This window comes from Rissa tridactyla, chromosome 3 (genome assembly GCF_028500815.1).
Source record: "Rissa tridactyla isolate bRisTri1 chromosome 3, bRisTri1.patW.cur.20221130, whole genome shotgun sequence".
NCBI classification, from domain to species: domain Eukaryota; kingdom Metazoa; phylum Chordata; class Aves; order Charadriiformes; family Laridae; genus Rissa; species Rissa tridactyla.
The window spans coordinates 33,461,696-33,533,784 of record NC_071468.1 but is presented as its reverse complement, the minus strand read 5'-3'; the positions used below and the strand labels follow the sequence as shown (position 1 = coordinate 33,533,784).

General features: G+C 41.7%; 1 protein-coding gene across 1 annotated transcript; it reads right to left on the bottom strand.

The window, feature by feature from the left end:
- Positions 1–24,020: 24,020 nt before the first annotated feature.
- KCNK5 (potassium two pore domain channel subfamily K member 5) lies at positions 24,021–62,452 on the bottom strand. Its single transcript, XM_054195459.1, has 5 exons — positions 62,034–62,452; positions 34,452–34,563; positions 32,847–33,013; positions 31,478–31,646; positions 24,021–30,579 (listed from the first exon to the last, which is right to left on the bottom strand). The coding sequence occupies exons 1-5, from the start codon at positions 62,217–62,219 to the stop codon at positions 29,759–29,761; spliced, it is 1,455 nt and encodes a 484-aa protein (XP_054051434.1). The 5' UTR covers positions 62,220–62,452; the 3' UTR covers positions 24,021–29,758.
- Positions 62,453–72,089: the final 9,637 nt, after the last annotated feature.

Below are 72,089 nucleotides of genomic sequence, written 5' to 3'. Positions count from 1 at the left end.
GTACCATGTCTTTCTTTGCGTTTATCAGTAAACATTAAAAAACAAATGCAGCTCACCTGTACAAAGGTGAAGTGATTTTTTTTAATCTCCATTCATGTTTTCATCTTTGGCTCCTCTTATTCTCTGTGTCCTGCGATCCAAAACAAACATGGAGGGCTTCTCTGCCTCTGCCGAGATTTGACATACAAATGATTAAGGCATGTATTTAAAATAATTCAGATGTCTCTATCAAGACCTTAAATTTTATCTACTGGAAACAAATGTGACTATGAGCTAGCAGTCTTCTCTCCTGTGTGTTAGCTGTGGCAGAGATTTGATAAACCACATGCCACTTGGGACGATACAGCTTTAGCAGGTGAAAAGAAAAGCTGAAAGGGGAAAGCTCCTCACGACCTTTTATTGCAGATTCCTTTGTGCATTCAGATTCCCTTCAAAAAGGGCAAAGTCACGGCAGTGCAGCAGGGAGAGGAGGCTCTTGGCAAAGCCTTCACTGTCCCACCTTCAGGGCCCGTCCCTTTCAAAATAGATAATCCTGAGGTTACATAGAGAGCTTTCACCTGCACCACATTTGGAGATAGGGAGGTGTTAAACTACTGGGAAGGGCCTCCTTCTGAAGGAAACAGATGATAGCTGAGCATGGATTTGGTGAAACTTAAAGACGACTTCCATTTCCTGGAGCTACCGGGAAAGTTTGGGCCATAAGATGATGCTCTGAATTCATATAAAAGAATACAAAACCACCAAAAATATTTAGGAAGCTGGTATACCTACTGATACCCTTTTCTGGGTCCATTATTCTTTTCGTTGTCTTTACTTCTGAGAGCACCTCCAGTCCCTGCCCCCTGATACGAAACCTGTGTGTGGCGGGGGTGTTTAAACTCTCCCCATGAGTGACGCTTACGGCCCTTAGACTAGCCACTTCCTCTACCCAGCCCACACAACTGACAAAACAGATTGCGACTTACCCTAAAACCTTCCCCAAAATCCCACGCCCACTCATCCAGGAAAAACCTGACACCCACAGGTTTTTAAATTAGTGCTCTTCCTCTGTCCACACCATGAAGGTGGAACTTATGATTCAATCTGTATTTGAGTGGGAGTTTATTCATTAAGCATCTTCACAACAACTTTTAAGAAAATGTAGTATTTAGCAGAGACACCAGATTGATTTACCTTGGACACAGAATCAGAGGCACCACAGGCCTCTCTGCTATTGTAGAGTATCCTCAGGAGGTAAAAGTATGGAGCACTGAAACATGTTACTGGAAGTTTTGTAGGCTTGCTAGTACAGAAAGTAACACACAAACTTTTTCCCATCTTATCACCATGTCTTTAAGGTTTTGTAAGAATGGTCTGCTTCCTATTGTGTGTTAAATGCCGTTAAAAAATTGGTAATATTTTTCCCAGCTTGTTTTTTTTGTGTGTCTGGTTTTGTTTTGAAAATTCAGCTAGGTTCTTTTTCTAACTCAATATAGCAAAATGCACAAAATCCTTTGGTAACAGTTACCTGTGCCCCAGTATACAAAAGAAATGGTCCACAGGGACTGAAGAAGAGGCTTTGTCCTTGCTTCTCCATCCTCTTACTTCCACCATACCCACACATTTACAAAAAGCATAGTTTTGACATTTTTAATTATTGTTTACTGTCCTGTGGTTGGATGGTGCCATTTCCAAAGCTGTGAGCTGACCTAGTGTATTACCAACATTCCTAATACTACTGCTGCATTGGGAAAAAATATTCCCCATAAACCACCTACATGCACAAAAATTCCCTTTGGAGAAGAGGCAAAGCACCGGTTGTGAAAGGATAAAGGTCAAATCCATAGCACATAATTGCATGGCAAAATTATTTCGAGGTTTTGTGGTGTAAAAGTGACACGACTTTTTTATCGTACAATGGTGCACTGATGCTGTCATGGTTTTAGATATTATTCCACTTCTTGACTCGGCACTGACAAATGACCCAAAAAGCAACGTCTAAAGAAATAAACAAGTTCAGTGACAACTTAGTCAGTAGTGGATGAAAACTGTTTGAGCAATCTGAGACACACAGTGTCCCAACCACAAGACTGCCACCAAATGTCATTTCTTGTCAACCTGTGACTCACTTAAGAGGCAGCTATGAAAATCACGAAGGTCTCTTATTCCTCTTCTTCCCCATGAAGCTTGGATCCATTTACTGGGTACTTGGCATGACAGAGGAGCTAATGTTGAGTGGTTTATAGCATCAGCCTACTTAGGAAATATAAACCAATGCTAACTTCCTCTGTTCAAAGTGTTTATGATAAAAGTTTTAACTTGAGCCTCATTAAAGCCAGAGTTGCTCCATGAGTGAAAAGACTGAAGACATCAGCCATTTCAAGCTTGCTGTACGTGGGACTTGCAATGTTAGTGTCCAGTTTCCAAAATGTGCTGTGTTTCACGCCTTGTTCTTCTGCAAAGCAAAGAGGAAGAGGTTTGTTTTTCTTTTTTTCTGAAATGAAGCTGTCGGTATTTCAACAGAGAAGACCCCCCACCCCCTTGCAGAAATGTGGGGACATACACAATACCAGGAAAAAAAACTCAGGCAATTGAATCCTCAGGGATGGACCTACTGCTAGATGCTAACCCATCTCGTCCTGAGGGACACTGCTCTTACCAAAAGCTTGTACATGAAGAAGTAACTTGCGTCACTGTAAGAGAACTTGTTCTGGGAGGCAATGAAATCAGATAAAACTTTCTGCAAACAAGAACAGCTGCAAACGCTGTCTATGATGAGACAAAAAGGAAACTCACTGGACTGGGGGCTTTACATGCTCTTTTTCAAGTCCTGCAAATTGCACTAAAACATGCATAAGAAGGGCAGGTAAACACCAAGTGGAAGAAACGTTCTTTGTCTCTGGCCCAGTCAAGACTTGAGGCCAAAGTCAACACAAGGAGCTAAGTTTAGTCATAAAACCCCTCAGTCTGTCTCAATGGCTTGGGTTCTTTTTTCCTCCTTCCTTAGTACTGTCGTTATTTTGTGCAACAAAGAAAGATTTCATGCAGCTTGCTTAAATATTAACTACTTAGCATTTGAGGAGAAAACACCAACCACAAGCTTCGCATAAATATTCTACTGTTACATGCCAATGAATGACACATACCGCTCTTCTGAAAAGACATCATGGTTACCCCTTCTCAGTAGTATGCAGAAAGTCGCAGCTGCTTGGCTGGTAGGAAGAATTGATTTACACTCCTATTAAAGGGGTGGAATCAGAAGATTACGGTAACGTGATATGCTAAAATATAATATAATGGACAAAATGAATGAAAAAGAAAACACAATACCTGGACCAAGCGCATTAAAGTCTCTGTGGGAAAAAAATGGTTGCAGACTGTGTGCAGTGTACATTGAAAACTATGAAGCCTTCACAGAAAGGAGATGGATCTCATCTAAACCTCCTTGGGAAAGAAAAACTAATACATTTTAAGTCTTTACTGAAAGTCAGGAGGAGACTTTTGAAACAACGAGAAACATTTGTGCTACACTATTACCTTTACCATTTTCAAACTGCAGTAAGGACATCTGCTTTGGGGAGCTTGTCCATTGCAGTGCTTGCCAAACATGCACATGCATAATTGAAATGGCCTCTTTTTTTTATTTATATTACCTCGTTTGGAATTGTTTGAGTGGTCATTTAAGGCAACAATTTTTCTCTCCTTCCAAATCCAGCTCCAGTGATGCTGACTGCGAAGGCTGCAATGGACATGGAGAATTCGCTCTGCCCAGGACCAGGGCAGCTGCCGCCCACCCCCCTCAGCGTTTGCTCTCTGACTCCAGGTATGGAGGCAGGACTAGAGCACGTGCAGCATTTGTGTTACCAACATCTAATGCGGACAACCGGTATGGAAATTGAAACAACCCACCCAGAGTTCCCATAATTTACACAAGAATGAGCGGGCGAGTGGGACCACAGGGAGCCAAGGGTATAGGTAGCACAAGACAATTTTGTCACTCTTTCTTTGGGCTGCATCTTTTGTGGAGCACAAAGCTGCCTGAACCTGAAGCAAAACAGCTTAAAGACTACCACATTATGGTGGCTAATCATAGCTATAAAAATGCAATTAATGAATGTTATTTAACTGCTGCATTCATGATGAATGTATTATATAACCACATTATTGCATGCTTGGGTTTTCACTTACGTCCTTGTTGTTTCAATACAGTGACTCAGTGGAGAATAATTCTTAGCTTATTTTCCAAATTCTTTGTGGTCTCTCTCATTGATGCATTCAGTGTAAGGCAGAGAAAAGGCATCAGTGAAACAACTCAGGCCCTGCCACTGTACGTAGACATGAAAGCCAAATCTTTGGTCGTTTTTGCATCCAGCATCACTCACTGATGGGAACCATTGTGCTGACTGGCCCTGGTCTCATACATTGGAGCTGTGCTACCAGATCCGTGAGCTATCAGGACTGAAGTGACCTAAATTTTTCTCTCCTAGCCTTTGTACAGATGCTGGCAGTAGCATTTCCAAAAGCAAGAACAATATGAGTGCAGGATATGATGCACCCTTCCTCGCACAGGATTTGACTCAGACTCCCTTACCCCACTAATCCCCTCAACAAGTATTACTCCTCCTGAGTCAAGTCCCTAAAATTTAATCCCCTTCCTGGACAGTGATGCTCATCAGCTAGTGTTGCTCCTCCCTCCATTCCCACCAGCTTTATGGCGAATGTTCGTAGGGCTGGGTGGGGAGGATGAGGGGCAGGGTGGATGCAGCTCAGCACGGACACGGGCTTTACCATCTACCGAAGATAGTTGCTTGGATGCCCCAGATGTTGAGAATAGCAGATGTCAAGCAATCACGGGTCTCTGATTTTTATTTAAAGATTTAATCATGCCCTTTGAGATTTTTTTATTACAAGATTTCCCCAGCGGTGAGCTTCTTGAATCAGGTCATTGCACCATATAATCCCATGTCTTCAGAGATATCAGCTGGATCACTGAGGTTCCTCCACAAACATGTATTTTTTAGAAGAAGTTGTGTGTGTTCGTGAGTCGACTATGAAGCTGTACAGTCTTGGGATTCACTGTTGGCCAGGGGAAACAGACCTCAGCTTCCCAGGTGTGTTGAGAAGAACTGCCTGTTCTTTTTGATGTGATTTTAACTAATTTAACAAACACAGAGATTAAAGACAGAATGGCCACCACTCCCCTCCATCAGATTTCTTTAGCCTTTTCACAGTGCTAGACAGGTTCCCCAGTAAATTTAACACTCTTATCACACGCACTCCCAATCCTTCAGGTTTTAAAGTCACTTAGAGACTCCGCCTCAGTTTTGGGGACTGAGAAAGAATTTCTCGCAACAATGTTGTTTGTGGCTTTTAAAACCTGCTTGGTTTTAGGTCATTTATTTGGAGCATATTTCCAATACGTTGTTTCTCCCGACTGTGATGACTAGACTAAATATTAGCTGCATACTAAGTAACAGGAGCTACAAGCGGAGTCCAGGAAAAAGCAGCAGCAGTAGCGGCTGGTGTTGAGCAGACATCCAGCTGCACTCCTTGGAGACCTCTGTGGCCTTCAGCTTTGGGGCAGCAACCACGAGTGACCTAAACTGACTCCCTGATTGTGGACAAACCCCACAGCAATATTGTCTGTGCTTCTCTCAGGCCAAGACAACACGAAGACAGTGAGAGATCATTTTAAATAGCCTTCATTAATTATTTGGATTCGGATTGTTTGGGAAAAAAAAGTTAGAAAATGCCAAATGTTGAAACCTGAAACTTCAGGAGAGTATCTTGGAATCACAGAAGTTAAAATCTATAAGTACCTCAAGTTATCACCTACAGCTTGTTTGATCCAGATAAGAATAACTGGACCTAGATGTTCCCTGGTATATATCTTATCTGTTTTAAAAAAACCTTAGATATCAGAGTCTCCAAAATGTGCTATATAGCTTATCCCTGATCTTAGAAAGTTCTTTCCGTTTCTGCAGATGAGGGCTGACCTCTTCACTTTTATGGCCTGCCTGTACAGAACATGGAGAGCAATTGATCGCTATCACCTTTGCAACATCTTTTTTATATGTTTGAAATATGTTATCAGACAACCTGATGTCTTTCATCCAGACTAAATACATTTCTTCAAACTTCCTTCACCTTCCACATTGCTCTTGTCATCCTTCTCGATCACTGCAATTTGTGATATCTGTCATGAAGTGCAGTGCCTTTGTCAAAAGACTTTTGAAGGCCTATGCCACTGGGGATGTACTTTTGTGTTGTCTTCTTTTTGTATAAATTTGAGACTTTGACATTTTGGGAGGCCCTGTTTATAGACCAGGAAAACTCTTTCCCCTCTAACTGCAGATTTGTGCTTCTTAATAACAATATAGTTACTTGGATTACTTCAGGTTTAAATTACTTTTCTTCCTAACAAGATAGATAGCTATTTGCGCTGATAGCCTCATATAATATTTCTATCCAGCAACACGTTAATTCATTGAACTTCCATTCCGTTTACTCAGAATGGAATGTGCTCCATTTGACAACAAAAGTCACTGGAGATATATCACAGATTAAAGTTTCCATCATATAAGGTATCTAAGTTGTACATCAGTGGACTGGGTGGTTAAGTGATGTTTATTTGTGGTTGTGTTATTGAACTGCTGTCCACAGCAGGGACGATTCCTTGCTTTTGCATTACCTCTATGTGACAAGCAGTAAAATGGGATTAATAATACAGGCATGTTTACAAAGATTAACTAATGATTTGAGCATTTTTTCATTCCTGTCCTTAGACAGCATTTGGGCATCTATCAGTTGAAAATGTTGTGCAAGTGTTTGGCAACACTGTGTTAAGCGTCCTCTCATGCAGTAAGAGCTATTGGCATTCTCCATTGTAGACTTTGTTTGTTTAACGTAGTGATCAAAAGGCACATTGCATTGCCACCAAAACCTGAGTCACCCTCCCCAAGGAACAATCATGCTTTCTTTCCATTTGGGTGGAGATAGTATATTTCTTACTGAGGGAGTGGTGATCTCAGTCCGAAATTTCTTTATAATATTTAGTAAGCTGAAGTGGGCTATTTTATATTGAGGAGACGGAGAACAGGAGGCTTAATGCATACATGCCGGTAAGCTTTTGTCATTGCACTACTAGGATCACAGCAGCAGTTTAGTGTCTTTTTTCTTCCTAGTGCAGAGCTACAGGGGGAGAGGGAAGGAGCCTCTGTATAGGCGGTGCCGTGAACTTTGAAAAAACATCTGGCAGATTCTGGCTGTAGCAAAGGAATAGAAACATCCCTCCGTCTTTTCCAGACATGCTGCCTGTGCACTGCCTCACTTTCTAACGGGGAACATTCTTCTGTGGAACCACCGGGTTTGACTTCTTCACAGTCAGGAAGATGCAGCAACATCAGCATACAGCAAGAGTCACCCTGACAGTGGCCATTTGCCTACTGTGGGCAGCAGCACATCGTAGCAGAGGGAAACGGTGGGAAGTAGAGGGTGATGAAGCTGCCTGTCATGTGCTCGGGGACGGGATTTGAGCACGAGGAGGACTGGTTTATCCTGCCCTAGACAGGGTCAAGCAGAAGACTTTTGAGCTGGATGCCACTTCCTTATGCCCCAAGACGAGAAGCAGGAGGGAAGAAGGAAGGGGAAGAAGGGCAGGGTTCAGAGGCAGGGTTGTGGCAAAACCCACCCCTAGCGACATCCCTGTTTCTCTCCTGTTAGCTACTATAAAACCCTCCCAAGAGTCTGGTCAGGGGGAGGAGGGAAGAGAAGAGCAACCAAAGGGAGGTGCAAGGGACATAGGGTGGCATATTAGAAATTTGCTGGAATTGGTCAGTTGGGCTGGAACGTGACAGGGCTCTGGAGAGTTACTCATAATACAAAGTTTCGAAATATGTACAACTCACGCTCAAAAAATGGCTTGTGTCTGAGGGTGGGGAATGTTTTCCCCAGCCCCTGCTTGCAAGACAAATAGGAAAATGGGGGGAAAAAATTACTGCCACTACAGTAAACTGTTTGTTTAACTAAAGATAATTGCACTGAAGTTTGCTTAGGTAACTTTTATTCTTGCTGCCTGATTCCTAGAGACAATCTAGGGCTGGTACCTGATAGCACAGCTGGGTCCCAGCGGGGCACAGAAGTGGAAAAGGAGTGTACCTGGAAGCCTGAGTCTGGGCTCAGTAAGGCCTTTGGGGATTTTAAGTAGGTTTTCTTATGAATCAGGAAAAGTGATACTGAGTGCCTAGGTTTTTTTAAAAGACTGTCTGCAATCAGAAAGATTATTAATTTATTTTAGCTGCACAGAGGCACTAGCTGGTAGGTGACTGTTGCCTTCAGCATATTATTTTTCTCATGTGAATTTTTGCTCTTGTTTCCCAAATGTATAAGAGTATGAATCTCCTTATAATGCAGCTACACTTCTGTACTCTCTACATCAAAAAACCCATTACTTAGATCAACATCAGCAAATTCTTCTGACGTGCAGTATCAAATTTCTTTTAAAAATTATTGTATGAATGGTCCAAATTTCTGCCTATGCTCAACTAAAACTGGGTACCGGTGCCAGTGCTTTACCATCACTAACCTGGAGCGATCTTCTCAAAGGCCTTTCTGAGTAGACACCTCTTGAGTGCTGCAATCCATCCAACTGTGACAATGCTTGCATGATCGTGGTGTGACTGACAACGACCAGGTACCTGGGTTTCTCATAGTTGCAGGAGACAAGTGACAGAACCACGATTGAGCCTGATGGGAGGAAAGCTTCTTCCCAGCCTGTCTGACTTTAAAAAGATCTTTGCTTGCCTCAGCCATGTATCAAGTCACTCTGACCTGCTACAGTTAGATTTCCATAAATACAATCTACAAAAGGAAATACTTGCTCTAGCTAATGCTGTGGGGAAATTACAGGTCAATTCATTTATCATACTCATCAGTATAATATAATGCTGGGTGCACAAACTAGTCCTTTGATTATGCAGAGCATTGTTCTAAATCACTTAGCACTCAGGATGTGTTCTTGCAGATGGCAAGAGCCAGCAAGTTTAGGCTAAATCAGGGAGTCATAATTTACTGTCTCTGACAGTTACACTGACAACAAGGTGGGGGCCTCAGCCGCGGTACAACAGGCTGCGGTGCTCTCATCAGTGTAAAATTAACCTCCGGATAATGGCCAGGTTAGATGTATGCCAGGAGCCAGTGAAGACTCATCTCATCTGAAGTGGGGATGCAAACTGATGGGTGGCTTTGCCCCCTTTGCCTCTGGCTCTCCCCCTTCCATTTCCTTCTGTCTTCAGCTGAAACCGCTGATAAGATGTGTGGTACCTGCCTTGCGTTTTCTGTAGCTGCCACTCTGGGGAGGTGGGGACAAGAAGCAATCAGAAATTAGCAATACCTACAAGGAGTTTGCTTACATAGTAGAATGATAATACCGCTCTTTGCTTTGAAGCTCTTTGGATCTTGCATGTTTCGAAGCACTTCAGGACAAGGTGAAATTGGAGTGCTTTACTCCTTTTTCAGCTGGGTCAGTTGGGGCACAGAGGTGTACCAGAACATGTTCTAAGTTACCCAGTGAGACACACGGGACTTCTGAGCCAGGACTTGGTGCACCCAACGCTCCAAAGAGCACTTGTTTTTTCTATTAATTAAAATAACTTAGGGTGGGTAACTCAGGCCTGGAGATACATTCAAGGAAGCAAAAGTAGTCTTTGCAAGTGTCAGTATGCAGTAGGAAGGAGTAGGAAGGAGTATGAGCTGGCATCTCCTTTCAAGCTCCGTTAGAGTCTCTCCCAATATTTCTGACTGTTGCATTCTCATCCTGTAGATGTTTTGAAACATATATTCAAAAATGCCTGATAAGTATCTTCATGATGGATGCTCAGGAGTTCTTTAATGAGACTCAAAGCCAAATCCTTGCTTCTGAAAGTCTGTTTCAGACTTGAAATTCTATGTAGGAATAAGGACCTGTTGCAATCAAAGACATCCGTCCCCAGGAGAGAAGAAAGATGAGAGGTCGAGGCAGTGTGGGATAACATCAACACTCAGATTACCTTCGTGCTAGGTATTTCTATGAATCTGCTCTTCCAGAGCAGAGGAAGCCTCTAGGTGTCACTTGAATGTATTGGGATTTATTGGAAAAACAGCAGGTTCCCTTAAGTGTCTCATTCCGTGATGCTGGTGTTCCCTTCTCCCCAAAACACTTCCAAGTATTTTCATTTGCTTTGTGGTTTAGGGGCAAAGAAACTGTTGAATAATAGCATAGCCAGACACATCTTTAAATACTTTTTTGTGTTTACAGAGTGAACGTTTTGGTGGCGAAAAGAAGTTTCTGGCGTTTTTAAATTTTTTCACTGTAGAGCCTTACAGGTTTCCTTACAGTACGTGCACTGGGTAAGGGGTGGGGGGGAACCAACAACAAAACAGTAGGTTTTACCTATTTGCCAGTGAAATTCAGTTTTTGTTTCTCACGCTGAGGCCTCAGAGACTTGTAGTCCTTGTCACGTGCAGCTCTTTACGACAGGAAAATGATGTTCCATAACCAAAAGCCATCATCACAAAGATCCTGGAAGCACAATCAATCACACTGGATGCTTACATAGATCAACTATTCTTTAGCAAATTAGACCCACTTTTGACAGCATGGTGTTTAAATTTGAAGGCAGAGAAAATTTAGCCTCTGGTTGATTAGAAGTGTGTTTATTTACTGAACTAAGCATATATTGGAGAAAGCTGGTAAAACAACATTTCTATGCATAAATGCAATTTGGTTTATAGGTTCTCCACACTTTTTTGAAAGTGTACTGCAAAACTAGGTTGAAAACATGTGAAAGTGTTGCAGAATTATCAAAAGGAGATAGAGCTGGAATGAGGACAGCTGCTTACTTAATCAGCTGTGAAGGAATGAGAGGCAGCGTGGGATGGGGACGATAAACAAGTTAGTTCGTTCTTCCTAAAAATCCACCAATATTCCATTTTCATCACAAGGCACTACCACTCACATCCTGCTAAGGTGAGCAGAATAGCTTACAGTGCCGTTTTTTCATGTAGTAAATACTGATGCATCAGCTTGTGTTCGTTTCCTTGCAATCACAGTGGCTGGAAACTAACTTTTTAATAAATGAAGGCTAATTTCCGAACAGACTTCACACCAAGGGTAATACCATATTTCAGGGTCACAGAAGTCATGCAGCACGCACAGGTCTGACATGAGAAACATGGATGATTCCTCTCCGGGCTTTTTTGGGATTACAGCCTTACCCTCTGGGAAAGGTGAGCTCAGCACCTGGGAGGAGAGACAGGTCACCAGAGCAGCAGGCCGCGGCAGAGCGTCCGGCCATCGATGGTGCTTCAGCCTTGATGCATTTTCAGGGTACCTTGAAAGGGAAGAAGGAAAAACTAAATGCATGAGCTGATTATAGTATGAACAGGTGATACAGTATCATTTATTGCTATTGATAAAATAGCAATAGTATCAATCGCAATAGTACTAGGAGTTTATTGCTACAGTACAGTTTTCCTTGTTGAGTTTCTTGGAGTGAAAAAAGAGTCTTTATTTGATGAGCTTTAATCTGTAAAAATACCTGACTAGTCCTGTGCACACTGGAGTGGAACAGAGAAAAGCAAATACGCTGGTTAAGGAGAAGATAAAGGACTTCAGCTTGTTTAGTCTAGCAAAATAAGGACAAAACAGCGGAATGGGGATACAATTACTGTAAGTAAATACACCGGAATATAACACTAGGAAAGGAAGAGAATACTTAAGCTAAAGGACAATGTCAGCTTACTAAAAATAGGTAAGACCTGGTCAGGAATAAATCTGCGCTGGAAATCAGGTTTCCAAACCCCAAAGGAAGGAGAATCTGCAACACCTTTCCTCTAGGGCCAGAATCCCTCACTAGTTTTTAAAGGAAGTATTTGCAAAAATGATACCTGTGATACCCATGGAATATGCCTGATTGCACAGGGGATACTCTCTGCTCTGACATTTTTATTTTCAGCCCTTCCTTTTGGATGCAGCATGAAAGAAAAAAAAAAAAAAATCTCAGAAAGTACGCAGGTCAGATATACACCTTGGGATGTCTTTGCCATACAATGACAGGGCAGCACGTGTGCACCTCTTGCACGTCTCTCAGTAGGAGCTGAAACATGGCCTTACTCAAGCTCAGAGTTGTTATCAGTCAAATCTTCAACAAGCGAAAAAAAGTTACTTGTTTCTCCCCACGCTGTATTTTGTCCCTAGAGGAAAGAAGCCAGGAATGTACTCCCTTGGTAGGAAGGATAAAAGGGAGAAACTTTATTGCTTTGGAAATGACCTTGCTGAGTTCCTCCAAGACAGTCTTGTTTTACATCTATCAATTGCAAAGTTATTATTACTTGTTTAGAGGAGCATAAGCAATCCTCCCTGGTATGCCTAGGCAGCAACAAGAGAGAGGAAACAAAATACCTAATTTAGTTGGAGTTGGTGAACCTGAGGGGCAGAAGAGTCAATGGGGAATCAGGCCTGCCAAAACTTTGCTACATCAGACTGTTGAGGTAAACTGCCTCTTGTGTCTTCCTGCTGCCAACACGATTCCTCAGGCATCAGCTCTGGTGACGTCATTAGCCTGCACAAGGTATCCCTCTCAGCAGAATTAAGTCACAGTCTCCAAACATTCAGACATCATGACTCAGGCCTCTTAGAGGCACGAGATTTATCTTTAAAGGGCCTTAGATTTGTCAAGTGTGTGTGTCTAATCTGATAAAACTTTAAATGCTCTTTTACCAGTCTTTTGCATAAAAGATCAGGACAGATTAGGATATGCCTAATCCTTAGTGTGAAATTCTGACAATGCTGCAGGCAGTGGGAGTTCTGCTGGTGACTTCAAGAGACTAGATGCTTCTTTTGCTTTCATCTCAGGAACCCTTGCTACTGGAGAATGGAAGTCTCATTTGTGAATTACAGAGGAAAAATAGTTTTCATCCTTTGTAATTGAAGAAATTGGTGACCAATGGGTCAATTTGTTACCCTATACAAAAAACGGGGGGGGGGGGGGGGGGGGGGGCGTGGCGGAATTGAAGTTTCTCAACCGTTATTAAAATTAAATTAAATTACCTAAGATGCCACTTCTTAGATCCTATGAAAGCAGGGTACATTTGGAGTTTATTACAGACAAGCAAACAAGCAATCCAGGAGATTTTTCTTTGATAAATAAGATGATGTTGTGACTCATTTTTCATATGTCTATTGGACTACGTCGCTATGTAATTTGTTGGCCAGTGGGCTGCCTCTCCCATGAAAGCTCTGGTAGTTAATGCAAGCTCACCAAAAGCCTTAGATCTCTTCTGTGGTGAAGTTTGATGCTAATATGAACTTTGACATCCAAAAAGAAAGCTTCTCCACTGCTTCTTCAATGCTGCAGAGAAGACAGTAGCAAAGAAATATCTCATCGCAGCAGGGTCTTGCGAGAAAGATCTCTAGGTTGAAAAGAGGGGGAAACCAGAAGCTGGAGATAAGGATCAAGGTGACGTAAATAGCTGAGCGTCTACATCCATCAACTAGTGGTAGTATGGGAAATTTCTGAAGGTCTGCGTAATTAAGAGGAAGACATGGCCTTTGGTGTAACTGGATGGAATATCTCAGATACTTGCCTTTTTAGTTCAGAGGAGCAATCGCTTCTACAGGGCCCAAGGGCTGTAATGGTTTGATTTTAGTAGTAAATCAGTTCCACAAATTCCTTATGATCTGGAGATGGAAAACCAGAGAAGAAACAGCTTTTGAAGCTTATGCCAAAGTCTCAAAAGCTTTTTGAAGTATATGGTCTTCCTGTGAGCCACCAGAGCATTAGAGCATCCAAGGGCAAAGCCACATAGGAGTGATGTCTGGGATGCAAAGTTAAACATGCTGGCTCTGCCAAAACCTGTTCCAAAGACCAGTATGCTTCAAGGCTATACTATATTCAAGCACTGTGTGGTCCTTTGGGATTAAAAGTGCCATCTAAGATTAGCAGCCTGCTCACACATCCATGGTAGCCATTCAGTAGGTTTCTTCGACCACTCTTGCTCCCATTCCCTGAGCTGGGGTACATTATAGCAAAAAATGATGGAAAGAAACACTATAAACAGCAATTGGCAGAGCCACTTCTCATTTTCTAGGCTGTCTTGTTCATAAATAACCTGAAATCAGACACCAATTTTAAAAGATTTTCCCTTGCAAACATCTGGACAGAGTGAGAGGAAAGCGAAGCCATGCTCTGTCTCACCAGGACGTTACTGCGAGAGGAGCTGAAGGAAACTGCTCACTGAGCTTTCGCATAGGTTTGCTCCCCACCCCAAGAGCATGGTCCCACCACTGACCACACGTAGTCTCTGTGTACCGTCTCCTTTTGTCCGATGATTTTGAATAGCTGAAGTGATAGAACTATTGCTCGATGTGCTTCTGTGTTTCTACAGGATGCCAGTAGAGGGCAAAGATGACTTTAGGCCTGATGTGAGAAATCACACGGGATGCCCTGCAGAGCAGAAAAATTGCATGACTTAGGGGGAAACGCAAAAATGAATGGGAGTTTGGGAGAAAGAGGTGTCCCCAGACCTCTTTCTTAGCTCTTTTTCCTGTCTTGTGAGTACAAGTTCCCACGCACACAGCAAAGCACCATGAATCATGGTGGTGAGCTCAATGCTGCCATGAGACCATTGCAGGATCCAAGAGGCTGTCGGACTCAGATCCAGAGGAGCCCGTCTGTCCTCAGCAGGACAGATGTGTCCCTGCCTGGTTGAAGTGCTGTTGGTCCCCACCATGCCTAGGAAAGGGACAGGCCTGGCTACTGCATCTGTTGTGAACAGACTGCTCTGTTACACTGGGCCAACCCTCCCTTCTTCATCACCTTTCCCTCTGTCTTTCCTGAACGACCTGCTTAAAATGGGCTACAAGGAAGGGTCTTCCATTGGTATCACATGGGACCTCGTGGTAGCTGACTATTTCCCACATCTTTACCAGGAAAGCTTAAATACAAGAGTAAATAAGGTTTTTTTTGGCTCTAGTCTAGGGGAATGTAATTAGCTGTAATAAAAACAATCTTTAAAGGCCTTGTAATCCAAATAACCCAAGAAATTAAGACTCAGAAACACAGATCTTATTTAGATCCTTTCCCTGAGCTGAATAAAACATGATTTACATCAGGAAGTATTTCAGATGATCTCTAACACACCTTAGTAAAGGGATATTTCGTCTCTTTTCACTGCAATTTCAAATCGTATGTCCAGCTGATTTATCAGTTCATTATAACATGCTTTTCTTCTACACAAGCAAATCCTAGGTATCTGAAAAGATTGTTTATTCCTCTGCTCCAGAAACAGAAATAGCTCAACATTTTGTAAAATTGTAGGAGTCTCTCTCAGGAGCTGATGTAAAACCTTTCTCATAGATATACACACACACACAAAATCAGGGATAAAATTGGAAATGAACTGTAAATAAGCTTCTTGTTCTTTTTCCTGAGGCAGCTGTTTTTATAAAACTTCCCAACAGTCAGAGGTTTTGCCAGTTCTCTCACCCATGGAGGGAATGATTTTCCTCAGAGATACCAGTTGCTACTTTTTAGCTGTGGCTGTGCAAAGCATCTGTGCTACTCCGGAAGGCAAAGCCTATCACAGAATTTCTTACCTCTTTTTTCCATCCCTCCTATTAAACGGTGGGGAACATGAGCAGGGACCTGCTACACAGCAGTGAAAGACCACCAAATTCAGAATCCAGAGGGCTATAATCAAGAGACAACTGTCGTAACTTTACATGCATGACAACTGATGTACAGTACCACCACTTCATCCAAGTCACAAAAATCCATACGTGTGATTGAAAAGCAATGGAAGGCAAATAAGGAGTGGGAGGAAAAGCTAGGCAAGGAGGACACACTGCTTGAAAAGAAGAAATCCTAGCTCCTCTTCAAGAAGAAAATCAGATGGAATACATTGGCCTAGGCATAGCAAACGTTGCCTTAACACTATTGCATCCAAACACTCAGCATTGAAAAGAGGAGCCAGACAATGAACTAGAAGATCCCATACAACATCATTTTCCAATGGCCTTGACAGCTAAGGAAGCTCAGGAAACAGAAATGATATGAAGTCTCCTTGTCTTTTTGTTCTTTACACAGTTTCATTCTTTTCTTATGTTAGTAGAATCATAAAATCATGGAATGTGTTGGATCGGAAGGGACCCTCAAAGGTCATGTAGTCCAACCCCCCTGCAGTAAGCAGGGACATCTTCAACTAGATCAGGTTGCTCAGAGCCTCATCCAGCCTGGCCTTGAATGTCTCCAGGGATGGGGCCTCCACCTCTGAGCAACCTGTTCCAGTGCTTCACCACCCTCATTGTAAAGAACTTCTTCCTAATGTCTAACCTAAACCTACCCTGCTCTAGTGTAAAACCATTGCCCCTCGTCCTATCGCTACGTGCCCTTGCAAACAGCCCCTCCCCAGCTTTCCTCTAGGCATTTCCTGTAGCACATTTGAAGCGCGTTAGGGCAGCCAGTTAATCTTGGTAAGTGGAAGAGAATATTTTATTTCTCAGATGTGTATGAAACATTGCATCTGATTTCTAGCAGACAATCAGTACGCTGATTACACAATATAAGAATACCCTAATTATACAATATAAGAATAACGTTAGGGAGCTATTAAAATATATCAGGCCTCTCAGAAATGGACACAAACCACAGAAATGTAAAGCTGAAGAGGACCTCAAGATATTACTGAATTTGCCCTTTTGTACTGGGGGCCAGTAAATGTAGCAAGACCATCCCTGACAGCTGTTTGCTTTAATTGTTCTCAAATCCTCCAATAGTTTGAAGTCTATGCCCACGTAGGAGAGTTTATTGCTCTTACAGTTGGAAAGCGATTTGTAGCATAAGGGTCTGCCTTGTTTATTGCAATGTGGACAGATTTCTTTTCTACTTTCTCCAAGGTCTACAAGAAACTGCTAAACCCCTGCTTAGCACTCTTCAGCAGTATTTTACCCATCAGAAAACTTATGCATCCTAGCTGGTTTGTTTTCTTTTCTAGTCTGCATAAACCCATTTTTTCCAACCTTTTCCAATCGTTTTCTCAAGTGTCACACACTTTCTTAAAACATTTTCTTGTTGCTGTGGTGCACACTACTCTCAGCTTATCTACAGCTTCCTTAAAATCTGAGGATCTGAGCCCATACTAGCCTCATCGTCCTAAAAAGCAGAATAATACCTCCCATCTCTCACACATGCTACTTTTGCTCATACATCCCAGGATAACACTTATCCTTTTGGAAGTCATTGGGCTTGTTTGGTAGCAGAACTTTTACACTTTCCAGATCCTTTTATGCAGTAGTAATTCTGACACTATTCCAGACGTTTTATTTGATTTTAATTATCTTTAAATTGTTTGGGATGACTTTCTTGAGTTGAGAGGATGGGATTTTAAGACTTCCTGACACGGGCTCTATACTGACGCATGCTGCTTTTTTTCTCATGAATTCTGTTTTTAGTTTCTTCCTATTTTGCTGCCCAGAGGCCTCTGCACCCAGGGCAGCCAAAAATTAAAATTAAGATGAGAACAGGAACTAATTATTTCTACTTGCTAATAAGACCAGAAAATTATCATTAAATTAAACTTCAGAAAGTTGCATGTTACACATAAGAAAAATTAGGCTATGTGGAAAAAGAAATCTGCTAAGAGGTGGTGGAAACACCACCAGTAGATCTCACCAAAGCTACGACTAGCTGGCTACTCGTTGTCAGCACACAGTTGTACAGATTTGCTTACTGCAAGGAGTCATAAGTCAGAGAGGAAAGAGGTCTGCTCACACTCTTTGACCTTCCAAGGCTATACATAGCATAAAACAGCTAAGGGAAAACTAAGCTTGCATTAGGAATCCTGTGAAGGAGGCTTACCTAGGTTCTGGTCGCATCCTGACGGGAAACGGTACCACTACCTCCCCCTGCGAGAAGATGGGTGAATGAAGAAGCAGCAACAAGGCATGAGAAACCTGACAGTTTGGAACAAGAGGGAACAAGGTTAACCTCCTCAGTAATTGTCAGCCACCCTCCTGAAGAATCTCTGCCACAAGAGAAGGTTGTACACTTCTCACGAAGCATGTGCACATCAGTTTTTGTTTAAATTTTGTATAATGGACACCTTCAGTGTGAAGATGTAGGCTTAGCTCCTTTTAACCCTTGAAGATTCCTGTGCTGATTCAGAGGAAGAGAGGAAACACCTCTCTCTACTGTTTTCTCCTTGTGAGTAGATGCTAATTTTTGCTTCCCCAAACTCCTTTTCTAGCAGGTGGCATATGGCAGAATATGCTCTGCCTTCCTCTCCTGTGGACTCCTGTTAAGGGAACATGCCACATCCCAGCGTCCCAATGCACAGGGATACTTGAAGAAAGGGCCTTCAGCTCCAACAAGAGAAACAACAGAAAGTGTCCTAAAGCTGTTGCATTCACCCAAACTCATGTTCTTACCCTTCACACTTCAAACATCAGCCAGGCCTAAACATAAGCCAAAGCAAACATCTGTTTAGCAGGACATGGGCGTACAGAAGACTCTTCTTCATCCGTAGTTAACAGGGCTTCTTATTCCCCTTCATGTGGAGTACCTACTGTGTGCAGATGCTCTGGAGTGAGGGTCACTCCTTTGTCGTCCTCCTTCCTAAAGCTCTAGAGGATTACTGTCCTCATCTAGCCCTGTTTCTTGTTCCCAGGGTTACATTTTAGTGTACAAATACAATTCCTTTGATGGTGCCAGCTATCCCTGGTACTTGAAGAAGACTCCTCTACCTCAGTTCCTGACTAGGCAGCCAAGAGGTATGCAAACTATGTGAATGCCACTGATAACTCTACCTGGGGCCAGTGGCACCTGCTATCCATGGTCTGTTCTTCTGTGTCTGTAATCAGCCGATTGACCCCACCTAAAATGTTCCCCTTACACCTCCTAGCACCATAATACACTAGAATTCAACTGTGGCACATGGTACCAGCTACATCCACGTTATGAGCTTGTGCTCTCATGCATTACTAGCTTTCTATAGACTCCTTGGTGACACAGATGGCAAATCTCTCACTGGGGCTTCTGCATGGATGCAGTGTGAGAGCCCATTCCCACTCCTGCCCTCTCACTGGTGTTCTGGGGTCACTTACTTTCAAGTGTTACAAAATACCCAATTGGTTCCTGACGTTGATCTGTGATATTTTTAAAGTCACAGTTTTGTCATTTATTGGGAATACCTGTAACTGGAAAAGTAACACATACGGATTCCTCTAGTGCTTAAAAAAATTCCATCGTGGGAGTTTTCTGTACCCTAAAGACTTGACATGTAGGCTGTCTAGCTTATATTGGTTGCCATCTGGCTCTCAGTCCAACTCTTTGTTTTCAGTCTCTAGGCCATTATGTCTTTGGTAAATAATCAAACATATTTTGTTCTATTCAATTTCTTTTCTTCTGTTGAATTGTTGATTAGGAGCCAAGGGTTTATTTAAACAGGTGATAACTTTGCTGCTTACTTGGTGCAACTGGAACATAGTTTTAGGTCACATCTACATGACAAATGTAGTCATGTCAAGCAATCTGAACACACAGCAACAAGCTAATGCGTTTCTAAGGCTTTAGAAGCCTTCTGGAGAGTTCCAGACAAAAAGAGCTAAGCTTTATCCTCTAAGTTCAGGGGCTGGGAGGGAGGGAGCCAGCCCCCAACTTCAGGAGCAGTAGGGACAACCGTGGTCATAAAGTGGGATTGGGGAATGCAAGAATAGTGGTAAAAGGGAACTGGAGCAGGAAGAAGGGGAGGAGGAATATGGAGCTGGAAAGGGCGCAACTACAACTCACAATAGTCACGGTCTCTTTCAAAAAATATTTTGGACCCCAGCCTCACTAACAAGGCTCTGTGAGTATTTAGATAGATAGGCATGCCTAGTCCACTTCATGGCCCTGTAGCGAAGCTCTACCCTTGCTCTCACCGAACTACATCCCTGCAAATCTAAATCCATGGCAGATATAAAGAGCATGGCTGAAAACGTGCAAAAGGTTGAACTTTTTCACTGAAGGAAGCCATGACCACTCAGCTGGGTGCTTTGGTTGTTCAACCTCTGTCCCCTTTAGCTGAAGCAGTTCAGGCTGGCACTCACCAAGCAGGAGAAGCCAAATCTATCTTCTGGCTGTCAGCCTGAAACGCCAAGCGGCCGCCGTGTCCTGCCTGCAGGCAGCCGTGACGTTCCATGGGGGCCACAGGAATTGTAACAGAACAGATGCAATGCAGCAGAGGAAAGGGAAAATTAAGACATAAAAGCAAGGAGAAAAGTGGTGGGAGCCAGCAGAGACAGACAAAAGAGATGGAAGCGGTATCCTTCCGTGAAAAATCAGCTGGGTCATTACTGTGTAGGTCTGAGTAGAACAGTGTTTGCAACCAGTTACTGCTCTTCCCCATCCTGAATCTTCTTGTTGTTGTTTTAAAGAATGGCCATTTAACAGTAAACAAACTGTGATAACCCCAAAGCCTTTTCCTCCCTCTCTGAGCCAGAGGAAGCTAAGTTTATCCCAAGCATTTCCAAAACCACATAGCATTTGAAGGCACAATAATATATGGGGCCAGAAACTTTTAAATAAAAGCCAGTTAGAGCTTCAATCCATTTCCACCTTATTTTTAATTTTTATTATGTTCTCTGAAAGAAAAATTCTATCTCAAGCCTACACATTTTAACAAGCTGCCAGTTCTTTCCTGCAGATTTTGCAGCTTTCAGTGTTTTGCCCCCGTAAGATTACGCTTTTCGGCTACTGAAAAACATCATAGAATTAAACTCCATCAGAGAAATCAATATCACTTGGCCAGGCAACGTCTTCAGAAAACTGCTTGAAATTATTTGCCAGAAAACTTATTTCCTAGTATTTTGGAGCAAATCTCCTCCCAGATAACATTCCTCAGTTACTATAGTTTCAGGTCTCAGATTTCTTGTCTACTTGATACAAATCGTGTCTCTTGCCCTAAAAAAAAAAATAAAAAAAAAATTGTTCTCAGTTCAACACATCCCTTTTTAACTCTGCTTGAGTTGTGAGTTGTCCCTGGTTGTGCTGGGGTTATCAGCGTGGGGGCTAAATGTCAGGCTCTCCCCTCAATTTAAGCAGCTGTAAAGGATGGAGAACTGCACCAAAGAGCTACAGAGGTTGAAGCTTAAAAATAGGTATTCACTTTACATTCTTGCCTTCACCTAATCGTTATCGTCCATCTCGGAGTCTAGTCTGATATTTTAGATTAAAAAGCTTCACTTCCTGAAGAAACGCAGCACAGAAGAAAATCTTAAAACCTGGGCCTCCTTCCTTATATGAAAGCAAGCCCCCCCTTGCAAGCCTTTCTCACTTTGAGCTAAGCCACCAATTTTCTATTATTTATTAAAAACTGACAACCACAAAAACAGCCAAAGAGGGCAGCGTCCCCCTCAGATGTCCAAGGCACATGGGTTACTCTTGTTCTTGTATTCATTTCCCATTCTAATCAGCAATTAAAAAGCAGACCAATTAGCTTACTATTTTTCCTTCCTTTCCAGCCGTGCCAGAGATGGAGTTGGCATAAGTCCCAGGCCGAGAGGAACAGAAAACATCAAAAAAGAGGTTGTCTGTGTCTCAAGTCTTGATTTGTTCCTTTACTTTTCGCCAACTGCCAACGTACAACCAATAAGCCGCAAATAGGAAGATTGCCAGAGACGGACAACACAGCCTTATGAATAGACACTTATCCTCTACCTTCAGAAGCTTGTGACTTCTATTTCAACAAGAACATGGATTTATTTCGCATTTGCACGCACATATTTGGCGGTTCTGCCCAGCAGCCACGAGTACGTAGGAACGAGCGCTCCTCTGCATCCAGTTTATTGTGATCAGTACGGGTAGGGCCCAACCCACAAATAAGCACACAAGAGGATTTTTGTCTCTGATCTTAGCAGCATTAGGAATTACAATACTTCCTTGTACACCCAGAAACTTAACTAGATAAACAAAATTGCGATCAACAAGTGCCCAAAGCCATAAGAGTCCAGAGAACAGTGCAGAGGTGTTGACAGGCCTTGAACGGGATTTTTGCTCTTGGTGTGGGACTATGGTCATTCATAGGATCACAGAATAGTAGGGGTTGGAAGGGACCTCTGGAGATCACCTAGTCCAACCCCCCTGCCAGAGCACGGTCACCTAGAGCAGGTTGCACAGGAACGCGTCCAGGCGGGTTTTGAATGTCTCCAGAGATGGAGACTCCACCACCTCTCTGGGCAGCCTGTTCCAGTGCTCTGCCACCCTCAAAGAAAAGAAGTTCCTCCTCATGTTTAGGTGAAACTTCCTGTGCTCACAATTAAAAGGCATACCATGGTGCCACACGCTACTTTTATATTCAAATAAGATTAAAAGCGCGTCAAAGTACTTGCCTTTTTTCCTGAATAAATAATGCATAGATCTGATCTGAAAACACAAGTACTTTTGTTTGGCATAGTTAGGAAAGTACCCAAAAGAATTTTATTAAAGGTTAGCATAGGAAATTTCAAAGTATCTATGGGGAAAACGTTAACTTTTACTTCAGCTATTTTGTGTTTTAACCTCCTCACCCCAATTTCAGAATTCCTATTTTCAGTTTTTTTTTCGTTTTGATTTCTCTGTCACCCACAGCACCACCCTAGTAAGGAGAAGGATTGGGGGCGGGGGGGGAGCAGAGTGTATTTTCCACAAATTCCTCCATAGAGAAAACAACATAACCATCAAAATATGGAGAGGGAGTTGTCACCATCTCTTTTCTACGCTTTCCCATGAGCAGCAAGGAGCAACGATAGAGAAGCAACTTCTGGCATCCCATAAAAAATATTCTAAAAATATAAAAATAAGCCTCTTTTGTTACAGTTGTTTCAGTTCAACTTGTAAAACCCCGAAGTTATTATTATTAAAATATTTCCATCAGAATATTTCTCATATGTCAATTTATTTCTCTCATGTATATTTTCTAACCAGAAGAAGTTCTGGCTACAGGCTGTATTTGGAAACTTGGCCGTCAGATGAAGCCCTCCTAATTAGAGCATGTTACCTCTTTCAGGGAGCCTCTGTGCGGGATAATGCCTCCGGCAGCCCAGTCCACCTCAACTCTCCCTTTCCAGATAAGCCCTTTTGATGTGAAATAGCAAATCTCCTTGGTCAGCAAGCTGACTCATTGTGGGCATTGCGTTTTGGACCTCTGTCCTCCTATCAGTTGGGGTACCACCCCCTGTACTAGGGTGGCTGTGTAGTCCAAGATAACCACTGCTTGCATTTGTTTTCATCCCAAGACACAGAACACCTGCTTGGACACCCATCTGAGTTTCCACAAAACATCCCCAAAAAGGGCTGGGTTACACTTTTATGGGTCTGGTTTTCTTGGGAGCTGGGATGGAACCCAAGGCAGTAAAGGTGAGAAATCCACCCCTTTTCCCTGAGACTTTGCCCACGTGCGGGGGGGAGGCTGCACCAACACAGTGGGTCAGCAGGAGTTGCATTATCTGCACGTCAGAAGAAGGCATCTGCCAATAAGAAAGTGAAAAGCGATCCTTTAAGCAAACCCTTTAAGCATCCCTGGCTGTGAAAGACCTGTAGGTGATGAACAGGTTTGAGAGGAGAGCTAAGGGCCTGCCAGGGAAAGGTAATGCCATGGGATCACTCTCAGGGAGAAGTGTGGCCCCTGGCAGGGCTAGGTTTGCTCCAACCCAGCCATCTATCCCCCTTGTTCCTCAGGCATGGAGTCAAAATAAAGCCACAGCCTGCTACTGCACTGTGAAGCCAGGCAGGGTACATGGAGGAGACCCAGCCTCCAAGGGCTTTCTGGAACAAAAAGAAGTCAAAATCTAATGGGCACTGTGCTCAGCCCAACCTTTACTCCTAGATATTACAGTATTAGCTATCTTACCATGGGGAGGTTGGGGCTAAAAACAAGTTTAAAAAAAACCCTCACAAACCCCACCCAATCCTTGCTGAAAGGCACAAGGTACAAGTCATGAATTTAAAAAGAAAACTCTTCCTGCTCAAACTATAGGGCAACAGAACCTCCCCCACCTCACCACAGGTTCTTGCATAAGAGTTGAAAGCAGTGCGTTTTGGGTTCTTCAGGACTTAAGTCCAGCTACAGGAAACGGCCCTGAACGGAGTGAAGTAGTATTTTCCTGTGTAAAAAGGTCCTGACCAGCAGCTCTTGACCTGCTATGTCACTGTCTCAACCTGCTACGTCACTGTCTTCAGACAGAATTAAAGGTTTGAGTTCTCCGTTTCCATGAAGTGCAGGTTGCTGGTATCATATTGCACCGTGCATTGTAAAGACCTGTGATAAAGCGTTTGGTGAAAAGATTTCAGTTTTTCCAAGTGTCAGCTGATCTGCGATTTTTATCTGTTAAGCTATTGTGTTCGGAGGAACTCGAAGCCAGGCACGGACCATAAGAACAAGCGCTTAACAGATACAGGTTTATCCTGTTTTCCTACTTCTTGCTACCCTACCCCCCATAAATTACTAACACTCTACTAAAATAGCGAGGGCAGAAGGCGAACAATAGTCTGTGGCTCCAACCTGCTGGGAGTGATAGAAATGTTATCAGGTGCTTACCAGACTTGAAGTTATGTCCTGCCCTCAGCAGGCACCTCCACCTCCTCCTCCTCCACCACTCCTCTGTTGTGGGGCTGGAGGAAAACGTAGAGACCGGCTACCCTTACTCAAGTCATGACAGCATCCCCCCTTCCCTCCCGTGCTTTTGCATCTCCCCACTTTCCTAGCTCACACCTCAGCAATTCCACTCTCTTCACCCTCAGGCTGAGGTTGTCCCAGTTTCTGCAGGTGGCTCCATCTCTGTCATGGGTATCACCAAGTTGCATTTTGCTACCCGTTAAGGTAGGTAGATATGTTTTCCAAGTTGCTTTAAGGAAACTGTTGGAGTTGAAGGACTGCAAATACTTCTAGGCTGCAAAATGGCGAACACTGCTGCTAGAAATCTTGTGAAAATTCATAAACAGTTACTCAGATATTTTAATAGCTCTGGCATAAGATTCAGATAGCAGTCTAAGACCCATTTTATTTTATCGATCAATTCTAACGATTCCTGTCTCAGTGCATCTTCTTTAAAAGCAGCCCCATGAAAAAACAAACAAACAAACAAAAAACGGCCCCTAGAATAAACTTTTGTTTATCTTGCCACAGCTGTCCAAAATCCTCGTTGAATAATACTTTGCTGCGCTGCACCTAACTGAAGACTAGATGCCCTTGAACTGAAGCCATCAACACCCCATACAAGTACAGGCACCTGCTTACATAAAACAACTTGCTTTATCAGCTCCTTACCTTCCAGCTCTTTGGGCCAGGACCAGTCTCATCTGTGAGGTGCATTACAAGTGTAGGGAGCTGTAAAAAGAAATCTCAATTTCTTGATTGCCATTGTCATCATGACAGAGAGGATAAATTGTAAAATTTTTATTGCAAAATATTAAAATAAATTACATTTTACAAAGACTTAGCAAATATTTACATACAGTGTGATTCCAGTGACAATCAGCAACAGAGAACAGACAGACAGGCATATTATGGAGTGATAAGAGTCAGAACTGTACAAACTTCAAAAGCCATATGAAAGACCAGGTAATTTTTAAAAAGGTAAATCCATCACAAACGGAATGAATCCCACGAGGCACAAAACTTACAAGTCTACAACAGAGTTCTTGAGTTTTTTTGTTTAGGTCAGCAGACTTGTATATTGCTTTTTGCTCTCCTCATCAGTGATGCTTGTCTGTCTCTACACGTACTCTCCCAGATCAACTGGAGGAAAAAAAAGAATAATCTCAACATATACAACTGTGTTACCATGGATCTGTTATCAGTCTGCATGTTTTGTGACATCCATTGCCAGCAACAGATTCACAAATCATTCGTTCAGAAAAATTTAAACACACCGCTTTTTGTATTTCCTTAGTGATTTCGTACCAGTGTATCAGATGTGTTAGACTGCCCACTATGAGATACGTATCTGAAATGATGCCCTTCTGGTAAAAATAGGCTTCAATAGCACAAGACAAAGCAAGCAGTGCCACAATGCTGTCATGAAGGATGGGGTCACATAGTCTATAGCACTTAAAAGGGCTTTTGTAGGAACAGACTTTCGTTGTCACATTTCAGGATTTCTTTAATTTTTTTTTATTTTTCTTTTTTTTAAAAAGTACTGGCTCATCTTCGCAAAATGAGTAAGTTTATATTGTGAAAGTGGACCCATACTTCACATGATGTGACTGGAAATACAATCTACTTGTAGGCAATAGCTAGAAAGAAGTTTCCACTCCTATTCCATCCCTTCCTTAGATGTGCTTAAAAGCCACTCCCCCCGCACTTAAAAAAAAAAAAAAAAATCTCCTTTCCTCTCTTTCCAGGAAGAGATCTGTCTCACCTATAAAACCAATTCTTTAGCATTAAGAGAGCTGTTAACGTAATTGATTAGCCAAATGAAATCTTATGTGGCATCCAAAGAAAATGTTTCCAGATTGACCAGATAACTGAAATAACTACAAGACCTTACCAAGTAGCACTGGGGAATTCACTCAGAGGCACTTCTGGGGCTGAACAGCTCCAGCCTGGACACCCCTCTTATTCACTACATGTAAATTTGAAGGAAGAAAGACTGTAGGTCCCCCAGGCAGCTGCTTTACTCAAGATGTGGAAGACAGGCAGGAAAAAGCTGTCTTGCTCAGCACTTCGGCAGTTCTGAGATGGCACCATATTTTTAAAAACCCTGGGAAATGGTTCAACTTTTTGGAGAGAGACAGTATGAAACCTCTCCAAAACACTGAAAACAAGTAGGGCTTAACGAGACCAATTGTGTTGGACCCTGTGTAAAGTGGAATTTTTTCCCAGTGTTAGGATTACATTAAGGCACATGGTGGGATGTCTTGAGAACAGTTTTGTGAGGTGCGATCATGTTTCCCCAAAAAGCAGGAATATTGTACTTTGTTTTAATAAATTTAAACTATTACTTGAAATCCCATGATACTTATTAGGCAGACTTATAGTCTATGCTGACTACACTGGGAAAGGCCAGAAAGCCACATCTAACTTGATAATATGAAACAGATCCCATCCATTCTCAGCTCTGGCGTACAAGTGCACTTTGCTACGGAGAACGGAGAGTCTGGGTTCCAGTGTGCAACATCCTCTTCCCAATCAAAGCAGCCCAGCCAAGCGTCTGGGTTGTATTATTTCTGTATTAGAGAGATATTTTTTCTTGTTTTTAAATGATGATTGGACTACACTTTTCCATTTCATGCACTTTCAGCAAGCCTTTTCTCTCCTCACTGTCCTGTAGCTTTCTAACTGTCACTAAAACCTTGATCTTTGCATCTATAATGGAAGACAAGTTGGAGGACAACAAAAGCTATATGGAGTGCTTTCTCATTTTTCTTTAAGTTAATGTGCACTTTTTTAATTTAAAAAAAAAAAAGAAGGCTACACTTGCTACACAAGCGTCCTGTGTATCGTGCATGTAGTCTTACCTACCATTTCTTACAGTTACAAGATATAGTTGTCAACAACAATGCTTCAGATATATAGAAATGCTTGAAGGGCTTGGAGTCATTTTTAAACAATGGGGGTATCTGTTAGAAGTAAATCAGAATCTTCGTGATAGGACCTCTCCCTCGTTTCCTGTCAGATATAAGCCAAACTCACCCAGCCACCCCTGCTCCAAATAGCAGTAATAGAATAAAATTTTATTTCAAATTAGAATCTCTCTTCCGCGATATAATCATAAAACACGGATTAACTACCAAGTCCAATTGAAAAAGTGTCATATATGTCGAAGATTCTGAAAAAAAGACTAGTAAAGACAGTCCCTTGTTTCACAGTAGGTGACTTCAAAACTTCCCATCAACAGGCTCTCCAACCAGAGTGCCAGTTTCCCATATGTCCTCCTCCTTCTGCGGAAGAGGCCAGCAACTGAAGCTACAGCCAATATTTGCAGTTATTAGAAATAGCTAGTAATTCAAGATTAGCGTTGCAAGATTCCATAAGCTCTTCTTACAGAGCTAGTGAGTCTGCCAGCATTACATCGAAAACAAGCATGAGACAATTTTTAACTGTTCACTGAACTTTGGAAACTTTCAGACATACTGGAATGACTTAAATACTGTAAAACTAACCAGAACAACAGAACTTGATATGTTAAGGTTCAAAGGTCTTGGCTATTTTCTGTTCCAAGTATGTTGGATACAACTGTAGTCAGTACCTTTTGCCAACACATAATCAAGAGCCTCATTTGAAAGAGTTGTCAGGGTTAACCCATAGATATCGAAAAAGAAAGAAAAATAAAACCACGGTATAGTTTTCTTTGTAGCCAAAACAATTCGGGCATAAATGTTATGAAGAGACATACTTCCTTCTCAACGAGAAGCTCATCTCCAAGCCAAAAGTTAATACTTTCATGAGCTTAGAGACAAAGTTCCTTTTTGAAAGTGCCTTATGGCCTTAAGTCACCTGATCTCATCTCAGTTTGCCCAAGATTTGACATTGCCCAGCCCAGCCTTCTTGAAAATGGGGTAGAATAACCATTGTATGTATATACATAGGTCAAGCTTTAAAACAAAACAAATAAGCAAAGTGTAATCAACTGTTTGAAAAAAAATCATCTCTCATTCAAGTCTATTCTGAAGTACCAAGGCAGGGAGGAACATCAAACAATACTGACTAACACACTGCGCAGATCAGCAGCAGTGCTACGGGTCCCTTCTGACAGGCATTAGGGCATTTGGAGAATATCTGTGCCTCCCAGGGTGATTTTTTCCCCCCCCCTCAGAAGAACAGTGTCAATAAAACTTCACCTGTACATTAGATACTGTATAAGGTTCATTCAAGTATTTCCGCTAGGAACTGGACAGTGGAAGGACACTTTCAACATTAAAAAAGTTCATTGCATCCTGCTTGTGCTCAAACATGCTTTGATCAACAGGTCTTCCAGTCACTTAACTCTTTTAACAGTTCTGGGGCTGATGTGCTGTTTAGCAGCCCAATCGGTGAGCGTCATCCCAGATGATTCTTCCTTTTTAGAGGGCTCCTTCTCAATCCATTCCTTCGGAATTTTTAATTTTAATATTTTATTTATGAAATTACAATTCGCTACAATTTGACAAGCACTGACATATTCTAGACAGATGTTTCAGAAGCCTCCTCCTCAGTCTGCCAGCACACCTCAGCTCAGACCTGTGTGTCCTGGTATTCCATCTAAAGTTTCTAATTAAGTACAACTAGCGGTTGCACCATATTTTTTTTTGTGGTAACAACTTAGCAATGGGCAACAAAAAAAAAAGCAAACCCCTTGCTTTCATTTGTGATCAAAGCAGGATTCAAATCCAGGTTTTCAGAGGTGAAAGGTTAATGGACTAACCGAACACATTTGATGCCCAAAACAGTCTCTTTGCAACAGTATAGATACGCTCCCAAACTAATTCCTCAATGAAATGCATAAACGTAGAGCAGGTCCAGTGTATTAACTAGTCTTTTCTTTTCTACTTTGTTCAAGAACCATAAAATCCCAAGGAGGAGCAGGACTCCAAATTCAACTGTTATTTCACAAGTTTTTCGGAGAAGCAAAGCTGATGGGCTCAGAAACGAACTTAGGATGGGAAAAAGACACTGGAGTTTATTAGTTTGGGACTTGCTTTTGTTTTCAAAGAGACAGGAGAAACTGCAAAAACATGCTTTTCTCCTTGCTCTGTTAGTTTGTTCAATATGCACTGACCACTTTCAGAAAACCATTGCCAAACGTGTTTCACGTTGCAGCCTTCACATTGCTTACTGTATTATATTCATTCATCAGTTGTTCATAAGGCACAGAAAGTTCTAGCTCATTGTTGGTAAAGGTAGATTCATCAGAGGATGGGAATTTTACCAGTTTTTTTGCAGTTTCAGATTCCTCTGCAAGATTATCATCCATGGAGGATTTTGACGTTTCCTCATCATCTGAGATATCTTCTTCTTCATCTTCTTCTTCATTTACAAATGTTATATTGGCATTCTCAAATATTAAGGGTCGATAGTCTCTGGAATCCCACACTTCGCCTTCTTCTTCACTAATCCTGTCTAGCTGGTTTACGAACATGGTTCCTTCTAAAGGGCTGTCTCCAATACGTTTATCATGCAGGGGTCTCAGTACATGACCATTTTGAATGTCCAGAGAAGCCTCTTCATACTCAAATGACTCTGTCTTTGTGTAAGTCACCTGGGCATCCATACTGGCATTCTGCATATTTTGTTTGGCATTTTCTACTTTAATCATTTTGTCGTTGTTTGTCTTCAGGGCCTTCTTCCCAATTTGCTTAATAAGATCATTGTAGGTCTCTTCCTTCTTTGAAAGGAAGCTGAAAATGTTGACATCCTTTGAGGTACCCATTTGAAGGGGTTTTTTAGACCGAGGATGGTTGTCAAACGACTCTTTTCTTTTTTTCCTCCGTTTCTTGATTGCTTTGTGGACTTCGACAAACATACTGACCTTCCAGTTAACAAAGAGTGAAAGCCAAGCTAGTCCCAGATAGATCCATAGCTCCACAAAATATCTGTAAAGGGCATGATAGTTTGCATCTGGATTTACACCTACAAAGAATTGAAAACAAGCACATTACTGAAAGAGGACTCACAGTTGATAAACCTTTGAAGTTAACAAGCCTGAGAAGTACTCCCTTTCACACTAACAGAGCCTAGTTGGTTGAACATTGCTCAGAGGTGCTAAGTGGGAATCTGAAACCCTTCTGGAAGAAAAAGCTGATTCCCAGGCTTTCCACTTCTTGGCTGCGTGTATTCTGACCACTAGACTACAACACAAAATGGCAGCATATTTGTCCTCTCCTTGTAAGCTACAAAAGTGAACTTTTATCCTGTTTGAAAATTATAAGCCTTCTCCCTGACATTGAGGTATGAATATACCATATGGATATATTTCTTATATGATATACACCATAGGGATATATTTTACATATATGGATATATTTCTTCTTTGAGAAAATGATTCAGAATTCCACTTACAAGGACCATTTCCAAAGCCCTGAACAAGGCAGTGGATTTTAGAGAAAGACAAGATTTAGGAAGCTGACACCAGTATGTTCAGCATCTCCTGTTGACTAGTTCTAGAGAGCTGCACAGAGAGTATTGTGCAGTACTTGGGCGCCCTGCTTAGTACACTGTATCCCATCAAGAGGTGTGTTTAACTATCAGTGTGGACAGTATAGCTCATTGCCTGAAATAGGGACCTGGGGGACCTGAAAGAGTTACGAACTCCAGGCTCTAGACTTAACTCAATAAAGGCCTTAGCTATCTAAACCAAGATTGAAGAGCCAGATCTAGTCTATGGGATCAGTACCCAGCTTTAACTGAATCTTCTATTCAGCAAAATGTTTTGTAAAAGCTTAGAAAGCACCTTTTCGAATTAGAGTTTGGAAACAGAATTGCCATACTATGGATGTAGTGAAATAATACATAAAATACAATTACTGACCAGCAACAAAATCTCCAAATCCTATGGTGGTGATAGTGATGAATGAGAAATAGAGGCCTTCAATGTAATCCCATCCTTCAGTCACCATAAAGACAAAGGGAGGAATAACCAAGTGGACCAAGACACCCCAAACGATGAAAATAGCTGTGCATGTAATTTGTGCTTTCCTCTGTAAAGAAAGAAGAAAAGAAGTCAGGGAAAGACCTCCAAATTTTCTTTTACCATTCGTGCATCACTTGACAGTATCAGACATTTCAGAGTTTTGTGCTAACAGTTTATCAGCCATTACTAGAAGTCACTGACTGAAGTAAACACACAACTATTTTTTTTCCCCTTTATGCCGAACTCACTATTCTTTCAACTACTTGCTCAAACAGGACTATTTCCTCATAGTTTTTTCACACTCTTGAAAAGTTTAAGGACTTCCTGATGTTTTATAAATAAGCATGGGATACAGACATAGCATTCTAGTCTAAAAAGCAGTCAGTACCTGTGATTTTCATTTTATTCATTTGAGTATAGAGGATCACAAGTGTTTCAGATGCTTCTCTCGTATCTATGCCTCCTACCCCTGGCCACTCATGCAACCTCTGCACAAAGCTGCACACACACATCCACCATCATTTTCTGTACTTCCTTCTCAGGTGCTGAACCAAGAAAGTAAGAACAGAGCAAGAGCTCCGTTTCTGAAACCAGGACCTAAAACAGTCCCCGCTGTCCTCCCGGCACTATGTCCCTGCATGGCCTCCCATCTCTGTGCAGAGTTAGAACTGAGATAGAACTCACTTTGGGGGGGGGTAGGGGGTGGGCAGGCGGAACAGCAACCAACAAACCAAACCAAAACCTACCAAAATAAACCCCACACCAAACCACTACGAAAAAAAAAACCCAACGAAAAGAAACAAACAAAAAACCCACAAGCCAGTAACTCAGAACAAAACATTATTTTCCAGTTGATCCACTGCACAGCAGGAAGTACTCACACTAGCAGAGAAGCAAATGAGCACCAAGCAGGACAGCTTATTTCCGTGCCAGAGGAGCTCACACAGAATGTCTGTGAAATGGAGCCTCACCTACATTTGTCCTACAGGTTTCTAATGTAAGGAGATACACATCTCCATAGAAGCTGCAAGATCTATATTTAGTATCAAAGGTTTCTAGAAGATCTCATTTTGCTAAAACTTCTTGCAGAACTCACATATCAGACCCCAATTTCCCTTTCAGTTATTTCTATGCAACACCATTTGGGAAAATTCATATTTGTGCAAGTGTTCATTTACTACCAAGATTAGCAGGTAAGTTAAGAAGTGCAAGTTTAATTCATGCATCAAAAATACAGAGCACAAGGGTAAACAAGCGAGGGCCTTACCAGGCTTACTCCTCTTTTCGTCAGAAACTGGCCCAGCCTCTTGGCACGTCCTCCAAAGAACTTCCCCAGAGCGCTGATCCACGTCAAGCAGAGAGGAACTCCAAAGAGCCCATAAAATATGCAGAAGAGACGCCCAGAGGGTGTCTTTGGAGAAACATTTCCGTAACCTAAAAGAGATAAGTATGTGCATGGTCTGTTCTTGTCGCGGAGAATTCAAGGAAATTCTGCCTATGCACAAAACAACATTGCGTGGGCTTCTGCTGTATCAGGTGCTCCTTACTTCACCATCTGTAACAGCTTTACTCTACTCCAGCTGCTGCTCTTCTGAATCTGGATGCCTTCCAATTCTACTCTAGCAAACGTGTATTCAATTAATGCACGCTGAGAGGATTACTGCATTTGAAGTGTTTCCTAGATTTTGTGCATCTTTTTCTTGACAAGGTGAGATAAATATGAAATAAAGCGCATCTCAAAACTTCTAATACGATTCCCCAACCTTAAGCAACCCTGTTAAAAACTTTAGTGAATCAATTTTACAGAATAAAAGCTCAAAATTCATCCTGAAGCTAGATTCCACGTGAAAGATTCCCTATACACATTTAACATCTGGCCTGGTGCCTTTCCAGGGTAAGAGTTTGTGAGTTAAGTGCCAAGTAAGCTGTGACATAGCAAGGTATTTCAACTGCATTTAGGTTTTTCGCTGGTCACAGAAACTAACATGGCATTGCAAACTCGGGCTCTAAAATAAGCAACCTATATTCTGAACTTCTGCCAGGGTGTTCTTACTTAGGTGTGTTCCTGACTTCAACTTTTTGTCACAAGTTGTATTATAAGTTGGGCATTGTGAGTTTCAAGTGATAAAGAACACCACAGTACTGCATATGGTTCAACAGTAAGACTTCCATTTCAGTCTCCCTCCAGCCTTCTCTGGTTGTTTTGCATTCTTATTTTTGCAGTGTAGGTGTAGCAATGCCATGTAGCAAAGATTTTTCTGTAAAAGCAGAAGGCAGATATGTAGAGCTCTGAAAATCTGTATATCAAAGTAGGAAGAAGCCTTTCAATGCAGAGGGTTTTACAAGTACAAATCAGTAGTGAGGTTTAGAAGACAACACTTGTTCTACTTTGCCTTCTTTAAGAGACAAATAAAAAAAAAATCTAGATTGTTCTGCACGCCAAGAACATTGATAATTCAGTAGTTTAAGGGAATGCACATGAGTTACAGGACAGCTATACAACAACCTCATATACACATGCTTTAAGTATTAATTTAATGGAATGCTTTGTAACACTTTTGGGATTTTATGATTTGAAGATTCAAGTACGTAAATTAATGGAACCGGAATGACACCAGTCAGCCCCAGCAGCACCTCGAATCTGTTATTTATTGGAAAAGCACTAATTTCTCTTCTGTATACCCATGAAGAGAGTGCCAAAACACTGTTTTTTTTTCCCCTCTATGAACCTGCAGGTGAACACATACTCTAGACAACTCCAGCCATGGGGACTTCATTCAGTGGCTTAGCTTGACACATAAGTGGAAGAGTATAAACACACTAAGGCATACAGAAAACTGCAGTTACAAAATTTGACATAATAAATACTTACCGATTGTGGTGATCACAGTAGCAGCAAAGATCACAGCGTTAGGCCAGTTCCAGTTGTTGAAAGTATTGTTCCCAGTGATGGCAACACCCTGTCCAGCAGCATTCGACACAACCTGTAAGAAAACAGTTTACACTCATTCTTGGAAAATCCTGGCAGCCTGAAAAAGAAGTGTGTCTGTCCCTCTCAGGTTTTCCCCCTTTGTTCATACTTTCAGAATAGTCACTCCACAGTTTTTTTGTGAAGACTAGCCTAGTATATTTGCTAAAAATAATTTTATGAAATATTAAAAACTTGATTCACGTAAGTAGTAGTAGTGCAGGTGCTCTGACATTTAAATAGCGGGGTTTAATTAGATAAACTTTTACTTGATTTACCAGTTTAATCCAAATGGATCTCTTCCAGACACCAAACACACTCCTCCAGACTGAACTAGCGTTTAACCTCCAATGGCAGTTCTCGAATTTGGTTTAATATTAGGGACATCTTCAGAACTATCATCCATTTCAAAACACTGTTACATGCCTCAGCTTGACTTGGGTATGAGCAGGATGTCATAGAATCCTTGGCAAAGCTAGTGTGATTAATATTAATCCACCTGCTGTCCCTGGCAAAGTCAAACCATCTACAAGCCAACGTAAAACTGTACTTTTCAAAGACAGACAAATTAACACTTTTCCAAAGTATTTCATGCAACAGGACTCGGATCATTGTCCTTGAATCAGGCCACTTTCTTATCCCGTCTTTGAATCTGGTATGCCTTGATGAATGCAAAACATACAATGTTTTAGGGAAGCAAGTGTACTTATTGGCATTTCCAGATTCAGCAAGTCAGGTCTTCAGGTGCTCAAAAATTATTAGCCATCTTCGCCTCTTGCAGAAAGGGACTTGGAAGACCCAGCCTCCCCTGCCTTTCCAAAACTAGACTGTAGAAAACACATTGATAAAAACCCTAATGACTATTTAGTGCAGAAAGTCAAAGTTTCAGATCAAAACCACACATCTTGCCAATTCTGACATGTATTTCTACCTCCCTGAAGTAAAAGAGAAAAATGATTTATCATATTCTCTCCTAGAAATCCTTTGTTATTTAAATCTTTGCTCTGTCACTTCATGCTGCAGCTAAAACCTTCTCAGGTTACTCTGCTTTTTTCCCCTTCCGTGTAAACCAAGGTTGTCTGAACAAAACTCTTGAGGCTACATCCCTATACAGGAAAGGTGAAAGTATCTCCAAAAGTTGATTCATAACATTATCCCACTTCCTGTGTTTCTCCCTCAATAAGCATTGAGCACAAAAGCTACCTTGAGCTAAATATGTAAAATTGGAAGCATGACAGGTGAGATTTATCTTAAACCAGTAAGAACTTAGAGGTACATACAATCAACTCTTCCTTCCCTCGTCACCCCTTCCTTCCTACTTGATTAAGATCTGATCTTGGACCCAGAAGAGACTCAACACAAAGTTCAATTGCTACTGAAAACATACACAAGTTAACACAGGTTTTAATTATTCTTGACTTATTACATATCACCACCCTCCTACTGTAATAAAAATGCCCTCAAAGTGAATGTATTGTGCATATACAAGATGCAAACAATTTAATTAAAAATGCACTTTCAACACACAAGCTATTAGAGAAGATAAAAGGAGAAGCATTGAAAGTGAATGAAGGTACCAAACTAGATTTTTCTCTTGGTAAACTCTGTGTGGGTGCAAAACTGCATGCAGTGTCTTTCCATAGCCTACAGGCTCTGGATAGAAAAGGAGAGAGAGTTCTCACCAAGGCAGTATTTGTCATAAGAAAGTAGCGTTCAAATGAGAAGTAGCCCTAAAACGGGCAGGTTGAGAGCAGGCAAGTACACACACAATGCCACCCCCTTCCAAAAAAAAAAAAAAAAAAAAATATTTGGGGCAACGGATCCCAAGAGTTCATCTGAATAGAGATCAATAAAGGACCTTCATTCATTTCTGCTATTGGTCTACAGATGAACGTCCCAAAAGTCCCAGAGGACATCCAAAGTATCTGATAGACACAATCTGTGATCTATTATCTCTGAAAAGATGCATTGACTTCTTCCACTGCCCAGCAACGCTGCACTAAATGTTCTATCAAACACCAGTTCTCCAGTCATTTTCCATGCTATAACCACACTTGGATTTGTTATTTTTTTTGTTGTTATTTCCTCACAGAACAACTGATCTCATAAGAGACACACTGAAGTATCCGTTTCCATTGTCACTGGGACATTATCTCATTGCATTACCCCACCTTCAGCCTGAGCTAATGAGCTCAGTTTCCCAGTATGTACAGCTACATTAAGATCCGACACGACAGTGTTTGAGGTTTGGAGGTGTGAAGGGGGCCCAGATCCAAGGGGAAGAAGCTGCTGGACCAAGTAGCACACAGCTGCCCTTCACACCCAGGCAGTTAACATTTTGGGGGAGAGATGGCCAGCTCTGAGTTATATGAACACTTTAAATAGAGAATCACAGATACTCTCCAGCCAAAGCTGACACCCTCTTCGTGTCCCTATTTTCACACAACTATCTGCTATTAGCACACAGTTACCTATAATCTACAGTCTACTCTTTTAAGCTACTTTTATACCTGCAATAAGCCTGAAGGCAGTATATGGAGCCCAGCTGCAGGAACAAGATGGTGACAAAACATACTTAAGATAGCTTTGGTGCAGCGGGAAACACGTAACTGCTTTCCAAGCAGCATAACTTTTGCCCATACTGAAATAATTAAATATTCTGGCTTCAACAAAAAATGTGAGTGGACACTGTACAACTGAACAGCAAATATGGGGTTTTTTTTGCTTGGTAAATCTGTTCCTTTATTTTCATATGCTAGGATACAGAATGCACCGGGCTGCCTGTGCTGAATTTCTTAAACTATAGAAAATTTGCTCTTAAAAGCCTTTGGATGGGGAAAAGACAGAGGGCAAGGAGGAAGAGGCAGAAGAGGTTACATGGTGCAAGTGTTCTTAATATCTGGAAAGATGTCATTTAGAAAAATACCTTTTCAAGTATGCCCAAATTCAAAAGCTGAAAATAGTTAACTAACTCGGAATTTACACATCACCTTAGACCCCACCTCATGACAATTTGTACTGATAAAGGCGGGACTTTTATTTACTCTCACAGGAAAAGACCTACACTCTTCTCCCTCGCTCTCCACCGTTCCAATTCTGCATTTTGGCAAAGGAAAAAGTAAAAGAAGATCTAGAGTCCCTGCGGCTATTGCTGGAAATAGACTTGCAGAGGGACATTTAAGGCACACATAAAACTAATACATCTTCTGATGACATTAACACAAGTAGAAACCGGGATGCCATTTGAACATAATCAAGTGGACAATTTGCTCCATTTGCAGGTACTTCCCCACAGCCAGCCCCCAGCACTGTTCCAATACAGTCTTGTGTTTGCTGGGCTTTGTGGCATTTTTATTAACCATCTGATGACCAGGGTCACTCAAGATTTACCAGATATCACAAGCAGTGGTTGTTAAATCTCTATCTTGGGCAAAGACAAGGAGTTTCTCTCAGATGCTTTGGGCACATTCCACTTGCATCCCTCCTATTTGAGTAACAGCAGGGCTGAAAAGTTCTCAAAACAGATTTGAAAATAGCGAGGAGAAGCCTTGACCCACATAGGTATTATGGATGTGTTCCTACTTCTATTTATTCTACTTTCCAATTTTCTGCTAGGGGCAAGCCCAGAACAGCAGCAAGGTTTTCCCAACCTACATACTACCGCATTTATTCAAATTGGGTTTTTCTACTGGCCTCTACAGGTTTGCTAGGGCAAGTCTGGCTTAAAAGCTTGTGATAGTTAGCAGACCCATCTTAGCTGTCCTGGTCTTTGTATTAGCAGGACGGATGGTTAAGTTTGAAATTTGATCAATACCACTGCAAGGTGAAATGGTTCACAACAGAATGACATTTAATCCCTGTAGAAGTAACACGAGGGTATAAAGCTAAGAGAATAAGCACATTGGAGACTGCCTCCAAAGGAGATTTATCATAACTAGGTATGTGAAATATGCCATTTTACTTTGGCTGCTTGGCCTTCAGCAGACGGAAAAATGGGACAAAACTCTCACCATCTGTCTCTGTAAGCATGAACAAGTGCACGAGGCTTTGCTTCCTCTCTAGGAAAAGAGGAAAGTACTCTTTTACATCCTGCCTTCAGGTATTTATATACTTTGATGAGGTCTCCCGAGCCTTTTCTTCAGCCTGGACAGTCCCAGTTCTCTCAGCCTTTCCTCATAGGACAACCGCAGTACCCTCCCCTCCGGTCCCTTGATCACCTTAGTAACTCTTTGCCGGACTCTCTCCGGCATGTCCCATGTCCCTCTTGTATTGGGGACCCCAGAACTGGACACAGTACTCCAGGCGTGGTCTGACCAGTACAGAGTAGAGGAGAAGGATCACCTCCCTCAACCTGCTGGCCATGCCTTGCCTAATGCAGCCCAGGATACCTTTTAGCCACCTTTGCTGCAAGGGCAGGTTGTTGGCTCATGTCCCATTTGATGTCCACCAGGACACCCGGTCATTTTCTGCAAAGCTGCTTTCCAGCTGGGTGCGCCCCAGCAGGTACTGGTGCATGGATCCACGCAGCGGTTAGTGATTCTATTCTAAGAGCTAAAGGACTGCAAGAAAGCTGTGATACAGGTTTTGCATATCAAGCAGGAATAATTTCATATTTGGCATGAAATCCTAGTCACTTTAACAAGGATTAGCTAGGTCTGATAACAACGAGCAGTAGGAAAGAAAAAGGACTTCTGGGGTACTTATGGCCAGAGAGACAGATAGGCCAGACTAAAGACACAGGACAATAAACAGGCTATATAAATTAGAACAACAGATCGTGCCCTACAGGTACCCTATTACATACAACAGCAGCCAGATATTGCTCAGTGCCAGGTTTCTTTTGAAGGAGCTGAAGCCTCCTAAAGTTATTCAAAGCATTCCCTGGAGATCTGACACACAAGTCTAACGGTAGTTTTAAGCCTCTCCCAGTGGCATGAACAATTCTCTTTTCCTAAGTGTTTCTCCATAAGAAAGGAGATGTAATTGAACTATTAAGCCTGAAACCAGTGGCTTTCATTCTATTCTCAAGAGTATTACCACGTACATAAAGGACAATCACAGCTGGCTGCTGCATCCAAAAGTAGAGTCCATTAAAGCAATAACTGATGCATCTTTTCAAGACTCCTAGGCTTTGTCCCCTTTTCTGACTCTGAAGGAATATGGAGTAATTTTGCTTCTTTTGCAAGTCTTTTTATCAAAGATTTAAAGGTTTAGTGCACAGAAAAACACTGAGAATTACAAGGAATAAAGCTTCAACAGCAATCTCTTTTCACATTGACATCCAAAATTTTTATACAATTTGAAGAAATCGTGAAACTGTGCAGTAGTTATCTAATCATAGGTACATACATTACTGACAATTTAGCCAATCATAATAAAATTTTCCAGAGTAATAAGGTTTACATTTATAGTATCAGGTGAAACTCTAGACTGCTGCAGATTTTAACTATAACCAAATCCAGCAGCAGCAGAGCAAAGCAAACAGGTGAAGCAAATAAGAAGCTGTATGGACATTTTGCATTGTTTTTCAAAACAAGAAAAGGCTTAAAGTAACTCCTAAATTACTTTAAAAATAAAAAAAAAAGAAAATCCATGCCATGAAAATTGCACATCCTTCTACTTGTCCCCCATAGTTTTTGCAGTTACCTAGGCTTTCTGGCTCCAGCTATAACCTTACAGTAGCAGTCAGCTGTAAATAATAATCAGATTTTTAAATGCAATCAAAACATATTTAATTGTTAATGTTTATCTTTCCAATAATAACAAATTGAGTCACATGTTAAAGACTCCCAGGTCAGGTATACATTACAAAGTTCTGCTGACCTAGATAATATTGTCTCAGGACTACATGTAAATAAAAAGAAATGAAACCCTCTCAGTCACTATGCCTTTTGAAGGAAAAAAAATCTGTGGGTGGTCACACCTAGATTGACAGAACAACTTCCTCAAGACTCATCATGCAGACAGGCAACACAGTGGCCATGGCCAGAAGTTTCCTGCCCTGTTGGCATATTGCACTTTGACAACTGCTTGCGTATTAAAAGCAGAATCAGCTATCTCACAGGCACAGTATGAATTTGTAAGTACTTTATAGCTAGATCAAAAATAGTAGATTCACGGTCAGACTAGGAATATATTAATCCTGGCTGATAGCTGTCATAGAGTAAGTTTGCATGTCTAGTTGTTAAGCAAAATATATATATATTTTTAATATAATAAATGCCATAATCTATTGTTTTGATTTATAGTAGTTGAAGAAAGAGGAAAAAAAAAAAAGAAAACCCAAGAGCTTTAAAGCCAACTGCCTTCCCCCCACCCTCCTCAATGTGTCCTGACTGAATGGAGGATACTGCCCATCAGAGAAAATATTTTCCTCACTAGAGTATCTTGGCAGCTTGGGGTTTGGGTAAGGAAAGGGAAAGAAAAGCCAACTATGCAACTAATGGTTTTACCAACGAGTAAGAAACCTTTTTTCCCCAATTACTTTTCATGTCTAGATATATGAGGTATATCTATGATTTATTGAAGTTTTCTATTTGAGTTCTCCAAAACCTTCATATTAACCTATATATTCTTGAGACTAAAATATTCCGCCTCTCTTCCCAGCCTTCACTTCTGAAGACAGCTGCACTACTGCTAAGAAAACCTTGCTGTGCCACGATGCTCACTTTGGTAGCCAGAGACACAACGTGGCAGAGCTGCAGGAAGATGAATGAATACATATAAGGTTAAATGATTTCATCAAGGCAGCAGAAAGAGCAGCTACTCCCAATGTCATCTTTAGGAGGGCTGCTATACACGTATTTGCGCACAGAGAAATCAAAGCTCATCGCTTCTTGGAGAGAAAAAAAAAAAAAATCCTTTCAGGATTAGAATACCAGAAAAACACAGCCTAAAATATAAAATAGCGGCATCTTATTTGGACACGCATATTTCTGCCAGCCACTTGGCACCTGGCACATTTAGCATGTAATCTGCTCAAGGCAGAGTTCTCAGGGGAAGATGGTAGTAACTACCCACCCTTCCAGAGTAGCCCAAAGTCACTAGAAAAGCATAAACTCACGGTTCCTGCTATCCCTTTTTTTTTTTTTTTTTAACCCCTATTCCTAATGTAATGACAGACTTATCCTGATTGCTCACTTGGACTCCGAGTTCCCAGCTGACTGAAACGTGCTGGCATATGACCAGGGCCAGTGCACAGGGCCAAGCGAACAAGCCTTTCAGGCTGCCTTAGCCACTTGACAGTCTCCGCAGGACTACGCTAACCAGCAGGACTTAGGATAGCTGACCTCTCATTTCCCTCTCAGCATTATCTGTGCTTGCAATATGAATTTCATGTTTGTCCGGACAAGAACCACGCCAGATGTAAAAAGAAGTCTTTTAGCTGAGTCCTGGATTTCCTACTTCACTTCGGCGGGGAATAGTTTGCGACCTTTTTTGTAGAAAGAAAAATAAGACGAGTGAACCACATTGTCTGAGTCTAACAGGCAACACCCTTGTGCCTTGCTAACCTGTGAACGTTTTACTGGCCTTTACTGACCTACGCTGAGAGTGGAGCTGGAAGGTGGTTGGGGCACAAGGTGCAGGATATGAGTCAGCAGCACCTGCATTAGAGAAGGATGGTGGGATTTAATAAATTCCACATTTGTTAAAGAGGACATCAGTTGACTACACAAGTCTGATTCCGGATCAACTGAGCATATAGGAGTTAATCCAACCACTGCGCACAGCACCTCTTCCCAGCTGGCCTATACCAAGAGTTGCTAGGTTCTCCAAGACTCTCACTAACCCTAGAACTTGTACAGTCTATTTTAACAACTGTAAAATCTGAGGCAGAAACAGCTTGTTTCTAATAGCACAAGGGGGTTATGGCCAGTAGCCACCTACCACGAGGCCGAGGTTGAAACTCAGGCAAAAAATAGGAAGTAGTCGTAGAATCATAGAATTGCCTCAGTTGGAAGGGACTTTTCAGATCATCTAGTCCAACATCAATAGTCATTGAGGGAATAATTTTAACTTCGACTTCTAAAAGAATAAAAATCTTGCAAGCCTCACGCTTGGTGCTGACAGATGTAGCTTTGTTACCTAACCAAAAGCATACATGAACATTACCTGAAAAGCTAGAAAGATCAATACGGGTATACAGGATTCCTTTCCCCTTATCTATGAACTGAACTAGAACAAAAATAAAAATCAAACCCTGGAAAGCAAGTGTTAGTCCCAGTGTTTACATTCCTACATAGATCAACTACAAGTAACAGGGGACAATTTTTCCCCTTGCTGTCATACGCTGCATTTATAAAATTGTTGAATTAAGTGTTATTGCAAGTAAAAACATATTTTGCGTTTTTCAATCAACAGTTTAGTCTTAAAATACAGTTCCTATCAAAGGGCAAACTTTTGAAAATTACCACTTGGGAAAAAAAAAACCCTGGCAAAATATGGGTTTACATACTTCAGGGGATGGTTTTCTTTCCAGCAACAGCAAGATTTAATCCAGAATGAAATGGTATTTTCACACTCCTACTGATACAGCAGATAGAATGTTATCTTGTCAGTTTTCCAGTCTTCAGAGAAAGGAGAGCTTTAAGTAATCCTCAACTCTTCTTTTTAACTGCTTCGACATATCAGTGTTTCTTTTTAAGAAGCCAATTATAAAACTTATTTAAATTTGCTAAAAGTGACTTTAAATGATCCACCAATATCTTAGCATACAAAATAGAAAGGTACATATATAGGTCAAATGTACTGTAAATACCACATTTTATCCTAAAGATTATAAAACAAGATTGAACTTGCTCTGCAGAAAAAGTTTACCTACTTTGTTGATTCTTCATTTACCCAGGCAACTTCTCAGTGTTTCATTCTATTCGTGCAACAGTGCTTCTCAATGCAGAAATGAATTACAGAACCAAGACATTCTATTGCTTTCCCTTCATTACACTTAACTTTAGTCTGTCAGCAACTTGGACTTCCATCTAAGCATACCTTTTCTTACCTAATAGAGCCTCCAGCACATGCCACTTCATACAGAGCTGTCCCTGCATCTAAGCCTGATATATAAAGAATGCACGTAAATACATGCCTGGTTTTCACTTTGCATAGTTTTGTTATGCAACAGGACAGTAAACCAGACATCGTTTCTGTCTGTTAATTTAGAATACAGCACACCCAGATAGCTTTTTATATGTGTCTTAGTCTTAATTTCTTAATTAGGCCATTCTATCACAATGCTTTATTAATTTTTTTTTTGTAAAGTATTGTGGAAACTCCTGTTCCTAGACTTCAATATGCCTAGCACTTAAAAAAAAAAAAAAAAAAAAAACCACAGCCGTGCTAGTTTTATTAGGTGGAAAAAGCACAGAGTGGGATACATTGCCTTGTACTGGACTTTGAAACCAGATTTCAATGAAAGTAATTAAGTACATGCTCTGAAGAAAGCCATGGATTAGAGCTGCTTTTTTACTGATAATTTTACTGATTAGCCAGGAGAGCAGAACAGACTATCTAGTAAGAACACCTGAAGATGAGAGCACTAAACACAGTTCAGCGTACAACATTCTACAGAACACAGAAGTGGTCTTCAAGAGAGGGAAAATACTCTTGACTAAATAACTGCATCACTCTGCTGCAAAGAAAGCATCCACACCTTAGCCCTACACACATACTTTTAAACTGGAAAATATTTGCTATTTAGTGTAGTTCTGAGGAAACTTCATCTGAGGTTTATTTAGGTGCTCAGAACTGAGGAAGAACACAGAAATATCCCAAAGCAAACTGGAACTGCTCAACAGTGAGCTCTAGGATATCTCTGCAAAAGAGACAGTTTGTTGAATAAGCCAATGAATTCTTATGTGTGCCTCAAATTATATCAGGTTAGCTGTTCTTTTTAAAATTCACACTACCCAATCCCAGAATAACCTGTATGTACAGAGAGGATTTAACAAGAGCATCCTCACTATGGGTTATCATACTACTGCAGACAGACTTCAGGACTTTCCAAAAATGTTGTGGGTGAAGTTTTTCAAAAGCACCTGTGTTTGGATGCAATGCCATCATAAATGAAACTGAAAAGATAGTAGTGTCGCAGGTCTCTACCTTTATTTGGCTAGTGGCCTAAAACTCCATCCTGACCTTGCAGAAGAGACCTTCTTTCTGTTGTTCTGCTAAGTGGAAGAGAGTTTTCTCCCACCTTCTCCCAAGCATTGATGACAGCACTTTTTTCTCCCCCTCTGGCATCATTATTTTAACACACCACCAATTATGCATGTTAAACAACCAGGAAGTTCTTCAATGGACTGAGTCTCAAAAGGAACAGAGTGGAGACTTAAATAAATCTGGGCACTTCAGTTGGTTTGTTTTTTGCTCCTGGCTTTCGTTTTACCTTTTTGCAAGTGCAATGTGTGTGTGGGAACAGTATTGAAAAGATAAATTTGTAACAGGGACCGAGCATCGAGATTTCTTAATCCATAACTGCTGACACTGACAACCCAGTGAAGAGAGAAAATAATTTGTTTAACCTGCTGATAACGACAGTACTACAGGCATCTCATCTCTTCTTGCCGCTGTGTTCTCTTACTCTCTTTGCTTCCTAGCTGGCTAAAAGAGACAGGGTAGAGAAGGTACATTTGTCAGAGATCAAATTGTCCCAGATCAAACTTGTTATTTCATTCTTTGAAATGCTCATTTGTTTTCTTGTTTTTCAATTACAATTTAACCAGATTAAGTGATCCTTTGGAAAGGCAAACTATTAATTAACCCATAATGGTCAGAAGAAGTCATGCTTTTCAAGCCCAATCTCAATTTATTAACCAGAAATAGCTCTAACCAGAGCTATTTCTGTCTCTAACCAGAGACAAGAAGGGGGGGAAAGGTTTTTACATGCAAAATTAGAAGATACATCCTCCACCCTGGGTTTTAGCTTGTTATCTGAAGGCCATGCAATAAATCATGAGTTTAGAGATGTAAAGAGCCATCTTCATACATGCTTGAACCTGAAAGTCTCATAAAAAATTTAATTGTGGCTAATATTTATGAGTCTGGAGGCCTCAGGACACGGTCCAGTGGAAACAATTTGTGAGTCTACAGCCAAATTAATTCCATATTATTGCTTGGGAACAGAGAAGGTAAATAATTGTGCCAGCTACTCCCTGCTCTGAAAGATGATCAAAATTAGACAAAGCATGAACAGGATACAGAAGAAGTGAGGATAAATATCTTGGGCACTTCTATAGTGCCAGCATTAGATATATTGAATATTATTCTCTCCTCCCTCCCCCTGCCTCCATCCACTCCCCCCTCAAATAAAACCAGATATACATGTGCTGACCATTTTAGTAGTTCATATAGATGTAAATGCTGATGACAGCAATGAATTCTACTCTAGGTACAATAAGTCCTTAAGGTTGCTTCTACTTGGAGAAACAGTGTCTTAGAATTGCTGTAATGTACTGCAAGATTACCTGCTCAATCAGCACTGGTAACTAGCACCATCTTCTCTTCATTCCCACCAAGATGAGCACAAGCTTCACAAAATGTATTGGTATTTTTGAGTTTTGCATGGAAAGTTACAGCTGAGTAATAAACCTAACTGAGAGAGCTTGCCTGAGGACATGACACTTCCCAAGATGCAAGTGCACTCTTTTTCAGTTTGTTTTGTTTTTGTTGGGTTTGGTTGTTTTGGGTTTTTTTTTTTGTCCCTTGGCATGGAGAACAAGGGCTGAGAGTTTTGAAGTTAATGGAAAATATCCTGGGAAATAATCACCATTGACACGACAAGAGAATTATCTCCTGTGGGACAAACAAGTGGGCGAGGAACAAATGTACCACTTAACCCTCTTAGCTTCCCAACTTCTGCAGTATCTGAAAATTAATAGAAAAACAGTAGTTCCAGGAAAGGGTGTTGTTTTAAAAAAAAAAAAAAAAAACCAGAAAATGCCTGCCTGTACAAGGGAACCACTGGAAAACCATCTGACTTAGTTGAATTATATCCTTCCAAAAGAGAGAACAGAGTAGCAAAATACAGAGTAAAATGTATCTAGTTTCTGCAATTGCCTGCTTCAGTCTATGCTATGAACTGAATCTCTCCCTTTGATTAGCCTGAAGTAAAAGCAGAGGTCCAGAATTCTGTATCCTGAAATTGGACCTTACTGCCCTTGAAAGCAATATAGGTTTTGTCATCAATTTTATTTTGAGAAGATAAGGTTTTATACAGGTAGCACATGGGTTGTGATAAGCCCCAGCAGTGCTGTAAGCTTAAAATAAAACGTAACGACAGAGCCACCAGCTGGCACACTGGCTGTATCTTTTAGAGCCCTTTACCGGCATCATTTCAGTCATTAGCAAGGATGGCACCAGACCTTTCATTCATATTACCCATGTACTTGGGTAATGTACTTGGTACTGGTGACATTATAGACTTTGACATGCCTTCAACATATAAACACTTTTTCAAACATTTATTGCTCAGCTGATTTGAGAGGCCTACAAACAGTCGTGGCCAATTGTACACTAAATCATTACTACTTCAGTTTCATGAATAACATATCTTAATGAACCATGTTTCAAAAATTGGTTATTTTGAAAGACAGCTTTTAAAATGCCCTAGTCACCCACTGCAATTCATTCTGCCTCTCCTTTCCCATTCTCTGCCATAAAAGTGCTATTATAACCTACAGCAGAAAGTGCAAGGGGGAATATTATATCTCATCAGTCCAGTCATACAATTTAGGCGTCTCAACCACAGAAGCACATCAATAAAAACAAAAGGGGAAGAACTTCAAGGAACTGCAAGATGCTTGAAATTCCTTCCCTGATGTCTTGCTGTCATTCTGCAAAGCACTGTCGTGATTTCTACAATTCTGGTCATACTCCATCAAGAAATGGGAAGTGGCAGACAAAGGCTAGAAGAATGAGGAGACTATTATGGGTCAGCCAAAGCAATTTATACTGCAAAAATAAAGGCTAAGAGGGGATAGCACTGATTTCTTTTGTACTAAATCAGAAATTATAATGTAAGACCACAAAATCCATTTAAATCAAACCCCAGTCTTGGTGTAAGAACAAAACAAAAAACCTCAGTGTGAATGAAATTAAGCTGTAAATTAAAACAGGTTCTCAACCTATGCAAATCAAAGTCAAATCAAAATCAAAACATTCAGCATGGTAGTGTAGATGAACACACCCCCCACCCCCCCCATCTAAAGCAAGATCCAGCCTAACAGTGGTTTAGTTTAACAACTATTTCTACAGTGTGGTGTTACAGGTAAGATTTTGGATCTGAAATCCTTACTACAATTATAATGCATTGGGGAGCATATTATTGTCCTACAGTAAAATCCTCTTAGTAAGAGAGTTCTTCAGACAGAAGTTGTGAGAAAGAGTAAACAAATTCACCGTTTTCTGTGGCACCATTCAAAAGCACACAGGAGTTCTTCCTCAAGGACTGACATGATGCAGAGTAGGGGAGAGATAAATGCTAGAGCAAAACAAATTACTTGGAAAGAAACAACTGTACTGATAAATAGAACAACAAAACTTTTGCAGCACCAGCTTGATTTATATTTTTTCCTGGCAGACTTCTAGCAAGACTTTAAAAAGGTCTTTCAATAAGGTTTGAGCATCATAAAATATATGTCATTTCCTTTACTGAGTACACTAGTGGTTCTACAAAATGGACACATTGCCCTACTGATTTTGTGAAGCCTCATCTTAAGGCCCCATTTAAGAGAAGTACAACTCAAGATTAGTGATTTTGTAGTGATCATTTGCACTTGTACAAAGCCCTACTGAAGGTTTACAGATGGCTATTACGTCTACAGCTACAGACATAACACATGAGCTATCTTGTTCAGATTAAGCAAATTTTGCATGAAAATATTCCAGCTGATAATGGAAACACAACAGTAATCAAGGATTGCAGCAGAAACGCTACACAACTTGGGAGAGGTGGACATGTGGGGAGGAGGGGAGTGAAGAAGGGTAGCTCTTTGATCTTTTGTTTTGTAAAAAGCAAAGCAAGAGTTACATTTATCCTTGCAGCTTGCCATCATCAACCTCTGTTTTACAAAACAGTATTTTAAAAATAGGCAGTTTGAGAAATTTTCAGTCAAAAGACACATAAGCGTTTTCTAAAGAGTCCTCACACTCTGTACATGTGTTTGTGGAAACCTGTTGTGCTCTGCCCAGCTGGGATTTGGATAATGCTTATTGATTTCATGGTCTGCAACAAGTTCTGTGTTTTGCCTTTTTCACCCATCCTCATGGAAACTCCCCATTGCTTTCCCAAACTACCTCTACCGAAAGGAATGCCCCAAGTCTGAGGCTTCAGTTTTCACGCAGTAAATTCAAGAATAAGGTCACAAAAGCATGTTCAGCCCAAACAAGGTTGGACCTAAGCACATACTCCTTCCTCCTTACCAAGGCAAGTTGAGGCCAAGCCAGCATTACTCACATTGCATTGACAGAAAAACTGTGAGTAGCCAAGTCTTCACAAATATTTGTTGCTGTACCTTAAGTGTGTAATAATGATCTCTCTCATGGCTATATTGGCAGTTTTCATTCTTAGAAATGAAATCAAGCCCCTAAGAGAAAGCACAGAAGAACTTAAAGCCACTGTTTGATTAGAAATCAAGCAGTCATAAGCTGCTACATGGTGAATTTTGAGGGGTTGTGGGAAATTGAACCATTACAGTTGAATTATTAAGCTTCCCTTCACTACCAGCCCTTGCTGTCCTGCTGCTAACCTTCTCTTTGCCATAACAACTAGCTAGCGACACGCTTTATTAGTGACCTCTCAGCCCAGATATGTGAAAAAGATGACTATTGTAATAAGAGAATGAATTAATTCTGCAATAAACCCCCAAGTTTTGGAATATGTTCTATTTTAGAATGAAACGTGAAGTCAAGTCATAATTGATACTTAGGTGGTAAGAGCCCGTAAGAAAAAAAAACTCATTTGAACAAATGGAGCTCTACTTCCATTCTGCAGTACAAATAGGTGTTACTGTTTCCTCTGGAAAAAAGTTCTAATTTGTAGGGATATTAACCTCTTGGAGGCACATCAATATTTTTACAGCATGCACTGTTTAAGACTTGCTTGTGTATGACGTATAGCATGGACAGTTAATTTTCCTATAAGTCATAATTCATAGGACAAACAATGTGAGGGATATTAATGGAAAGAGATCAACAAGGTTATTTCCTTTTTGTGGATTTCTGCAGAGTTAAATAATAAGTGAAACTCATAAATCAGCAAATTAGTTAACTGGAACTATTTTGTCATTGCAGAATTGAATGCTGAAGTTTACCTATATGTGATACTTGCAGATCCTATGCTTGAATGAACTAATGCTGCTTAACTGTATTTCTCCTTTCCACTTATGTGCAATGGATGTAAACACCAACAGTTCTGAAGAGGCATCTGGCTTCTTTGGCAGATCATGACTACAGAATTTAATAGTTGATACGGATTTTTTCCCCTATTAATTTCAGGACTGGATTCCAGTTAAATGAACTAGTTAATAAACTATTTTGATGAAAAGCATATTCAGTGCTTTACCAGCATTCCCTTGCTCTTGTGATTAATGCAATTATAGAACTGTTTCCTTTTCACTTTCCCAAGTTCCACATAGACATGTTTTGAAGACAAATTAACTAAAGGTTACTGCTGCATGAGAACTGCAGCTGTTCTGCAGATGCTGAGTGCCCCAACTTTTCTTTGGCCTCAAATTACTCTCATTCAGAAATAAAACCTATCAGACGATTTCATAGCTTTCACTAATACAGCTTAATTTTGAGGGCTTCTGTGCCAATATGCTTATAACACACTTTCCCTTGGTTGGAAAAAAAAAAAAAAAAAAGAAAAAAGAGTATTTCAACAACTTTTATGTTGCATCAGTTGAAATTAAGAAGTTGGAATAATCTATAATAGCAGATTAGGCTTCCTTCCTATCTGAATACATACACGGTGACTAATGTAGCCAACTGGTCTTCAAAAAGGCTTTGGAAAATGCTGTTGTCCCCATTTTAGAGATAAGAAAGTGGAAGCAGAAGAGTCAAGAGTTTAATCAAGCCCGCACACCAGTTGGTGACCTACGTTAGGCAGGGTTAGAACCAGACCATGTTTACAGGAGACTATTGCAACAGAGTTGGTACCTATTGCATAAGCAGATGCTAACCCATGCAGCAGTCTCAGTTTCCAAAATAATATATTTCAGTTTAGCTGCAATTGATTTAAGTAGATTTAAATTAAACCAAAACAATCCTAGTGTCAATAAAAACAGTTTACCAAGATTAATTTACTAGATGGGGAGGGGTTTGACCATATCTTTGAGGTGTTGCAATTCCCCCCCACCCCCCCCTCATATTCAAACAAGATCTCAAGACCTGGAGCAGCAACCCAGCAATCTAGTTAATCTTTGCAGATTTTCACCCACCCATAAAATGGTATAAATTGGAGTATTTGGACAGAAAAGCCTTGATACTACACAGGAGAAGTAAAAGGGGAAGCTGAGTTTAAGATGAAGCTTCCCCCCTGCCCCCCATGCTTTCAGTATATAAGAATAGTTCATTAGGACAAGTCAAACCACAGGTGATCCAAGCTTGACAACTTTGGTTACAGAGGCCTAAATAAGCTTTTCAACTCAGTGAATGAATGGCAGCATAAAGTAACATTGCGTTGAGAAGCATATTATGCTCTCTCTCATTTATAGCCATGCATAAAAACATGCTTCAGATTAAGAAACTTACAGAAAGTCACTTTGTTAGAACACCCTAAAAATTGTTTGGAGTTTGTTTCTCAGTAGCTAGGACCGAAATGTTGAAGGCTTTTTGTTTCACAAGCATTTTTGTATTTCATCCCCGAATTTCAATACAACATTAAAGGTCTTAATTCTCTGAAGACAAACTAGAAGCTGCTGCCAAAGCGTACTAGTAGCATCATGCATCTTTAACAACCTATCTTAAGGAGAAACAATTAAAAAAAAAAGAGGCAGGTCCCAGTAAAACAACTGTTACTTGTCTGACAGTTCTGTAAGCTTACACATGCTAGAATGAAAAAATCTTGTTTTTCACAACAGCATCAAATCAATGAAACAAAACTAAAAATGACTAGGCTTGGGTGGAGCAGAGTACTAAGTATAATGACATTTTTAATCAAGTAGACTTTTGAACTGCAGAGCAGGAGCAAGAGTCACACTGTTGGCTTAGTAACTCTTTGAGGGTAGAACCTTTGCTAACTCATCTTGTTAGGGCAAACAAACAACAAGGTTTCCAGGGCCAAACAAAAACTTCACATCACCTCAACCATGCTGGTCTCTCTCCATTAGTCCATCAGACAGCAAGAGGAGGAGGCAAGGCAGGCTTCCAACACCAACACGGACAGGATGCTTTGTATGAATAGCAAGGTGATGGGTTTATGTTAAGGGGAGTAAGGAGGGGGGAAAACCTGACACAGAAACACCATTTGCTTTGAGATTTCTGTTACTATGTATTCAGCTTTATCCAGGGCTCAAGCTAAAACAGAATTTTGTTATGGTACTTACTACAAATCCCTTCAGCACTAGATTAGCTCAAGACTGATCTTTGAGGAGGACTGGGGAGGGAGCGGAAGCTGCTCTGGACAAATGTTTTCAAACATAGATAGAGATCTGCCAGCACAGTTACAGCATGACATGAAGAAGCGTGATCAGTAACTAGGATAAGCGTGCTGGGAAACAGTCAGATCTAGACACTCTCAGACCTGTAATGGCATAACTTGCCCAGTCTATCTTGTTTCTTCTGCTGGGTAAGTGAATTACTGGTAAAAGCATTAGTTTGCTGGTAAGAGCAACCTATGCATTAGAATATTTCTTAAACACAGTTATGTCAGCATACACACAAACCCCATTTAACATTAAAAAAACCACACATGCAAAACATGCACACTGGAACACAATCTTCTGCTATTTTATTATGTTCACCACTATATTACTAAGTAAACAGAAAGGGCTTTCTTCCCATGAGAGCTTCCAAGCAGTAACTTTAACAAAAAGCAGAGCAGATACTGCTTCAATAATTCTTCAATAATCTTTTCAATCCCATATGACATTCAGTTCCTGGGCAAAAACTGATGATAGTAAACAAGTCGTTGCATATATCCTGTAGAAAGTGTTTTGAGTAAGCAAAAAAGCAAGTTATGCTTGCCTTTCTTTATAGTTATAAAGCAATAACTATATCTTAAAGTTATTCCAACTTTAAGACAACCAAACTGTGCACACTTCCAGATCCATAAAGTTTCCCATATATTTGCAGGTCACTACTAAACATCTAACATGAGGCAAGCTGAAGGCAAAGAATAATGTACAGCATTGACATGTGGCAGGTAGTTAACAGACTCTGTGCCCTGCCACTTCTCAACTGTCCCATCCCTGAGGATGTCTGAAAGCCAAACCACTCTCCTATCTTGCTGCTGTATTAAAGGGAAGAAGGATCAGTGGCAGAAGTGCTATAGTTGCTGTCTTCTCTTTGCCACGCTCTTCCTTCCTAGCCTGGATTTCCTGCGGCTGACATCTCTAACCCTTCAGCAGGCATCTATTACCTTCTTAGAAGCTGAGGCAGGGGAAGCATTTGCACATTGCTAAGTAGAGAACCCTCAAGCTGAAAAGCTGCTCAGCATACAAGATGCTCAAAAAGTCATCAAAATCACAGAAAAGCTGCAGTTACCTCAAGCAGGTGAGATTATTTTCTTAAGAAAGATGCACAGAATTCAGCTGAAAGCACCTAGCCAATGCCTAGTGTGAAACTACTTCATTGCAGTGTTTCTCTGCTAGGAAACACTAGCAGCCACAGTTGTGGGAACATCTGTCCAAATAACCAACTGTCTAATTGTAGCAGAACTGAGCAAGCACTCTTAACACATAAAGCCAAGGCACTCTCAGAGTGTGAACTATATTTTACTTCTCTTAAATGTAAGATAAAGACATCTATGCTCATTTCATTAATCAAGTCGACAGCTTTAGGACCTCACAGAGACTGTAGCAGCTTCATGAAAACGTGCAATTACCCTACAGTCACAATCCAGCTAAGATACTACCTTGAAAATCTAGTATTACTGTAACAAATCACATAGAGACACAAAAAAGTTAGCGACTGCTTTTGTTGCTACAATAGAACCAACTTCAAAGTTTTTCATTCTTTCTCTCTTCTACTACAAAAGACATAAAAAAAAAATTAAGTCAGAAACATGGAAGTATTATTTTAAAGGGGCAAATTGGTAGCAACACAGCTGAAAAGCTTTCAGAGTGCACCGATGCCAGTAAGATATAAAATGATTTTCTAAACATAAACCCCAATGCCCTTCAAAACCCCTTGTGCCAACAAGGCAAGCGTTGATTACAGAACTGCCCTCTGCAGTCACGTACACACCACTTAACACAGGCCTGAAGGTTGAAATTCTAACTTAACTGGCAAGTTATCATAGTTCAACTATTGAACCTGATTTTAACATATTTGCATTACAGTCTGTGAAGCTGGTTAGCAGCAACTGTAACAGCCAAGCACGTGGTAGGGTGAGGGTTCCAGCCAGACGGATGCAAGAGAAGCTGTGGGAGAAGTCAGTATCACCAGTGAGTTTGATTAGACCCCTTCTCTTCATACAGCTGCTTGGCTCCAAACACCTCCCCTGTTTCTCTGGTGCCTGGAGGAGACTCATCAGCCTCACATCCTTCATAGGCCAGAACAAACGTACTTACAGCACAGGACCACACCTGATTCTTGAGTAACTTTTCTCCAAAGTTTTTTTACTCCCTTGGAGTCAGTTGAAAGTAGGAAAGAGGAGCAGCAATATGAGCACTTGGAGGTCACAGACAGAAGTCATCACTGATGGATTTGGTATTTTAACTAAGCCACCAAAAAAAACTGTATCATATCTGACTATGCTTTCCACCTCAGGACCTTCAAAACCCTTTGCAGAATTATTTTCAAGTTCCATTAGCTATCACTCATTAGCTTGCCATTATCTGACAATCTTATGACTTACTTTAGAATTCAAATTTATGTTACATAACTGATATCTTTGCTGTTAAGAAGGATCAGAGTTCAGAGACCTGGGATAGGTCCAACTGGCACTTTTTTTTTTTGCACCTGTTGCAACCTCAAAAGAGACACACAGGTCTGGGTTTTGTTTCTCAGCAGTTGGAACCTGCTTACACAATATTTGTAAGATGTCGGCACAAAACAAAGTCAATTTAGTATTTGCCAGTTTGCTCAATCACAATCCGCATCTGCCTTTTCATTAAGGCAGAAATATATTCCTACAGATAGGCTGATCTGTAGCAATCGATCCCAGATCAGGGGTTAGAAAAACAGGTCCATCACAAGAAACACTGCAAATATACATATTGTTAGAAAAGGAACTTGATTTCAGATTCAACAGAGGCTATGACATACAGCCTATTATTAGTTTCCTCCTCCCTTTTCATCACTCATGTTTCTTTCTCTTAAGAAAACAGGGTACAAGCTTTGAGTTTAAAACATTTCAGAAGCTACTTTGCACCTAACAGTGCCTTTGATCCTCTAGAGTTCACACAACACTGTTGTGCTGTGGTAAGGAGAGGGATCTCTCCTGCCAACAATTGAAGTGTTGGTAAGTACGTAATTAACACAGTAATATCTAAGATCACGAATAAAAAAAAGACACGATAAAATAAGATGGGTGGACCCAGAAAACAGACTGCCAGCATGAAGCTACCAGCTAAAGAACTTGGTGTCTTAAAGAAAAGAGCTAGTAACACTAGAATTGGCAGTGCTGTTGAAGAACCTGAATCAGAACAAAGCGAGGAAATAAATGAAGATGAATTTATGCCTTCAAGCCTAAGCCATCCCTTCAATAAATAGAGCTAGTAAAAATGTAGAGTGTGTATTGCATGCCATATTTTAGGCTTTCAATCTGCCTCTAAGTGTGGGTCTCCTGAGGATGTCTGTAGCACCATGAAGAGCTTCAGGTGTGACCACAGTGGTGTTTTAAGTGCAACTCTTCCAGTTGTACCCTGCTACCATGGTTTGGGTTTTTTTTTTTGTTTTGGGGTTTTTGTTTGGGTTTTTTTCTTCATACTAAAAAGCAGACTCAGAGCTTATGAGTTGAACTCATTTTGAACTAAACAAAACCTAAAGACGTACTCCATGAAGAAATTCAACTACTTGCTCATAGGCATTCAATTCATAGGATCATACAAGCATCAGCACAAAACAAAATCCTTGCAACTACAGGCACTGTGATCAGCAGGTCTATAGCACCAATATGCAAAAGCATTCTCACTTGCTCCCCTGCTAATCAGACTATTGACTGCCACTTGCAATCCAGCTGGTTTCTGGTTGTATGTTATGATGTTGACATCTACTTGCAATACCAGCATGAAATGCAATTGCTCTGAAGGTCAACAGCATTCAAAGAAAAGCAAAACAATACTTTCTTTTTTTTTTTTAATTAGTATTTGTAGCAAAATCAACAATTCAATTTAAATAAGGAAATCCGTACAAAGTCATCATTCACTGTCTCTTCACTGGCTACAGAAGGTATCTTGCAATAACCATACATACAGCATGAACCAAAGCAGGGGTTCCTAGATCTTATAGGACAACGAGCTGTTGATAACCTGCAAATCTTCTTGCGTGACATGGTTTCCAGAGGAGAGCTTGCCAGAAAACACACCTAATAGCAGAAGGTTACACGTCAGGTAATACGAACATTCTGTCCTAAAGTAACAGAAAGACAACATACCACAAGTACTCAAGGATTAAGTCCATAGCAGGAAAAAAGAAACCAGGAAAATTCTAACTTCTCATCGATTGCTGTTGCTCCATCAGCAGAGAGTTGCAGCGTATGCACTATCAGTTTTGTTTAACCATGTTCCAAGAAAGTTTAAATAATTTAATGGTTAAACAGGGAAAAAGAAAAAAACCAACCAAACAAAAAACCCAAACCACAACAGAAAAGCATGCCTGCTTACAGATGATTTTGCATGTAGAAACAGACATAGAAAAGCTGCGGGGCAACGTAGTACTGCCTATACTCAGTTTTCCCCTCCTGACGCAGCGGTGGCAATATCCATAACTTATAGTCTGAGATGCCAGAGTACTGTGGACAAGTGGTCATCTCAGTTCATCCCTTCTGAATGCACAGGGTGCATAACTAAAGATATACATTTGAAAAAACTAGCAATACCTATTTCTCAGGCATAAGCCTTAATTTACACTGTCAAGTTTTTATAGGACAGGTATTAGATGTAGTTGTTAATTTTGCAGTTAACATTTTCCATTGGCAAAGATTTTCCATTGGCAGTCACTTGTTCTTGTCTGATAGCTCATCAGCTTTACTTTGTTCAGCCCATGCAGAAGTGTTACTCTTGAAAGGGACAGCTCATCTGGTATTCCAACTAAGGAATCCAGTCTTCTATTTGTTTCCCCCACCACCTTCAATACCTTAGATGGAAGGGATCGGGATGTTAGAGATCAACCAAACAAGCCTTAGTAGTCTAGAACCTCATTTACGCATCTCCTAAAGAACACAGAGTACTAACTTTACATTGGAAAACACATCACCCCACGAAGCAGCCATAATCTCTTTCTTGAATGTTGAAGTAATGAAAAGGATTTAAATCCTAGCTTGAGTTTTTAAGAAAACTATAGTTTGCAAACCCTCTCAATAGTATTGCACAGATTTGAACCTTGAGGTACCAGCTTGGATGTAAAGCATTGTGGGACACAGTGCTCAGAATAAGCAAATATTTTTAAAGTTTCATAATAAGATTGACAAACTCCAAGAATAAACAAAACTAGAAGCAAACTTCAGCATCCTCAAACACAAACCAAACTCCTGTAAATGCACCTGTCAGTATTTGTGAGTGGAGAACACATCCTGGCTTTAAAAAACAGAGGGGAGAAACAACTACTAAGCCACTTAACTGTTATTTCCTTTAGCACAACCCCCCTGTGTGCCATGTATATCTTAGCAGAAGCTCTCCTTAAACGTCTTCTAAATGTTTGTTCACAGCACTGGGCTTTAAGTCTAAACATTTAGGTTTCTAAAGTTATCTCTCCAGCCTGTTTAGAGTCTTGTATGCTTTTCAAATAAAGACCTCCTTTATTTGTTCTCATACTCAGTATGTTTGTCTGCTTCTCCTAAATGGAGCCAGCAGTTTCTTTCTTCATTTTATTGCTGTTTTGAAAGTAACCATTTTCACTCATCTTCAAATTCTTCCCTTTCTTTTCACCAGCCTTGACATTTATCAATGGGAAGCATTTAATTTATTTTGATGACTGCGGTGGGCCAATAAAAGAGACATCCCAGTAAATAAGATGTGGCCCAGCATTGAAAACTTTTGCTCATGTGGGTAGTGACATGATGGTCAAGAGGGCTTGTCCTTGCATGAATAGCTCCTTTATCATTAAACTGATATTTCACAATCAGGATGGAGCAATAAAGAGTAAAAGTAAGGAACTGGAGAAGAGGGAAATGACTGAATTGCTTACATTTGCTTCTGTCTCCAAAACTCATTCCTACTGCAGGGGAGGCAAAGGATCACTGTGGATCTCAGCCTCCTCCTTCTTCCTAAAAAGTCCCAGGACTTCAGGCCACAGCAGCAAGTTGCAAGGACAAGCCACAGACTTTTATCAACAGGCAGAGGCGTTACACTACTTTTAAGATTCTACAGTGCTGATAAATATGGCAGTTACATCACTATTAAAAATGTTTATTTTTGCAGATATTCCACAGTGTTATGAGACATTTCTATTCCAAGGTAACTGTACATAGCAAAGAGAAATTACACGGTTCCTTGTGTCAATACATGGTTGTGGCTGAGTGTTTTCAGAGGCCTACAGAAATTGTCATGTGAAGCATCTCAGCCACATTTTCATTTGAGCAATCAGCTTTACCCAGAAGAGCATGGGCAGGCAGCAACCAGCCTATACACTGTCCAGAGTGAGTCACCTTTAACATCAGGGTCTAAGTAGCATTACTCCAAGAAGAGTTTAAGTAGTTCTTTACACGTTATAGTTATGATGAGTAATATGGTACTTAGAATAATCAAAAGCAAATGGATTCTTCATATAAGAGACTTCTAAAAGCTGTTTCTAAACAACTTTATTTTTAGGCATTTCTCTATTAGGATTGGGGAAAAAGGCTTTCCTTTTAGCATATTCTACAGTAACTCAGCTTGTGAGTTTTCTGGAAGCGTGTTAAATACATTTCAAAAGACATTTATTGCGGTTTGTTTATACTGTAATGTGTGGTGAAATCTCTATTACAGACTATAAGTTTTAGACAGTATTTGACCTAATACAGCCCACTTAATAATCACTTAAACCGGTACTACAGAGATACCAGTCTGTATGTGAATTGAGAATCGGTGCTGATAATGTACTTGTCTTTTTAAGTGGTTAAGACTGCACAACAGATCTAACGTTGTAGCCATTGCATTTACAGCTAACATTAGACTCAGAGGAACACATGAGCTAACCTGGGTGGGGAACAAGGGCAGCAGAGAGATCGGTCTCTGAATAAGTCAGTCCTTGTCACCTTTCAGGCTGCTTCTGGAAATAAAATTGGTATTGTTAGTTCAACTTGAATGTTTCTTGGCATCCTTACCTTTTACTAACTATTTAAAATTCTATAGTTGGTGATATTTGTTGAAGATCTTTATCCAGTGTGTTTTAAATGGGGATATTAAGGGGATATTAAAAAGAGTATCAGTGAAGTTAGAGCAAAGCTCAATGTGGCTCTGTAGAGTCAGACGAGCGTCAGAGGGGATTGCAAACAGAGTGAGAGAAAAGGCTCTAAGATGAAGACTGAAGGCCATTTAAAAGAAAAAAAAAAGACACAAGAACAGAGAAATGCAGAGAAATGAGTCAAATCATGCAAAATCCCAAGAAAAAGTTCAGGAAGTCTATGGAAGAGACTCAGAGGAACAAAACAGAGGTGGGGAAATGCACATTTTCAAACCAACAACATTCTGGATGTATTATAAGAGAATAAATTTGGAGGCTTAACGTGAAAGCAGGACAATCAGAATTTGACAAAAGAGAACAGATGTTAGTAATGTTTTAAAGATTCGGTAGAACCCAACAGAAGCGGCATGGATAGTGTTTGAGAAAGGACAACTATGAAGACTATTTCTGATATACTTTACAGCTTACTTGGGATGAAACCCTGATGTCCTTACATGATTCCCCCCACCTCAGTTAACTTCAGCTAGGCTAAGTTTCACCCTGCCATGCTCCTCTGCAGGAAATGCCACTCCTTCCCATCACTACTCACATAGAAGTTGAATAAGAACAGGAACAAAACTACAAGTCTGGAAGAAAGCAGGCAGTGAAATTTCCAGTTACCAGTAAGAGTGAAATAAGAGCTAGGCAAGAACAGAGAAATGCGGAGAAATGAGTCAAATCATGCAAAATCCCAAGAAAAAGTTCAGGAAGTCTATGGAAGAGACTCAGAGGAACAAAACAGAGGTGGGGAAATGCATTTTAGCTAACTTAATAAGACAACAGAATATCTATGAGGGATCACCAGACCAGCAAGACTGGACATGGAAGGTAAGGTATGATTAGAAGTAGTACAGAGGCAAAACTGAAATCACATGAATATGAAAATATCACCAGCAGCTAACAGGCACTGAAGAGGGAAGGCCCTCCACATTGTGCTGTGGAGGGATACTCAAACGAAGTATTTTGATCTGGTCATAGTTTGCCTTATACTACTCTTTTTCTCCTCACTGCTTCTGCACCCATCGCCGTTCTACAGTGTGCTCTATCTATCGTACAGTCTATTCTAATGAACTGTTCAAATAAAACACAAAATGTCAACAAAAAAGTTAAGATCAATCTTTCTGCTGCTTCAGGATTAATTGTGATAAGGGCCATGGTAAAAAAACCTAAAACAAACAAAACCTAGTAATTCCCTCACACCAACATGAATTTCATCCTGAATTGAGACAGAATCTAAATTCTGCATTATGGCTGCAGTAAGTAAAGCATGTCAGGCTTAATATGCATCCCAATCCAAATCAGGGTTTTCTCTTGAGGATGTTAAAACAGGTTTGGGATGTAGCCTTGAGTAAGATTTCAGTAAGATTCCAGAACAGCAAAAGCATACTCAAAAAACATAACATATCTTTCACTTTCTAACGTCCCTTTATCCATCCAGCCTCCACCCACCCGTTCCACTGTATACCACAAAAACACATTTAACAGGGTACTAAGATGGTAACAATATGGACACTACCACCAGAAAGCTCTGCTATCTGAAGCAGACAGAAAGCAGCCACCAACTGAAGAAAGAGAATTTAAGCCACAAACTTCTAGGATCAAGAACCATATCTCCTCTTCTAAGCTTGCACAGTATTGATTACACCAATTGAACTAATGAGTCATTTTCCCAGTGTTCTGTATTTTAGCATTTTAGTAGACTTTTAGTGAACTTAAAAATAAAATATAAAAAAACACCCAAAACACAATGACCAGAAGATCTAGTCAACATAAACATTTCTGAAATAAAGTCCCAAATGACTTATTCTCACCACTGGAGCCCCACATATCTGGGCAGCCTATTTTTCATGGCTCATCACCGCTTGCCACCACGTTTCATTGGATACTACATCTATAAAAAGGCACTAAACCAAGCTGATACTGCTTCATGATTTAATACACGCTATTGATTAATAATCACTTTTGAAGAGGCGTTCTGCCAAGATGAGCGAAGACAGGACGATTATGAACTCCTTATGGCTTGGAAAGGAGTCATTCTCCTCAAGTAAAAGTAACAGGGCAAGAGTTACCAGCATCCCTCCCTGCCAGGCATTCAGCCTTTCCCTTGGGTACCCCGACTGACCTCCGGGACCCGCACCCGGACCCTCAGACGCGGGGTTTTTTGTTTTTACACAACGAGTATTCAGCACGAAAAAAAAGAGTAAAAGAGATGGGGAAGGAAATCAGCCCAAACAGAGGAGGATCAAGACTCTTGGCTTCACCTTCCCTACCTCGTCACACAACATCCACTGAGGCAGAAGAAGCCTGCCTGGGTGGCTGAACAGGAGCCGCATTCAGGGCTGCTGGCGCCAGGGGCTGGGGGGCTGGCAGGACCGCACTCCCCGCCCGAGCTCCTCCGGGCCCCGGGGCCGGCCAGCTGGAGCCCAAATCAACCCCCAGCTCCTTTGCCACTTCGGGGGAGGGGGAAAGAAGGAAACGCGGACCCATTTAATCGCTCTGTCATTAAGTAGTTAGGAATGATTAAGAGCTTTCCCCCGCACTCCCGCTGGAGGGACGGTTTTAGGCACCGGGCTTTGTGAGGAGGCGGCTACGGTCGGGTTTTCCCGGGGAGCGGCTGCATCTCTAGCCCGACAGCTCCTACCGCCCTCCCACCCGGGATTCTCCGCTCCGGGCCGCCCGGCAGCACCTGCCGCCCCCCGGCACCCCCCGGCCCCGCTCTCGGCGCAGCCCCCGCTGTCGTACCTGCAGGATCTTGTCCAGCCCCTCTTGGCCCAGGCAAGGGAACTGCTTGAGTAGCTCCGTCTTCTGCCGCTTGTAGTCGTCGGTAGCCGAGCGCCAGTGAGGCTCCTCCAGCACCTCGAAGATCGCCGCCCCGATGGACAGGTAGAAGATGATGGCCGAGGTCAGCAAGGGGCCCCTGTCCACCATGGTGCCGGAGGGAGGGAAGGAGGGAGGGCGGAGCGCGGCGGGCGGGCCGGGGCGGCTGCCCCGCGCTGCGGCTGTGGGTGCCCGAAACCGCCCTTGTCCTTCCCCGACACCTCTGCCTTCGCCGCCGTCCGCCGTGACTCCTCGCCTGGCCTCCGCCGCCTTCCCTTAGAGTCTTCCACACTCCCCTCCCACTCCCTTCTCCTCCTCCTTTCCTCCCTCCTCCGCTCCGCTCCCCTCAGCTGCCTCCTTCCCCCGGTTTTCTCCCCTCCCTCCTCAGCAGCGATTTGAATTTGGTGCCCTCCCGCTTCCTCCCCCCTTCCCACACACACCCGCCCGCCCGCGCATGCGGGGCCGCCGCCGGGGGAGAGGGCCGGCAGCACCCCGGGACACCCTGCCGGCCCCCCTGAGGGGCGGGAGAGCGGTGGCCGGATCTGGAGCTGGCCATCGCCCGCCCGTGAGGGGCCGCCTGGGGGAAGGGGAGCGGGGTCGCGGCCTCCCCGTTTCCCGCCCCGCCGTTGGGAGCGGGCGTGGGGGCCGCTGAGGTGAGCCCGGCACCCGGGCGCCATCCCCCCAAGCAGGGGCTGGTTCCTGCGCCCGAGGGCGTGTTTGTTTTCCCCACCGTGTTTTTCCTCGAGTCGAGGGAAGAGGGGGTCGCGTCCCTCGATTTTGTTTTACTTTTCCCCTACAGCCGCCGGGTTTAGTGGAGTCTCTCGTCGTCGAGGCGGGAAGGCGAGAGCTGCCGCCCCCGGCTCGGGCGAAGCACGGGGGGAAGGCGGGCAGCGGCCCTGAGGAGAAGGGAAAGGAGGGCTGCCGGCGGGGTTCGCCCCTTCCCTGAGGTGGTGTCCACGCATGTGGAGTAGAGATCCTCCACAGCGAGAACTGCCTCTCCCTCCCTTCATGCATTTTGTACCTATGTGTGCCTGCGAGTTTGGGAGCAAGATGGAGACCCCAGCTAGTGATTTTTCCACAAGATGCTCAAAATCTCATCTGGGCTGAATCACAGAATGATAGGGGTTGGAAGGGACCTGTGGAGATCATCTAGTTCAAGAAGCTCTTTTGAAGCTTGCTGTGTTCATGAAGCTCTTCCCAGGAGCAGCTTACAGCCGCGCACAAGTCCATGCTCCTCCGCGTTCACACTCCCCCGTGTCCACACTGCAAGGCAGAAGGCAGGCAGCCCAACTGACTTGAATGAATGGGGCTGAAAATGGAGTTAAATGGGTCAGGGAAAGAAAATGTAGTGACAGGTTAGGGTGACGTGTTATGCACCATGGCAAAGGACTCATGGCACGGCCGTGATTCATCTTAGAAATACCATTTTTTGGGAGGGTAGCTTACTTTCTGCCTGCTCCAGCCCCTCTCCCCCCAGGAGATCACTCAAAAATACAGTTGTCCATATCAACTGCATCAACACTATGGATTTGGGGATGTATAGGTTTGTCAGCTGGAGCCCACACACCAAGGGGCTGAGATGAGCCAGCTGAAATTTCTCATGCAGACATAGTTGAAATGGGAGGAGGGAGAATGGGAAAGAGGAAGGAAACAAGTAGAAAATAGGCAACAAAGTATGAGAAAATAAAAAGGAGAACATGTGGATGGCAAAGGAACTGCCTTGGTTAGGAGGTGTCCAGACACCTATCTGTAAAACTTTGAATCATGTCCAGTGGATGGTCTTGGGAGATTGCTCTCAGAAAGTTACATGGCCCTCAAGCAGTCCTTCCTACTAACGTGTATAGTGCTCAGTGAAAATACATCTGCAAGAGGTTCCTGGCAGCCCAAAAGCAGGACTGGAGAAACCACAAAATCCACAAGCATGTTACGTGATCAGCATCGCTGTCTTCGCATGGGATTCCCCAGTTATGTAAAGGAAACATTAAGAAAAGGATTGCCAAACTGTAGTAGTAAATAAAAAAAAATATGTGCTAGAGGAGAGATCAAGTAGAAGGCATCATAATAAACATTTTAAAAATTATGAGTGTCAGAGAGAAACTACAGTCACTTTTTTTTGTTAAGGCAAAAATTAGGATCTTTTATGAAGTTGTAAGGCAGAACTTTTAATTAAAATGAAAAGAACTTCACGCAACGTAATTACCACATGAAAATTGTTCCCAGGTGTTATCACTTGGCCCAAGACCTTTGCAAAACTTGAAAAGCCATTGGCCACATAAATGAGTAACATGAGCATCCATCATTGCCTCACCTACTGATTTAAAATTAAAGTTTAAAACTGTGAGGTATGTAAATACTTACGGCAAGAGACTGAAAGTATTGAGGAAGAACTCTTGCCATAGGCAAACTATGATACAATTTTCCTTTTGGTGCCCTCGTACCTTCTGAGGCACCTGCAAATGGTTAGGTTATTCTGACAGCAGCATCAGTAGCCTGACACGTTATAGCAATATTACACTTGTGTGTTCCTGACCCTGAACATCTGTGCTTCGTAACTAGAAGGTATTTGATTAAATTTTGAAACTGTACTCTTCTCCATCTGTCTCTAAAGGCCCATTTATACCACTGAAACGCTATCTTAAAGGTACAAGGAAAGACACAAATGACCCTGAACCTACTGCAATTATAAAGCGCAGATGAGAGCAAAACCACTTTCAGGCATTTTATAGAAAGTTTGTTTGCAATTTTGATTCAACATCTCGACTTTCCACTCTAAACTCCCAATCACTGGTTGTATAATGAGTGCTCTCAGTAACTGAGTCAGTCAGTGTTTAAAAAACAAACAAACCTGTAAATCACATACCGTTTTTCCCCGTGTTGAAATGCTATTGCTCGTTAGACTGTCTCCTTGTGTTTCTCCAAGTTTAAGAGGTGAGCCTGGCAAGGCACACCATCCAGAAGAATAGTTTAGTCCCCAGGGAACCATCACCAGCTATTCCTACAAGTAGAGGTGATCCTCTGAGCACCAACAAACTTCTTGCATTTAGATATTTCACTCTGATTCCTTTCTCTTTTGCAGAACAAATTACAAGGCATAATTTCATCCTGCTGTCTAAGTGAGTGTGGCAAGAAGCAATGTTCTCTGCAGTTGGCCTCTCTTTGCACCTCCTGATCTAAAATGCCTCTCCCGACCTCATAAAAGACATATCCTTTTATTCATGGCCCTTTTCTCCTCTCTGTTTCCCTTGGATTAAACAGTACCCCTATTGTTAACCCACAGCACCTGCCACATAGGCCCCACAGCTTTTCATGCTAGCTCAGTTAATGAAAAGGCTGGGGTTATACACTCAAAGGCTTTAAAATCTCGTTAAAAAATCAGGGGAGAAACAGCAGATAGCACTGTGGTGAGCAATACCACAAGTATCAATCATTTGTATTATTCGCATAGGTCATTATTTCAGGCTGTCCAGTCCGAAAGGAAATCTCTTTCATCCAAGCTGTATGTCTAAGACACATTTGCTGTACAGATGTTTTCTAGAACAGCCTGAAATGAATGAATAAACGTCAGAAAATGTTTTAGATGGAGCAAATAAAAGACATTATTTGGGCAAAGGAAACCTGTCATGTAGTGGCAAAGACTGCATGTTGTACCGAGTATGAACTATAAGCCTCTCTTCAAGCCTGCGCCATTTTTCACTTGGAAGTCTATTTTTGGCTGGTTGATGGCTCTGTTCTCAATGATGCCTGCCATCTTTCACTTTTCTTTATCCATTGAAATGTGGGCACTCCCAACATTGCTTTCAAGTGTAATACATCTAGCCATGTGTGGTTCTAAGTAAGTTGAGGGGTGTACTATTGTGACAAGCAGTTTTGCTTCTTTGGTACAGTCTGGTGCATACAGAAAGGGTAAGGCTGGTCTGCAGATGATGTAGAATTTTGTATGAGACATTTGTAGGAAGTTCAAAAATTCTCTGTGGGATTATTCTCACCTCTTGGCCTAAGTATTCACACATAGCATGTTTTGTGCCCTGAATGTACAGCGACACATGCTGAATAGTAATAAAAAGAGAATAAAAACCTTTACCAAAACAACCTGCATACCACTGCAACAGACTTCTTCACCCATGGACAGATAATGAGTGAACAAACACCACATGACAGATGTTAGTCATGCTGCTTAATGAATAACTGGTGATGAGTATGATACCTGTATGGAATGGCTGTAATGTGTTCAAGGAAAAATATGCATTATGATCATCTGTTTTTCACTGAGATACCTGCAGTGTTCTAGAGAAATGTCTTCATCAGGAAGTCCAGGTATTTCAACATTTTTTCTGCATGTATTTCCTTGACTGCGGTGTTCCTCAGCCATCCGCAGCAGTCACTGGATCTTCAGAACTGGATGATGAAAGCCGTTTTCCTTCAAAATATTTTACAAAGAAAGACTCTGGCCTTCTCTTTCTGCTTCACCATGGCCTCAGTCTTGCAGACAAACATGGCTAGTACCAAACACTTATGACAGTCCTTCGCACTGACGTTTCTTCACACTGACGTTCATGTCCGTGATCTAGACAGTTCAGCGTACAGCTGTACAAAAAACACCAACTCCGACAATGTTGGTCGGTCCTGGACTGGGTTTTACCATCATGATACCTGGAGCACATGACTATTCTAGCTAGTACGCTCAAGGCTAGCTGAACACCATGGTAACAGACTCAGTGAATAATGCAACAATCTGTTATTTTGTTATGTAAAACATCACTGTCGAGTCTTATTTTTGTGTCATTAAGAAGGAGTTAAATTTATTTGCGCATAGTAATGTGGATGAAAGTCTGCACATTGCTCTGAGACTCGTTTTCCAAACCAGTTTAAATTAACTTTTATCAATCCCATGTCATGCAGTGCAAAAGCCTTCTCCAGCGTTACGGCATCTGCCTGAATGTGATGGGGGCAGATTACAGGGGAGAATTCAAGGAGCTGTCGGCCTCCCCCGTCTCTCAGTTAGGTTGTGCAGCTGCACGTCTGCGTGCCAGGTTGTGCAACGGAGGAGGGCCTTGTTTCTGACCCAGCAGTTCCCACATCCACATCAGGCTCCCTTCCATGCCCGGCATGTTGTGCTCACGTTTTGTTAGTCAACATGCCTGAAGAGCTGTTCCCACCTCCCTCTTCCCTTTATAGAAACAAAGTCACCACATTCATTTTGGCAGAGGAAAAGCAGAAGGAAGTTTTTTGTTTTTTTGGTTTTTTTCCTTCTTGGGTGAATAGAGTCGTGTATAACAGATGAGGACAGCCGTACACCCTAAAAGCACTGAAAAGGATCATATTCTTATCATCTATTCTCCTGTTTCAAATCCTGCAGCAATAGTTTGTGAGGTTAGATTGGGGGAAAAAAGATCAGGTAAGCAAATGATAGAGTTGGCTACATACAGTTAGAGTATGAATTTTTAAGAATTTTTTTCTATGGACACTAGTTGCTTTTGTGCTTGGTGTCCTGGAATGAAAGAAGGGTCATGGCCCACACTGTCTCCAAGCATGTGCCTCTTCCTTCTATTCTTAAAGGAGTTTTGTAAGAAGACAAGAGTTCCCGGCGTAGTCTACCTCCACAGCCCCTTCGCCTCTCACATGGTCCATTGTGGTCCCTCCTCCATCATGTGTGGTATTGGGAAAAAGACAGCAAAGACTGAGCTATAACACCCACAGCTGTCCTGCAAGTGAAGTGCTTGCAAGCTGTTTGTAGCTTTTAACTTATGGTTTGAACCCTCCTAGACCATTATCAGGATACTGGAGATACTAAGAGGGTTTGGAGGGAGGGTTGCCTTCCAATGGTGCCTTCCACATGCCAAAACTCAGTGTAGATGTAGCGAGCAAATCCAGGTCACTACCAGATAGGACTCTAAGGAAGCAACTTGGCACAAAAATGACTGAATTAGAACACCAGGAAAAAATCCACCTGGTCTAGTGCTTCGGTCAACAGCTAGGCTGTTGTCACTGCTGTAAGCATAAAAGCTGCCTGCAAGTTATGACTTATGCCGGTCCTGGTCTCATGGTGAGCACCATGCTCTTGACTCTCAATGGCTTTTTGGGGTTGTGTCTGGAGAGTCACAGTCAATTGCAAGATAATCCATGACTGTGGTGGTAAAGCAAGTCAGATGCTAGAGATTTTCCTCGTATTGAGTAGCACCTCAGCAGTGCTCTGCTCTTCACTCTGTCTACTGGCCTGTTGGTCTCAGAAGTGGAACAAAATCCAGGGAAACTGAGGAAGCAGGGAGTGAATGGGAGCAGATTCAAATTGTCCACACTGCTGCTCTCCTTCAGGAGCTCATGGAGAAGTCCTGGTAACTCAGATAGGACTCACAACGGTGCCAGTAATAAGGTGTGGGAAAGGCCTGACAGGAATCAGAGTTCAGGGAAGGCAGAGAGCATAAGAACAGACAACACCTAACTATACCCAGGGATATGGTACACCTGCAAAAATCTCTGGAGCATTTGGTGGGGAGAGGGAGAGAAGAGGAATGGGGAAGGGAACACCATCAAGACCCCATCAAGAGGAAGTGATGTGGTGCTCTCTAAGGGCGTGCAAACAGAGATGAACGTCTCTAGCTGCTTCTTTCACTCAAGAGACCATCTGAGCCAGCCAGAGATCCCTAGTGAATATTGCATTGCCAACATGAATTATAGAAACTAATGGTTAGCAGGCTGTTAGAGGTTTCACAACTCATTTCCTTTGAATATTAGTTATTTCTTTTGCCAAAGAGAGAAGGAGAAAAAGGGAGGAGGAGGAAATAAAAACTACATGGGGCAGCTGATTTATTTTAGAAGATTGAGTCAGTAAGGAGATGGGTGAACTCCGCAGATTGCATTGCTTCAGTCAGGACAGAAAATTCAGCACTTTCCTTGCATGTGCTTCAGATCTCTTTGGAACAAGGAAGCGTATGCAAATAATGGGACCAATCTGCAAACACTCAGGTCAGCAGCCTTTGCTCAAGAACTCTCACTGACTGGGGATACTTATAACAATAAAGATTAACCAGGCTGGGCAGCCTGGCTCTTAAGTCTGCCTCCTCTCCTACCCTTGCCTCACTTCCTACTCTCACCCCCCCGATCTTTTGCAATTCAGTGACAATCAGAGTTAATAAAAGGTGTGCCTGTGATCCTATAAAGTAATTTGCATCATCATCTTTTGTGATGAAATTTCACAGGGGAAGGAGGAGCAGCAACATTTTGCCCAAGTTAAGGTTGCCCTGGCAATATACCAAGAAGCCTGAAGCCCTTAATTTTCATACGGGAGTTCTGATTGCTGCAGCCCATATTTGAGTGCAGAAGTGTGTCCTGCAGAAACTACACCTCCCCACCACACCCCCCTCCCCCACTTCCAAAATAAGTCTAAAAGTGGTCTGGAGTGTACAGTCTTGCATTACTCCCACTGTGTCACAAGCATGTGGACAGGCTTGGACTGCCTTGCTGAAATTACTGTTCTATGTGTACAACAGACCACGCGACAGCTGCCTCTGCCCTACTGAAAACATAATTTTCCTTAGCTGGGTTGAAGAAACCGTGCTGCTTTCACTAAACAGAAGTGGCCAGAACCTGCCAGTTGACGTTAACTGTGTCATATGTTATTTCAATGTGTGTCTATTCTAAACAGATGACAATGCAACTTCCATTTCGACTAAAGGAACTGATAATTGACACAGAGCTATTAAAACGTGACAAATAAGCAATGTTTAAGCCAGCTGAATAAAAGAACTGTCAGAAATGTCTTTCTTCTGCTGTGCTGTCTAGTGCAAATACAGCAGCCTTGCTTAATAAACAAGGCCTCATTTAGTTCTGGGCTTGTCTCAACACTAGTCTTTTACAACCACTTGGGACAAGACCATTAAACCTGCATGTATCAGCTGAAGACCTGCCTCTCAAATTTCCTCCTAATGCCGGGAAAGGCCCTAGTTACACAACTATACGTTAACTAACAAATAATTATTCTCATCAGCGGGAAGCAAGTTATTTTGCAGCTCTCTATTGGAATGTTCAGATGCCTTGTATGAAATCTTGAGAGATTAAATTCCTTTGCCCTTCTTTATAGTTGGCCTGCTTGTAGGACATGCTGCAATGCTGGCATCTAAATCTGCTTGGAGAGCAATGTGGAAAGATTACAGTTGGAATATCCATTATCATGATAACGTGTGGAAATCTGGCGCCCGTTAACAGAGCAGTGTGGGAAGGACATTACTGGGGCTCACAGGTAAAGCAGAGAGGAGATTTTGATACCTAACATCACTAGTAGAGAAGAGCAGGAGAAGCTGGTGTGGTCCTTCACTGGCAAGACACAGTGGGGAGGCTGCTACTGCAGGAAGTTGGGTAGTGTAGGAAAAGTTGTCAGTAAGAAACGTAGCTTACTGCAGTAAGTTGGCACTGGAGCCTTCAGGAAGGGTTGTTGGGGGGTTGGACTGTATGATCTCTGAAGTTCCCTTCCAACCCCTACAATTCTGTGATTCTGTGCAGGCTGGCTGCCATTGCAGGCCTTCGCTGAAGGCGTTGTAGGCAACAGGGCCACACAATGAAGAGATACTACAGCTATCATTTTTATTTTCCAGAAAAAAAAGTTGGCTTTCATATATGGAGTCACTAAACTCAAAATGTTTTTTCTCCATTTAATCTTGATGCAAACTCATATCTGTTTCAGAACACAGATGCCACATTTTAGGATCCTATTAAAATCTGAACCATTTCTTTCCTTCTGGTCTCCACTTGGTGGAGAATGCCTCTGAGACCAGCAGTCTTCCGTATCAGAAATCTACTATTGTTACATTGATCATGGTTTAGACAGAAAGCCTGAATTCAGTCCTGTGGGGGTAGCAGGTTTTAATACCTTCAAACAGTGGCAGAGAGAAGGAAAAAAAAGAATAAAAATGCCCTGAGTAATATACAAGGTGCAACCTGGCACTGCTAAGGAGACAGATCAAATAACCTCTCGGTCTTTTCCATGTGTGACTCTTGCAGTTCCACACAGGCATTTCACAACAGTGGAGTACCCCGCATGAGGGCCAGGGTGCAGGGGCAAGGAAGAGCTCACACAAGCAGCTTGACAGTTTGCCAATGCATACAGAAGCAACGTGCACCTTTCAGTTAGTCACTGCAGTGAATTATGTTTTCGGTTGTACCTTGCAGAGTGAATAGCAAATAACTTCAGACTATAACACTGTCCAATCTGTTCCCCCATATGCACTCCTCTTCTTTTCCAAAGAATACACCGTACCATGCAGTAATGAGAGCGTTCAAATAACAATGGAAAGAATGACTCTGATATTCTCCTGAACTAACTTCAAAGCTGCATATCCAGTTCGCTGCCTTTTTTGGTCAGTCTCTTTACACCATTTATGCCTGTTTTTAAACTGACTGGGTAAGAGAAGAGACTCCAGCACACCTGATCCAACTTTTAAACTCAGCTCCACAGAAAGGCAGACATTATGTAGTCATAGAGGAAAAAGTCAGTAGAGCTTTCCCTGCTCCCAGCACATTTATATTTCCTAAAACTATCCAAATGATATGTTGGTAAAGTAGGTAAAACGAGAGTGGGAGGTTACACGTGAACTGGAATGCAGGGCACAAAAAGTCCTATCTTTCCGTAACACTAAGTATTATCTCACATATGGGAGGCCACTTCAGGCAATATATCAGAACTCACAAATCGTCTTTTAGGCACCTGTGAAAAACCACTGAAACTGACAGACGCCACCTGCGACAGGCAAAGCCCTCAGCTGAACCAGTCACATTCACAAAGCTGAGCTATAAAGTCTTCTATACTAAAAAAGTTCTCCAAACTAGACAGCTTTATTGTTCTTCTGGGGGGAGTTTTAGGCACGCAACTTATTCCCATTGAGCTCTGTCAGTTCCTCATATTCTGTTTCTTCTCCCAGTATCTTCTCTATGGCCAGTCCTGCAGCCAGCTTGTCTTCTAGCTGGGTGAGCTGCCTCTGCTGTAATATT

Bases quoted from the DNA above. Each gene is read 5' to 3' on its own strand.
- KCNK5 (XM_054195459.1), bottom strand. From the start codon at position 62,219: ATGGTGGACAGGGGCCCCTTGCTGACCTCGGCCATCATCTTCTACCTG. The intron at 34,564-62,033 runs GTACGACAGCGG...GTTTTCTTACAG, and splicing joins GGCTGGACAAGATCCTGCAG to GTTGTGTCGAATGCTGCTGG. The intron at 31,647-32,846 runs GTAAGGCCCTCG...CTTTCTTTACAG, and splicing joins CGAAAAGAGGAGTAAGCCTG to AGGAAAGCACAAATTACATG.